Raw genomic sequence first — 72,089 nt, 5'->3', positions numbered from 1 at the left:
AAAAAACCACATTCTTCACCTCAGGACACCAGGCCGTTCATGTGGAGTTTTGGCTGTGGTCTAAAGAATGATGCATTTTTAATTTACCTACTGCAGGGGAGCATACACTTTGTGCATGCTTTTCTTGATTTTCCTGCTGTTGACTGCACACATTTAGCCCTCATCCTCATGTCCAAGAGGTAATATCAGGGCATCAGCTCATGCTTAAGCTGCGTGATGTATAGTTCCTGCTGAGTAAGCACTGGTGGCTTGTGAGCATTTCCAGATGAGACCAATAGTTAACTCATGGACTTTCTAGGGAACCTTTGCATGTACCTTTCCTGTTTGTCGTACAGTACAATACAATATGATGCAATGTATGCATTTTTGGCTCACTTATCACACACGTAATACCAATGCACAGTTGTATGTCACAGTATTGTAGTTAACAATATCAACAAACAATAATATTGCATCCGTAATAATGATTATTACTATGTCATCAAGGGAAGTATATTGAGCACAGTATAGATTTATGATTTCTAACTCTACATCTACGTACCTTGATAATACATTGGTAGTTGATACCAGTGGCAGTCACTGCCAGGGACCGCCGGAGGGGCAGCGTGCAGAGTGGTGGGTGGGGGGCGGTGGGATAAATAATATATATATATATATATATTTTAAACACTTACCTGAGCTGCCAGATGCCGTTCGGTGCTCCAGCCGCCTCAATGCTTCTCTGCTCCCCTCCCTGGCCAATCCAGATGCTTCTCTAATGCCATTACACAGCATAAGCAAAGTGCCGGGTTTGGCCTAGGTGGCCTGAAATGTCACTCAGGGAGGGAGTGGGAGCCTGCACTTGGTCTCCATCCGGCTGTAACATACAGCTCGGATGGAGAGTTCTAAGTGCGCATGCCACCTCAGATGGCGGGCCACACTGACATGCGCACTAAGAGCACACTAACACTACTCCACCTTCATGGTGACGTGGGGGTTTCTGGCCCCTCCCTGCCCTCTGAAAGCAGAAAAATAAAATGATGATAGCGTACTCTTAACATAATTTTATTTTTCTGCCTTTTAGCAGTGGGGCAACGCTCCTCTGCCATAGCGGAGGGGCTGACCCTGGTTGATACTGTAGACTCAGTACTGTGCAGGTCATTATTTCGAGAACATTATTGCAACATTTCCACACAAGGCACATTATTCCTTGCATGCTCAAAAACAATTATAAATATACAAAGAAATTCCACTGGAACTTATCGTGCGGGGCCCAAACACTTTATAGCCGATGCTACCAGGCTTGTATTTCGACATCACGTTTCATGTATACTAGGTGATTATAGGATTGAGCATGCTCAGTCTTCAGCCTGTTCAATCCAAGACAGGTGGTCTGCAACTGCTATACACTGTGCAGTATTGTTAGAGCCATAGCAATGATGCAATCAGGGTTGTAGATATAATTACTACAGCATGTACAATGGCACTGGGGTCCAAGGAATTGAAGGCCCCATTTCATCAAAATGTGACTGCCTTTCACTACTCAAATGGGGGTCCATTCTCTTGCTAGGCCCTAATGCTGATTGGGCAAATGCGGCCCACAACATTCTAAACAGGAAGCATTGTTGTATGTGTAGTTGGTCCATACCCCTTGACTCAAATGGCACAAATGTTTCTGAACTAATGAAAGCGATGGTGACTGTATGGTACAGTCAGACTAGTGGTGCATATTTTTAATGAGGCAGCAAAGGGTTTTCTGGGTCAAGTAAGAGGCTACTCCATTAGTTATGCATGTTGATAGAGTGCAGGTTTAGAAAGTGCCCTATGTGGAAAGAAGTAAGGTGACATTCATGAGGTTCGGAGGGGTACTCCAAACGTGTAAAAATAAACTTGTTGCTGTGTTCACCATGGATCAAGTAGACTGTTGTAAAGTAGATGAAATCATAGTTGCATGTACTAACCATCTTAGGGCAATGTGAAATTGACAGATGTTATGCTTGAGATGCTTCAGTCCTCCATGAGGGTAACCTACAAACAGATGAGGAGCAACTTATTAAAAGGATCAGTGTCACATAATTGAAGAGTACTTACAGTCTATTTAGATCCAGAAGTGGAGTGAACCCCATTTAAAGACAGATTCCCTGAAATTACCAAATATATAGTGTATCAATAGATCCAACCAGGAGAGGTAGAAGGTGCCACCCCCAGAGAATGACACGTTCATACCATTATACTGGGGTCAAGCCTGGAGGGGCATAGATGACAATCACCTAATGTGACGTAAGAAACAAGCTAAATCTGCATCTCCAGTTGCCACAGTGTGCATCTTGCTCCTCTCCTCTTCAATATGCCCACCAGTTCATTAGTGCTTCCGTCCTTTCATTCATTACAGTTTCTCAGTTTGTGCTCCATTCCTCACTCCTGGCCATTTATGTTTAAATGTATGTATTTTTTTTTTATTTCAGATATGTCATCCTGTGACTACTTTAACTTAATGGTGGGAAACATTTCTATTTTACCACTTGAATTGCTAGCCTTGGATAATTTTTGCACTTTGTAATGTATTAAATACTGCAAGCTGACAAGCTTTGGTTGATGAACGTGTGTGCCAGTGAGTGGTACTGAGACCTGATAGGATCTTGGCAGCATTTCCAGCAACCCCAGAGAAAAGCCTGCTGCTCCCTGCTGATGAAGAACTAAACCCAGAAACACGTGTCTAGAGATATACCACATTATCTGCACCCACTAAGGTGAAAAACTACAGACTACAAATGAAGTAAGTGCAAATCTGTACTGCATTTACCATGATGTAATGAGGCAAAATGCATGCTGCACCGTGAGGCAGTGTGCTCCCAACTGTTTCCCATATTAAAATATTTGCCTGATTACACACCTTCCTTTCAAAACATTTTTGCAGGTAAATTATCCTGCTAAAAGTGGAGTTGTAATATTTTATTCAGCCAGGGAAAATTGCTCCTAAAAATCATTTCCAAAATTACTAATTTGTTGGATTTTTCTCCCAACAAATACTTCCAAATGTATTTGTTCTACATTTAAAGAATAAAGTTGTTGTAATCTTTGAAAATTAATGAACTTTGTGTCTTTTCTAACACAAAGTTTGAGAAAGCGAAGAGCCACAGCTTCGAGTAACCCTGTCTCATGTCTCTGGCGCACAAATGTGATTGTGCAAAGGGTTAGACATTTATTGTACTAAATTTGTTAAGATATAGGCTAGGAATGTGTGTCCACTGACAAAGTAATTTTTTTTCATCTTCCTGCAAACCGTGCTAAAATCACTATCCAAGCTACACCAAAGCCATTTATTTTGTCAGTTGGGAATTTAAATGTAATTATAACATCTTATGAAAGTCGTGCAAATGGGACCCCATTATTCGTGGGTTGGCCAAAATTTGCCAACTTCTTGTAGAGTGAAGTTTCTGCATTGCTTGACACATTTCCTGTAGCCTGTAGTCCAGCAGTAAGCAGACTGAAGGAAATAGTTTTCCTTCCTGTCACTCACAGCTGACCTTAAACCTGTGTGACAGCGGAGTGAATCCAGTGGTGGCAACTTGATGAGCCATGTACTCCACTTGTCCAGCACAGGGAGTCTCAGCGGTGGGAAGTGAGTTCGCACATTAAGCCATGGTTGGTGAGTGCCCACTGGAGGGGATGGCGATCCGCTGGAACATTGTTCTTGTCGTGTACATCGTCCTTTGCAGGCATTTCTTTTTTAGGAAAAAAAACACTTTGTATGCTGCTTACTTTGCAAAGCTGGAGAACTTTAAAACATATGCAAAGTTGAGACCAGGATCGGCTCGCAGGGCTTTGTTGGGGTGGAGGGGTTAATTTATTTAAACAAAGAAAAATCACTCACCTGGTTCTCTGCCAGGCTTCCAGCCTGCCCTGCAGCCAATCCTGATCCTGCTCAGATGCGCAGAGCAGCGTCAGGATTGGCTGGGAGTGCCCAGCTAGGTCGCTCCCAGGCAGACTGGGAGGCTGTTCATGCTCTCTCCAGCCCGGCAACTATGTTGCCGGGCTGGAGAGAGCCTACTGTGCATGTATGTTTGGCTGACTCTAGACGGCCTGCCAACAATACATGCACACTAAGTTCTTGTCATCCCTTATGCCCCACCCTTTTGACAATAAAACAATATTAAACCTAGTTTATTATCGTTTTTTGGTAAAAGTTTTGCAACTTCTTCAGCTAGCAGGGGGGCGACTCTCCTCTGCCATAGCTGGGGAGTCGCGCCTGGTTGAGACGTGGTTGTTGGTGGGCAACACCAGCACTTATTTGGAGGGGGCGGAAATGTTGCAAAATGATCGCATGGATGGCACTCCATCCCCCAAAGCGAATACGTTTAAAGAAATTTGATTTATGTGTGTCCCGTGGGAATAATGAAAAGATTTCCATGTCTCTCGACAGGTGCTGTGAGTGCACTGCAGAGTCTTATTGCAGCTGACCTGCACAGCACAGTCAGTCACTTCTGCAGTGGTGTAACAAAACTTGAGGGGGCCTTCCTTGTAAAGTACATGGAGGGTGGCCCCACCCAACCGAGTTAGGAGCTCTCAGGCCAGGGGCCCACCACCCATGCACAGTGTACTGATCTGAGGGGGGCCCCTGGAGCTCAGCCCCACACCCCACACTGCTGTGGCAATGGGGGCTATTGTTATGACAGTGCGCTTCTGCTAGTGCATGAACGTTGAGCTTCAATTTTCACAGTGACTGATCAGACCAGCATATGTATTCTGCAGGCACAACTGCGCCCAGCCTGAGGCCAGCAAATGCAGAGCTGGCTTCAGCGCTGTTGGTGCTCAGTGCAACAATCTTTTTCAGCGACTGTAGACCTGTGCCCTTTTGCTCAATGGATTCCCTCACTACTACCCTTCAACAGTGCCCCTCATCTCTTCATAGCCCCTCTCTCACGTTCACTTCATTTGTTTTGTAGCGGTACGCATACCAGTGTGGGGTGTAAGAGCATTTTACTTCACACACGTTATATAGAGACAACGAATCATATATGTAAATCAGTCTAAAGGCAATTTTGTTTTCTAAGAAACTTCAGTTACAAATTATCAACACTGTGACTCAGAAAGATTTTCTCTCTAGTTCTTCACTGATTTGGCTTATTTTCTTGTATTCATACTCATCTGCCAGTTATTATATATATATATATATATATATATATAGCACTTTCTTAAACTGGCTGGCAAAGTTTCAACCTCATCAGCACATAAGTGTAAACAAGCAGTGTCTCCACCACCTGTTAAGTCTAAAATTGTAGATTCTTCCGAACCCTCACTTACTCCTATTTTGAGGACATGTAAGCTGTCAGGTCTAACACAGACAATATTGCCATGGACATTAAACATATACTTAAGTATATGGCCAGTCTTTCAATGAAGGTTGCAGATAACAAAAATAAAATAATTGACAATGAAATAAAAATTGAAAAGCTAAACAAAAACTCCTCCTATGAGGACAAGATTGATTTAGAAAATAGAAATAGGGAATATAACTTGCACATTTTTAATTTGCCTCCTGAAGATATACAGGGCAAAGACTGTAAACGATACCTTGAGCAACTATTGGCTAATCTTCTAAATCTGAAATTTCCAGAACAAATTGAGATTGATAAAGCACATCAAATCCCACCTCACTGTAAACCTGGCCAAGCCAAACAACAACAAATCATATTCAAGGTTCTTTGTTACCACCATCTTGTCCTTATTCGAAAGGCAGCACAAGATGTTCCATCTGTAGAGGCTTTGCAGCTGTAGGACCTCTAGCTTCAAATATGGGCTTTTTGATTCTTCCACCATGCACATTTAGAACAATGACATATCCAAATCATTTCATTATCCGGAAGATCTCCAAGCATTCCTGGACAACCCTCTTTCTCTTTCAATGGATACGCAAAGTCCCTCATATTGACAGTGCTTTGAAAATTCTGGAGTTCGTACTTTATACTATTAGTATGTATTTATTAACCCTATTAATATATATGACTTTCTAAATGTTACTGACCTTTCTCATTTAGCTATTATTCACCATGCACCATTGTGTCTCACTAATCTTATATTTGTTCTCTGTTGTCTTTTATTTGCAATTATGTTTATATCCCTTCTTTTATGTTCTTATCTGTCCTAACGTTACTTCAATCCTCTCCACTATTTTCACTCCATATTTTTTCTCATACTGGTCTCTGTCTATTCTTCTTCTATAATTTCATGACCTATGGGTACTACTCACAAAATTAAAATTGTTTCTTTGAATGTTAAGGTATTATGACATCCTGTTAAACTTTTGAAAATTCTATATTATTTATTCAGACAAAAAGCAGACATATGTTGGTTACAAGAAACTCATATTGATGACAACACCTTAGCCTACATGCAAAGGAAATGGGTTGGTCAGATACTGTCCTCTCTAGCATTGGGTAAAAAAAAGTGGTGTGGCAATTTTCTTTTCTAAGAAACTTCAGTTACAAATTATAAACACTCTGACTCAGAAGGCAGCTTTCTATTCATTAAAATAAAACTTGGTAATAATATACTACATTTAATTAATATCTACGGACCAACAGTTGATGACCTTCATTTTTGGAGTCATATTACTTCCGAAATTCTACAACTTGGAAATGTTTCATTTATTATCAGTGGAGATTTTAATCTAATAATTGACCCTCTTTTAGAAAGACTCTCCTCTGCTAAATGTACACCTCCAAAAGCATTTTACTCAGTCAAAACTTTGTTTAACACCTTTGCTGCCACGCCTTTTCCCCCTCAGGTTCCAGGCCTTTTTTGTCTATTTGGGGCAGCTCGCGCTTCGGCCCTCATAACTTTTTGTCCAGACAAGCTATCAGGGCCAAATTTCTGTTGTTTTTTTCCAACATCGTAGGGATTCTAGAGGTATCCAGAGTTTGTGGTTTCCCTGGAGGAGACCAAGAAATTAGTCAAAATACAGTGAAAAGTTTGTTTTGTCCAAATAATTGGGAAAAAAAGGGCTGCAGAAGGTGGTTTGTGGTTTATTTCCTAAAAATGGCATCAACAAAGTGTTTGCAGTGCTAAAATCACCATCTTCCCAGCTTTCGGGAACAGGAAGACTTGAATCAGAAAAAACAATTTTTCAACACAAGTTTGGCATTTTACTGGGACATACCCCATTTTTACAATTTTTTGTGCTTTTAGCCTCCTTCCAGTTAGTGACAGGAATGGGGGTGAATCCAATGTTGGATCCTGGACAACTAAACATTTCTGAAAAGTAGACAACATTTTGAATTCAGCAAGGGGTCATTTGTGTAGATCCTACAAGGTTTTCCTACAGAAAATAACAGCTAAAATAAAATAATATTGAAATTGAGTTGAAAAAACAGCCATTTATCTCCACGTTTTACACTGTAATTTGTTCCTGCAATGTCACATTTTTTAAAGCAATATACTGTTACGTCTGCTGGACTCTTCTGGTTATGGGGATATATAGGGTTTATAGGTTCATCAAGAACTCAGCCAATAAATGAGCTGTACCTCGCAATGGGTTTTCATTCTATAACGGGTATACAGCAATTCATTTGGTGAAATATAAAGAGTGAAAAATAGGTATCAGGAAAACGTTTGTATTTCCGAAATGGGCACAAGATAAGGTGTTGAGAAGCAGTGGTTATATCCACATCTCTGAATTCTGGGGTCCCCATACTAGCGTGCGATTTACACGGCATTTCTCAAGTAGATGTATTTTTTCACACTGTCTTACATTTGGAAGGAAAAAATGTAGAGAAAGACTAGGGGCAATAACACTTATTCTTCTATTCTGTGTTCCCCCACGTCTCCCAATAAAAAATGGTACCTCACTTGCGTGTGTAGGCCTAATGCCCGCGACAGGAAACGCAACATGGACACATCACATTTTTACATTGAAAACTGACTTTTTGGAAAGTGCCTAGCTGTGGATTTTGATCTTTAGCTCAGCCGGCACCTAGGAAAACCTACCAAACCTGTGCATTTTTGCAAACTAGATACCTAGGGAAATCCAAGATGGGGTGACTTGTGGAGCGCTCAACAGGTTCTGTTACCCAGAATCCTTTGCAAATCTTAAAATGTGGCCAAAAAACACTTTTTCCTCACATTTCTGTGAAAGAAAGTTCTGGAATCTGAGAGGAGACACAAATTTCCTTCCACCCAGCGTTCCCCCAATTCTCCCGATAAAAATGGTGTCTCACTTGTGTGGGTAGGCCTAGTGTCTGCGACTGAACATGCCCCAAAACACAACGTTTACACATCACATTTTCCCAATGAAAACAGAGCTGTTTTTTGCAAAGTACCAAGCTGTGGATTTTGATCTCTAGCTCAGCCGGCACGTAGGAAAACCTACAAAACCTGTGCATTTTTTAAAACAAGACACGTAGGCGAATCCACGATGGGGTGACTTGTGGGGCTCTCACCAGGTTCTGTTACCCAGAATCCTTTGCAAACCTCAAAATTTGGCCCAAAAACACTTTTCCTTCCTCTATTCAGTGACAGAAAGTTGTGGAATCTGAGAGGATCCACAAATTTACTTCCACCCAGCGTTTTCCCAGGTCTCCATATAAAAATGGTATCTCACTTGTGTGGGTAGGCCTAGTGCCTGCGAGAGGAAATGCTCCAAAACACAACGGGACACATCACATTTTCCCAAAGTAAACCGAGCTGTTTTTTGCAAAGTGTCAAGCTGTGGATTTTGGCCTCTAGCTCAGCCGGCACCTAGGGAAACTTACCCAACCTGTGCATTTTTTAAACCTACACACTTAGGGGAATCCAGGATGGGGTAACTTGTGGGGCTCTCACCAGGTTCTGTTACCCAGAATCCTCTGCAACCCCCACAATTTGGCCAAAAAACACAATTTCCTCACATTTCAGTGACAGGCAGTTCTGGAATCTGATAGGAGCCCCAAATTTACTTCTACACAGCATTCCCCCAAGTCTCCCAATAAAAATAGTACCTCACTTGTGTGGGTAGGCCTAGAGTCCACAAAAGAAAATGCCCCCAAAACACTATCTGGACACATCAACATTTTCAAATGCAAAATAATCTGTTTTTGCGGTGGGCACCTGCATTTTTGATCCTGGGCTCAGCAGCCATACATTGAAACCTAGCAAACCAAGACATTTCTGAAAACTAGACACCGAGGGAGTCCAGAGACGTGTGACTTGCGTGGATACCCCAGTGTTTTCTTACCTAGAATCCTCAGCAAACCTCAAATTTAGCTATGAAATCACATTTTTCCCACATTTCTGTGTGGGATCACACCACTGAGACAACTTTCCTACCACCCTACGTTCCCCTCAATCTCCTGGTAAAAATGATACCTCACTTTTGTAGGTGGGCAAAGCCTGTGACATGGAAGAGCCAAAAACATGTTGAAATTGAGGGGGAACCAAAACGGGTCCAAAAGGGCAGTTTGAAACTTTTTATCGGTATAGATGAGACAATGCTGGGTGGAAGGAATTTTGTGGATCCCTGCAGATTCCAGTAGGTTCCATCACAAAAATATGGAAAAAAACATGTGATTTCCAGCAGAGTTGAAGGTTTGCAGAGCATTGTGGGAAACAAAATGGTGCAGGGTGCATGTGAAGCACACCCCCCTGGACTTACCCAGATGTTTAGTTTTCGGATGTGTCTAGCTCTTGTGGGTTTTTCTACATGGTAACGTCCCAAAGTCCAAAGAGAGCTTTCCTCACCATTCTAAGTGGGACAATTTTAAAAGTTAGCCAAGCTCTCATGGCCCAAATGTAAAACTAAAACCCAAAATAATCAAATGTGCTCTTGCTGGCCGTGGGATAAGATGTTTTAGTGTGCGGGGGTAGAGCTGAAAGAATGTTACCCCCTTCAGTTGGGGTGGGGATATAACCATGCCCATACTGGTTGGTAGTCACCACACCACTATTTTTTTTTTAATTCCCTGGCATCTAGTAGACTTTCTGCCCCCCCCAGATGTGGGTCTGGGGTAATTGCCCCATCTGCCAACTGGTGGGCAGAAAACTTTGGCCGCATTTATTTAGAGTCTCTTATTTTGAAAAAAAAAACTTCCCTGGTCTCTGGTGGTCTTTCTGCAACCCCCCCCCCCCCATGGGGGCAGATGGGCCTTCCAAAAATGGGCCAATCTGCCCCCAGCAGATATGGGCAACAGTAATGTGCCCCCCATGGGGAGCGACTCTTGCCGAAGGGGCTGCCCCCCCAAACAAAACACACACACCAATCCCTGGTGCCTAAGTGTTTTCTGTCCCCGGGGGCTGATCTACCTAATAGAAATAGGCAGATCTGCCCCCCAGGGATGCAGAAATGGCGTTAAATAAATTAGCCCCACAGGGGAGTGACCCTTGTCTAAGGGGTCGCTCCCCTTTTGTGAAATTGGTGAAAAATAAATCCCTAGGGCGTAGTGGTTTCTTCCCCCCTTAGGGCCAGATTGGCCTAAGAAAAATAGGCTGATCTGCTTCCCAGGGGGCAGAAATGGCTCAAAATAAATTTGCCTCCCAGGAGAGCGACCTGTGCCTAAGGGGTCGCTCCCCTTGTGCTAAATTGTCACAAAAAAAAAAATCGCTGTTGTCTAGTGGTTTCTGCCCCCAGATTGGCCTAAGAAAAATAGTCTGATCTGCCCGTAAGGGGTGGCAGAAGTGGCCTAAAATAAAATTGCCTCCCAGAGGAGCGGCCCTTGCCTAAGGGGTCGCTCCCCGTCTGTAAAACAATTTAAAGTATCCCTGGTGCCTAGTGGTTTCTGCCCCCGTTGGGGGCAGATTTCCCTAATAAGAATAGGCTGATCTGCCCCAAAGGAGGCAGAAATGGGCTAAATATAATTTGCCCCCCAGGAGAGCGACACTTGTGTGAACTTGACCTTCAAAAAACCCAATTGCTGGTGTCTAGTGGTTTCTGTCCCCCTTGGGGGAAGATTTGCCTAATAAAAATAGTCTGATCAATGGCCTAAATATAATTTGCCCCCCAGGGGAGTGACCCTTGCCTAAGGGGTTGCTCCTCACGTCTCAAAAACAAACCCAAAAAAAAAAAATGATCCCTACTGAAAATAGGCCAATCTATGGGCAAAAAAAGGCCTAGGGGCAAAAAAGGCCTTGAAAATAATTTACCCCCTGGGGAGCGACCTTTCCCAAAGGGGTCTCTACCCTTATGCCAATTTCAAGTTGAAAAAATATCCCTGGCGTCTAGTGGGCATCTCAGCAGCCGGATCGCTTCACGATCCAGCTGCTGAAATGCCCTGAGAGACATCAAAGGGAAGGAAATTCCTTTCCGTCCCTTTGAAGCCTCTCAGGCCCCCATCACATGCTTTGGCATTTCTCTTCCAATCCGTGCTGGTAGCTAAGCTTACAGCACGGTAGGGCGGCATCTGGTGAGGTAGCGAGCGATCGTGCGCTGATGTCATCAGACGTCATCAGATGTCACTGGGGGGAGTCGGAGGGGTTGGGGTGGAAGGGGAAGCGTTTCCCCTTCCAGCCCTGCCATGGGTTGGTGGTGGCGCAGTCCTCGGGAGGAGCGCTAGTGCTTCTCCCGAGGTCCAGTACTAGGACATAATGGTTACATCCGTGGCACCTCAGCGTCGCAGCCATGGACGTAACTATTACGTCCTTGGTCCCAAGGGGTTAAGAACTCTAAACTTGTTGACATTTGGAGATTACATTTCCTCACTTATGGAGACTTCACCTTTTTATTATACCCTCATAATTCTCACTCACGCCTACTTAGATTATCTTTTAACATCCAGAGATTTGGTAAAGTTTATAACTTAACGTTCTATTGGAAATATTGAGCTTTGTAATCATGCAATTATTTCACTATATTTACAAGTTAATAACTGTATCTCTCATCCCCGATGGCACATGAATGTTGATACAGTTCGTCAGGATGTTCACAAAGACACAATATTAATGGCTATTCATGACTGCTTTTCTCTCAACCTTGATGGTGTAACATCTTCTATCATAAAATGGGATGCTTTTAAGACATATTTACAAGGAGTGATACTTTCGATAATGCACACGAAAATAAGACATTCAATGCCAAACTATTTGACTTAGAGAAACAATTTGAAAGACTATTTATTTCTCCTAACAATATTGCTTTTAAAACTCTGCAAAAAATTCGATCTGAATATCATTCATTATTAAGTAGAAGAGCTAGAATACAGATATCTAATCAAAAAGCAAAATTTGCCTTTAATGCTATAGATCAGGGAAACTTTTAGCTATCTTCGCATCAAAAAAGGCAAAATCCAAATTCATGCTACTCATAGGGATAATGGTACAATTGCTACATCTACACCTGAGATTCTTGATAAATTTTTCTGTCAATAATATGCAACTCCTTTTTCATATTATTGATAATAAATCGTTTGATATATCACCCACTGGCCTTCTCACTTTAGGTGCGGAGGAAGCCTTTAATAAAGTTGATTGCCATTTTTTATTTCAAATGCTTTCTTCCTTTAATTTGGGAAATAATTTTTTTTAAATGACGGTAGGGTTCCCCTTCAGCATGCCTGTTTAGTAATGGTCAGTTTTCAAACTCATTTTGTCTTCGTAAAGGGACCCGACAAGGATGTCCATATTACTTCTTCTTTTTCTTGTTAGCAATGTAGTCTTTTCTTTCCCATTTTCGAACCTGCAATGATATCACAGAAATAGATATGGCTAACATTACATTTAAAAAGTCAGCTTATGCAGATGATGTTCTGCTATATTGTAGCAATCCTGCTATTTCTATACCTGCACTTTACAATATTAGAAATGACTACACTTGAGCTTCGGGTTACACTTTGAGCATTTATAAAGCAGAATTTTCCCCCTTAATGTCCACTGCACACCTACAGTATTAGACAATACTGCCATTATTTGGCAGAAAGAGAAATTTAAATTAAGACTACAATTTTCACACTCACTAAACACCCTTATCTAAGTAGGGACCACAATCCTACTCAGGGTAGGTCACAACACAATCCAAATTATCCTGTGCCCACCCTCTGGTAGCTTGGCACTGAGCCATCAGGCTTAATGTAAAAGGCAAAGTGTAAAGTAACTGTGCAATAACTCATACCATACCACTATGAAAACACTACAAAAATACATCACACAGGTTCAGAAAACTATAGAATATTTATTTGAATCAAATAAAATTGGAACAATGACAATCCAATGTACACATGCAAAGTTATTAATTTTTAAAGATTAAATCCCATTAAAGCGCTTAGAAACACAATTTCTCCAACTGGGGCTATCACAGCGTCATTGACAAAGTCGTTCTCAATAGTCCGACACCACTGGCACAGGTCACGGAGTCGAATGAACCCCCAGGTACAGTACCATTGTAAAAGAAGAAACTTTGTGGAGGTGAGGCGTCAATAGGGCCGGTGTGGCATCAGTCCATAATGGCATCTGGAGAGAGGAGGCGTTGGTTCCGTACTGCAAAGGGGGGGCTGGTGTGGTATCAGTGGTGAGGCCATTGGTTCCTTGTGACCCGGTGGTGTTGATGGATCCAGTCAGTCAAGACATGATGTGTTGACTTCACAGTGTTGTGATAACACTGCGGGACATCAGCAGTGTCGTTGAAACGTCGAAATTGTGTTGCAGGCCGCGGTCATTGCGTGCAGCGAGGTCCACGGGGCTGGAGCAGGCTGTGGCATCTTTGCTGGTGACACTGAAGAAATTCCAGGTGTTGCTGAAGTTGGAAAACTAGCTAAAAGCAGGTATACAGCACATTCAGCTGCCAGTGGCGAGCAGGACAACATCTGGGCATCAGTCCTTCTCAACAAAGCAGTCCAGATGAGTCCTTTCGGCAGCCAGGCAGCTCCTCTGACAGAGTTCAGGTGTAGATACAGAAGTGTCTAATTTGGTGGGGTCAGAGTCCCAGTTTATAATTGACTTTGATGTGGGGGAAACATCAAAGAGTGGTTTTGAATTGCACAAATTCCCCTTTTAGCCCAGTCCTGTCTGCCAGGATCCCAGTCGGGGTTATCAGTCCTTTATATGAGGGCAGGCGACTGGCATTTGAAATGTAAGAGAGGCCCCTCCACCCTTCCTACAGATGAATGCAGATGTGACAGAATGTCCTGTGTTTATGACTGTCTGTTTGGAATGCACAAGGGGAGCTGCCAACCAGCACAGACCAGACATGGACTTGAGACAGGCTGTAAGGCACAGATGGCAAGTGCAGAGAAGTATCCAGTTTCTAAAAGTGGCTTTCCTAAAATACTACTAATAAATCCAGCTTCACCAATATTTCTAATACCATTCTGTCCATACTAAACATGACAGGGCTACTCCTTCCATATCAGAAACTACCACTTAAAAGTATATGAGGACAATTCTAATGCTAGTCTTTAAGAGGAGAAGGCCTCACAGTAGTGGAAAACAAATTTGTGAGTTTTTCACTATGAGGACATGTAAAACACAAAGGACTACATGTACTAAAGTTTGGTTTTGCGACTCGCAATTTGTGAGTCGCAAAACCTTATGTTGCACAGTGTCAATTACACTATTTGCGATTTGCAAGGGGGTCACAAATGACCTACCTCATGAATATTTATGAGGTAGGTCACAATTTGCAAACCCCTTGGGAATGGCCACCCTCACAGGGTTGGTGGCCTGCTGGAGACAGCAGACCACCATGTCTGTGACTGCTTTTAAATAAAGCAGTTTTTTTTTTAAATGCAGCCCGTTTTCCTTAAACAAAAATGAGATACATTTCCAAAAGAAAAAATGAAACATTTTCGTTTCATTTTTTCAGATCAGGCACTGGTCAGAAAAAATGTTTTTACTGCCATTCACATAGGGGAAGGGGTCCCATGTGGACCCCTTCCCTTTTGCGAATGGGTTAGTACCAGTGTGACCCTGGTGCTAACTGGGATTGTTTTGCGACTGCATTCGCAGTCACAAAACAATCATACATGGGACTGCGACTCGCAATTAGGAAGGGGACACCCCTTCTAATTGCAACTCGCAATCCCTTTTTGCGATTCAGTGAATAGTTTACCGAATCACAAAAGTGGGTTGGAACATGCCAAAGTGCATTTTGCACATCGCAAACGGCCCGATTTGCTGTTTGCAATGTGCAAAATGCTACGTACATGTATCCCATAAGTACATGTTCTGCCTTTTATTTACATAGCACCCCACCCTATAGTTTACTTAGGGCCTAACTTAGGGGTGACTTATATGAAGCAAAGGTGAGCTTAAGGCTTTGCAAATAGTTGTTAATGCCAAGTCGAAGTGGCAGTGAGACTGAACACACAGGCCTTGCAATGGCAGGCCTGAGGCATGGTTAAGGAGCTACTTACGTTGGTGGCACAATCAGTGCTGCAAGCCCACTAGTAGCATTTAGTTTACAGGCCCTGGTCACATGTAGTGCTGTTTTCTAGGGACTCACACGTAAATTAACTATGCCAATTGAGTAAGAACAAAGTTACCATGCTTAGGGGAGAGAGCCCATGCACTTTAGTACTGGTCAGCAGTGATAAAGTGTGCAGAGTACTGAAACCAGCAAAAACAAAGTAAGAAAAATGAAGGGAGGCAAGCAAAAAGTTGGGGGATCACCACCCAAAGGCTGTTAGGTCTAACAGTCTCCATGACACTTATCATAGTGGGGAAAACTTGAAGCTGCTAAAATAGTACTTCCTCCTATTATATTTTACACTTTATCCATGAGCCCATTACAATTACCTCTCCTATTTTATAAACAACTGAATAGACTTATTTTCAAACTTAATGGTGGCTTTGGCTTGACGGATTTTTTTCCAACATCATAAAGCATTCATTTTAAAACAGGGTTCTCTTTGGTTTACTTGCATTGATCCTAGGCATTCCCCTAAATGGCTTTTGATAGAAAAACAATTAGTATCACCATTCACTCTTCCGTCATTAGTATCTTTTGATAACTCAAATAAACAGCTTAAGTCATCTTCCTTTATAACCTCTCCTAATTAATTATTACTGATTTTGATGCTTCATTTTCTTCATGTATTTCAGACTCAATCAAACTTTCCCTTTGGAATAATCTTAACATAAAGTTTAATCATACTAATCATTCTCTGAATTACAAACTAAATTTATGTTTCCTGATTCTGAAGTGCCTAAGCATGACAATCTTTATAATATTTTTTTAAAATATTTTCCAAATGTGTTACCTCAGACTACTACCCCCGACTCTGCAATCCCTCTCAATGTTTTTTATGCCTCCTCACACACCATTTCCAAATTCTATAAACAACTAATCTGTACTAGTACCGCCAACTTGACTTTTATCAGCACGTATTGGAATACAGAACTTTATACGAATTATTTCTTCAAGGATTGGAAACAAATATGGATAAGTAAAATTTCGGGAGGGTTCCATGCATCATTATCACAAACAAATGCTTATATTATACTTGTTTATGGACTCCATATAAAATATATAAGGCTAAACTTATTGATTCACCTCTTCATTGGCAATATAAACAAAATGATGGATCACTAAAGCATGTTATATGAGAATGAGTAGCAATATTACAGTTTTTGAAAAATGTTTGGGATATCACTGTTAAAGTACTTCCTATCTCAGATTCTCCTACATATAGTTTGATTATTTGTAAATCTCATGCATTATCTCCTAAATTATCATCTCCCCATTCTAATCTGTTTGGTCTCCTCATTACTATCACCATCAAATCTATCATATCTTATTGGAAATCAGCTGCGGCAGTATCAATCAGGGCTTGGTGGTCCTATCTTACCCTTGTTAGATCTGGTGCTCATTGATCCTTTAAGAGAACATCTAAAAATGTATCTTCAATTCAACAGTTCTGGAGACCAATCGATGACTATATAGCCACATACATGTGATGTATTTAGTACTTGTATTTATTACTTCTCACAGTTGTGGTTGACAACACAATACGTTTGGAAGTATCCATTGTTTGTTTCTTAGTCACCATTTCTTTTCTATGACATTCAAGACAATTAGTTATTTTAAGTGTATATATAATGCAATAGGAGTTGTGTTTTAAAGTTATGTATACCTTTATTATATATACCAATAATGTGTATTTTTTGTATTGTCTTCTTACTTACAATAAAATATATCGAACTAATAAAACTGCCACTAGGCAAAACTCCATCTTTCTCTAGAAGGTTCATTAACCACTAGAGTAGTCTTGACATTTTTATTGTTTCTGGGAAACTGCTGGACACACGTGTAACTCTGCAGCAGGTGCTTTTAAACCCATAAGTTCTTTCTAAACACAGCCCCTCCGCTAAGCACTCACTTCCAGCTTCGGCTGCATAGGTCGAACCACCCTAAAGCTGGGCCTAAGCACATGCTGGAGTAGCCTCATCTGCCTTCACCTGTGGGGGTTACCGCCTATCGTCCAGGGGGTTGCCACTGTGATTCTTGGGCACACGATCGAACACACCAGAGCAGGAACTACAGAGTGGTAATACTACGCGCAATTCCGTTCTTCTCCTTTGAATATCTTGGCAGACTGGACCCTGTTCAGCATGGCTGGCCTGTGTTCTATCGTTGAAATGCACGGGGCACCCCTGGCAGCAGACGAGCCCCAAGGGATCAGCAGGTGGTCACTGCCAGTCGGAGATAGCTAACAGTAAGTGTACAAGTTTAGAGAAAGCGACTGCAGAACAGAGTACAGCAAACTGTGCGTCATTCGCTTAGATAAGCCTTAGTGCTCTGTTAATCGCATTTTTATATTCTTTTATATAGCGAGAACTTAACTCAGGAGTTCGAGTCTGTTATAGGAGTGCTAGATTCTATATTTTTTTACTTTAGCTTTCATGAGGTACAGTGACTTGCCTATATTCACAGGACCGGAAGCCGCTAAATGAATCGAACCTTCTTCTCGTGACATACACGGCTGGCGGGAAGCTGGGCCGCACTCCCTACACGTTGCGTGCCCATTATGATTTGTTTAGGCGAACTGCTGTTCTGCATTAAAGGTATTCAGACTTGTCTGTTGCCTTGTTGTCCGTCGCCCTTTTGAACCAAAAACTGTAATCCTCTAAAATATCGAACACAGCTGTTTGTTAATCTGTCTGCCCACAAAGCAAACATTTTGGTATAAGCAGACTGCTTTATTGTATTCTTGTTTTTTGTGAAAAGATTCTGAAGAGGTGGGGCAGAGTGAGAATAGGAGGGTAACGAGAGAAGGAAAAAGAGGCGGCAAACAGAAAAAGGAAGGGAAGGGACAGAGGGTGGAAGTAATATAGGAAAGAGACAAAGGGGGGAAGCGACAGAAAAAAAAGCAGGTCAGAAGGAGTGGGGTAAAGAGAGACGAAGGACGAGCAAATAAGAGTGTAGAAGACACAGGAGTAGAGAAGAAAATGTGTTGTGCGCTTATATTGTGAATGTCGAAGGGTGAAACGTATTTGAGGGACATATCCAGAAATCAAGTCGTTTGTAAACAATGAATGGGAATGAGAAATGAGGGGCTCTAATATATCTTTCAGATGACTGTCTTCCCATGTGACTCAGCTAGAATAAGCTAAAGGATTGTTATTCATGTTATCAAATTTAGAATGATGAGTTGTTCATCGTTGTTCATCGTTGAGTCTGAACTGCAAGCGAGTGCCTAGCCTTCTGAACTATCTTACATTCTTTTCAGCATTCCTAACAACGATTTGTTAGGTGGATGAATAGACTAAAGACTGAAGAAGACCTTCAGAGTGAGGACTACATTTAAATCCTAACAACCTCATTTACAAGGATATGATACATCGGCCCTGATGTGTCAGATTTCTTGTGCAGCCCTAAGATCCCTTAACAAATGCCATGGATGCGCTATGTTTGCAATGCATAGCTACTTTGCGCACCATTTCACAGATGTGTCAGAAATTTTGACGCATCTGTTGGCACTAAACTCATGAATTGCTGGACTAGTGTCAAACAAATGATACTACTCTAGCAATGCGAGGAGGCCCCCATGGAGAAAAGCCCTGCATCAATTGTACACCTGCTCTGAGCAGTCGGTAAAATTCTGACTTAGTGAAGTCACAGAATGACGCAGTGAAATGTTGTAAATTGCACTGCGTCAGTTCTGTGTGGCTTTTGCCATGGGAACGCCTACCTGGCATACATTATACCTGGTGCAGGTATAATGTGAGCCCAATGCATCAGTTTGAAGAGCACGGCTAGTGGCATCGCTGCATTAAAAAAAAATACGCAACAGTGGCACAAGGACTTTGTAAATGAGGCCCTAAGTTTGGAACGCCACAACATTTTGCAAAAGGCGCAGGAGTAGTTGGAAAACTCTTGCCCGCTCTTGATCACACAGGTTGGAGGAGTCATCCAGTGATATAAAACAAGTCTTTAGGGTCATCAGTGGTACAGGGAGCGCTCTGCATCAATTGCATTCATTTAGATATTCTGCTCCAGTGACCTTTTGCTGTCCTCTGTTAACTCTTGTATGTGGAATGTTTATCTCTCCCAGCGGGTCTTAGGTTTTTCAGGCAACACCTTTCTAACTTACAATCAACACAAATTGTTGGCAGCCAAAAATCTAATATGTGTACATAGCCAAAGACATTTAGGCCCTCATTCCAACCCTGGCGGTCTATGACCGCCAGGGTGGAGGGCAACGGAAGCACCGCCAACAGGCTGGCGGTGCTTCCAGGGCCAATCTGACCGCGGCGGTAAAGCCACGGTCAGAAAAGGGGAACCAGCAGTTTCCCGCCGGTTTTCCCCTGGCCCAGGGAATCCTCCATGGCGGCGCTGCTTGCAGCGCCGCCATGGGGATTCCGACCCCCTTCCCGCCAGCCTTTTTCTGGCGGTTTACACCGCCGGAACCAGGATGGCGGGAACGGGTGTCGTGGGGCCCCTGGGGGCCCCTGCACTGCCCATGCCACCGGCATGGGCTGTGCAGGGGCCCCCTAACAGGGCCCCATGAAGATTTTCACTGTCTGCTTTGCAGACAGTGAAAATCGCGAAGGGTGCTACTGCACCCGTCGCACCCCTGCAACACCGCCGGCTCCATTCAGAGCCGGCTTCTATGTTGCAGGGGCTTTCCCGCTGGGCCGGCGGGCGGCCTTTTGGCGGTCGCCCGCCGGCCCAGCGGGAAAGCCAGAATGGCATCCGCGGTCTCCTGACCGCGGAGCGGCCATTCGGCGGTGACCGCATGGCGGGCGGCGACCGCCGCCCGCCGCGGTCATAATGACCGCCTTAGTGTGTCACAATTTTGACAGATTTTTTCTGGTAATCCTTGAGAGGATTAGTCTTACTCAGCACACCACAGAACCATTGGAAAATTAAATTAGTGCCCTTTAGAACTTCTGGGTGTTTGCCGATATATGGGAAAATTCTGAAGAACCTTCAATATTTGGCACTATTTTTTTTCAAAGCTTCTTGCGAGAGGCCCCTTAACTCCAGATTAAAAAAACAGAGCTTGCTTGTATCACTAACACAATCCTATTCAAGATAATTTAAAATGTTCATCAGTTGCTACTGCTCGTATGTAGGTCGGGTGTTATCTGTGATACGGCTGGCGGTGTCAATGTCGCAATGGGAGTCACAAGTGCAGAAAGTGGTCCATGCCAGTAGTGGAACTAGGTGGCTGAGATGTAAGAAAAAAGGTGCCAGCACTTTTTTTTTACAAATTGAGACCTCATCAAATTCCAACACAATATTGCATTTTGTGAATTGGTTAGTAGCATTCAGGGTTTCCATTTCAGACATCGAAAACCATGCAGCCTGGGATCTTGCCCTGTACAAGTGGTGAAGATGGATTCAGAATTGTCAAGGCAGAATCTAGGTGGCAGAAGGCACAAAATAGTATTGTGACATGCTATCATTTAGACCTGAGCATTAGTGGGAAAACAGATACAAATACACTTTGCACATGGTTTACCATTTAACTTGATTAGGACTTTCATGCAAACTGTGATACTTACAGAAAAATCTATGAGAATCAGGCCCAAAATCTTTCAGTTGCTGACTAAATCTAGTGTGGGCATAAGATGTTAAAGTGATGTCGCAGACACCTTAACACTAACTCTCACGTTAGTGACGAAATAGTTATAAAACTTGATTGACTATAAATACACTAGGGTGGAAATAGTAGTTAATGTTAGATGAGCTATATATAGGTAGATGTTGATCCGCAATAAGTATACAACACCCAAAAAAAAAAAATTCTCAGTTTTCTTCAAATTTATATTTACTCACCATTGCCAAAAAAATTACGAAGGCAGTTGTTAGACGGTCTACAAGGCATTCGTGTATGCCTTGATAGATCAATGCTTTTTAAGGACCCCTACATCTCAAGCTCAGACAGTACCACATCATTCAATTATAAAATAATAGAACAGTGGAATGTTGGGAACTACACTGAAGACATAAGGGCAGCAAAGGCAAAATAATGGCTGGTGTAGATCATTTGCGCCAACATCCCAATGTGTCTCTTTCAGATTCTCCCAGCTCAGTGTTGGACATTCTACTCTCAGTGGGAGGAATGTTCTTATAGCTTGGTACCTCGGGTTACGGCAGTTGTTAAAAGTTCTTCTGCCTCGTATTGGCCCTTGTCTGCGTCTCAAGCCTATAACTCAGGGGAGGCTCTTTAAAAAACTGATGAAGCATAACGCAGGGTGCAGTTTTGCTGTATTATTTTCCTGCCCACTTAGACCTCTTGTAGATTTGGAGTAGGTAAAAGTAATATTGCCAGTGGCCAAGTGAAATCTAGCAGGCGGCCATCTTTGCTTATGTTCTCATGTGGCTAAATTTGATATGCGTTTTTATAACTCTAATGTGGGTGCTCAACCCACTCAGCTATAATCATGTCATTGATGTGGTTGCAATTTTCAACTACTCTTTAGTTTATTAACATTTAGCACCACACTTTGGAAACAGTTGTGTTGCTGTTACAACAATATTTGAGCCTATGTCAGGAGGTGCTAAACGGCATCACATATGTTGCTCTAGCAAAAAACGTGCTTCTGCGCCTCTCATATCCAACGTTATCCAAGGTTATGCTACAGCCATGCTGTAGCAGTAAGGTGTTGTTCCTTGTGAAGCCTTTTCTGTGGCTTACAGGATATACAGTAGTTACTGGACTATGGACATGGCAGCTGGAATTGGGCATTCTGCGGAAGCTAGGTTCCCAGCTAAATTATTTATTGTGTGCACCTTCCCTATGCTCCTCCATATGTTGCTGCACGTATTGCAGATTTCAATAGAAAAAATATTTTTAGCTTAAAAGAGCTCAATACTACTGAAGAAAGACTGCACAAGGGATAAACTTTGCGGCTGACACTTTTCAGAAGTTACCCGGCCAGCTTTTTGTTTTATTCAGCTACCGAATAAGTTATAAAGTAGTGAACTTTTCTCCACATTGTTAATGTTTCCTGATGATGGACTGGGAGAATCCTATTGTCTGCACCATAAAAAAATCATACACAAACATAAACATATTTCAAACAGGGCTCAAAGAATGATAACTTCTTTGCCTTGGAAATAGGTTTTATTTGTACAAATCCATCTCACATCTCAGACCCCATTCTACGCGCTGTAAGCATATATTAAAACCTAATTATGTTACAAGTATTTAAGACCTGATATCCTGAATGTTACATTGCCTTGTAGTGAAACACATACAGTATATTCTGCATATACAGCATACAATACTGCAGTGTTTTAAGTCAATGGGGGCAGGTTTTCATATTCTCTCTAGTGTAATGTTGTTTCCCTGCTTCAGTGTTATAGTCATTAAATACATGTTGCTGAATACCAGTTTGAATAAAGTCTGTTTATTATTTTCTTTCTCCGAAACCCTTTGTAGTTTCAATAAAATTTGTATCTGCTTTGCATCATTTGGCGTTAAAATTTTAAAATAGGAACATAACACTCTTCAGAATATGGCACATGATGTTACTACATATAACATAGCATCCATCCAGGTCAAGAAAATTATCAATAAGAAATGGCGACTGCTGAATACAAGAGTATTATCCTTTGGGAAACCACTATTCTCACAGAAAAGGGATATTAGCCTACGGGACAACTTAGTGCACACATAAGAGGGAGAGAGAGAGAGAAAGCTAGAAACTGACACTAATGTAACACCTAGCTATTGTGGTATACCAAGAGTATTTGGAACCTATCCATTTTGGCTTTGTAGCGTATATGAATTAACAACCCAATCCAAAACTTTAGAACTGACCAAAAACGTACAATGGACCCTGAAAAAACACACAAACTATGACTCTGCATAATGTAATTTACATGGTCACTTGGCCCTGCAGTTTGAGGTATATGATAATGATTTGTAGGAAGGTGAATAGTTTCATCTGTGAGCATGGGAGTGATCTGCGTTGTAAAAAAATCACAACCAGTATTTTACTACAAAGGGTAACACAGTGGACAGTCTGGTGTGCCATTGCTTTTCTGGATTGCTACGATGCTGCCCTGATATGTGACTCTGATTGCTTTGGCCTTTTTTCTACTGGACAGCTCTTTTCCTTGCTGCACAGCTGTCAGATTCTGTGTGAATGGCTGTGTGCTGTGTCTGTTGGATTGGATGCAGAAATTGGGGTCAGCATTTGTATTTAGGGCATTATTGTGATTTTGTGAATTATGGTTTCGTATGTCTGCTCTGTCAGACATTAAGACTCCCAGCTCCCTGTGTTCATTTTTATTTAGGATTCGCATTAGCTAAGACCTTTTAAATTTACTAAAATCTTATGTGTGATATACTTATAAGACTTTCTGTCAGTCCTCCTCATCCATTTATCTGTTATTGTGCCATTCATATTTTTCTTCCACTTACTAAAGCATACATCATGGGGTAGTAGGTCTGCTCATTTCAGCCATTAGCTCCTTTCAATGTGAGTGACGGCCTTCTGCCCTTTCATAAGGAGTACATCCAAACACAAAGTAGGTCCCTTAAATGCCAGAGACTAACACAACCCAAAAAATTTGGGTTGCATTCAGAAAAATGTTTTCAGACTGAGGAGGATACAGCAGCAGGGTTCTTTGCGAAAACCATGACACAACAAATAAAATATTGACAAAGCCAAAGGTTAGTGCCCACTAGCAAAATATTGACTTTGTCAATGCCTCTTGGATTTGGCTTCAGACGGCTTCAGCAGATTACCTGTCAGCAAACACAGAGTATGGCATTAGGTCAGCCCGTTTCAGCCGTTGACTTGTCTGACTAACACCCCTTCAAGCACTGGTTCAAAAACTGGCTGGCTGTTGCTGTCAGCCCCAGCGTTTTAAGTATTGGTACATTTTCTGTTTGGGTTGGTGGTCAGCAAAAATGTGTTTATACTTAATTAGTACAGCTGTTCTTACCCCCAGTGGAGCTGGTGATGTTTTAAAGTGGGGGGATTAAAACACCCAGCTCAAACTCCACTTAGAGCGTGAGCTCAAAGAGTGATTTGCGTGGGGAGGTGGGGATTCTTTCCAAAAATACGCCTTGCCGAGTAATGCGGTTTAAAGCATGTCTGCCGGAAGATATATATCCCTAAGGAGTCTTGCTAAATTCACTATTGCATGCCATTTGAAACTGCCACGTACACTTAAAAAGTAACATTGTCGTGATTTGAAATAGTTAACAATATATTCAAAATGCCTGTTTTGGGGAACTGAAACCAAGATCAGCAGTGCTATGCTAATTTTGGCAGTGTCGATTCCTCTTTAGGGGCTCCATGGCACACAGCCTTACCATCTGTGAGTCCTTCCAAACCTATTGAGAAGCGGGAAGAGGGCTTGAGAAGAGTTTTCCTCTTATTCCTGGTCCTGCTGCTCTGTCTGGCTCCTCGATGGGAATCATACCCTGGTAGTTCCAGTGTCCAGCACCAGATTCCTGCTCTGTTGTTGTCATGGAGCCTTTGAGTTGCCAGCAAAGGAAGAAGGATAAGTACAAAAATATATATCTCTGCAAGTTTGAGTGGGAGTGTGTTTGTGTGTGATTGGGAGACAATGAGATTGAGTGAGAGTGTGTTAATTTAGTGCGTGTGAGAGTGTAAATGAGAGAGAAAGAGTGTGATAATCAATGAGTGAGAGTGAAAGTGGATATGAATAAATGAAAGTGAAGGCAAGGGAGCAAGTAAAGCAGTGTGAAAGACTTAGAATGAGTGAGTGAGGGGGAGATTGTGAGTGGGAATGGGACTGGATCAGGGGTGCCACAATTAGTGGTACAGGAGGTACAGTTACACCAGGGTCCAGAGGCTTGAGCCTACTGAAACTGAAGTTTATTAAAGCAGAGCACCTGTACCACAGGAGTTGCGAATGAAAGTGAGCGTGTTTAAGTGTGTTTGTGAGTGAGGGTGAGAATCAGAGTCTGTGTGTGTGTGCGTGTGTGTGTGTGTAGATATATTTGTGTATGAGTGACAGTGAGTGGGGGTTAGTATGTATCAGAATGAGTAAGAGAGAGAGTATGAGTTAGTGTGAATGAGAGTGAGAGGGAGTGAGTGTGAATGAGACAGAGAGTGGGTATGAGTGAAAGTAAGTGTAAGTGAGCAAGAGTGTGTTTGTTAGCATGTTTTATGCTTGTGAGTCTATTGCTGGTCATGGCATACATAAGATAATTTGTTAATTATAGGGACACCCAAGATATTTTGCTGTCGTTGGCACAATTGGGGTGGATGGCCTGGTTGGCAGAAGCAAACCTTGATAAAATGCTGACCTTGATTTACTAGGGGTTAATTTTGACTTATGAGTCATTCATGGTATATAGGTGATACTAATGGCTAATTCTGGTATTGACATGTATGTAATTTCTGGCTTAAGGGGTACACATGACAAAATTGTGGCCTTGTCACACAGGAAATAATCTTTAATATTTAGGCGATCCAAGGCAAATTTTGAAAACGATGAGGTGAAACCATGACAAATATTGTGCCCCACCACTTTCAGGCATCATCAGCCACGATTTTATACTCTGAGACCAAAATTAGATGATACATGTGGCCTTATAATCTTCAAAAAATCACTAATTGACTTGGACAATATAAAATGGAAAACAACTCAAGTAACCCACCTACTAATACTTAACAAGCACATAACTGACTCACAGATTAAATCATAAATTTGGCTTTAAGAATTCTGATCAGTCCTTACTTTAACGAATCAAGTGCAGTCCATGTTGTGGTCCAAGGAATGATTATGTATGTACTACTACTATTACTGCTACTACTAATCATAACAATAATAATAATAACAATAATAATAATAATAATATTAACAATGAGAACAACAATAATAATTTGTTATTATATAGCACTTGATACTACACTTCTGCATATCTATACGATGTACAACAGCCAGTGACTTCCCAATTTATTGATGCGTAATTCACCGATTTAGTGAAGATGAAAGCCTGGGTTGTTTAACTCACTGAGCCATACAGCAGGCTGTTTAGTATATGCATTTAGGCTACTACATTTGAAATGTTCTTTTTTGTTTTTTTAAACATGTACAAAATTATTCCTGAGGACTGGCTTGTGAGAGAAATAAAAATAATACTCTATATTGCAAGACTTCAGTCCTAGTAAACTCTGTGTTCTTCATCTAAAAAAACATGCAAGAAGTGTACACCACAAATTGTAAATTTGTGTAAGTAAAAAGAAAAGTTCCAGTTACTTGATGTGCAATTAAAATTGACTTTTTCTCTACTGCGCAGGTTCGTCTTTGCATCACAAAAATAGATTACAACTAAGACGTTGGAAACATCTCTACTGAAAAACAGCAGCTCTCACATGGGTTCTGAGAGGCCAGAGACACGTCCAAGGTTCGACTCTAGACACCTTTCTCGTCTTAGCAACTGTTGCTTTTGGGCTCGGAATAAAAGACTGCAGGTGGAAAACCAAAGGGACACCTTCCTGCACATAAACAATCATCAAAGGTATTTTCCTCTTTCTATCTGTGCTGACATACACAACACACACAGAAAGAGGAAACAAGCATTTTCAATACAATAGATCCCGTGTTAGCTTGAGTTGAAGCTATTCGCGTTGTAAATTCCTTACCATACTGTTCTTGCCACATAAACTGAAAATAAAAAATAAAACAGTTTCACATAACTAACCAGACTTTTCTTGCCACGTAAACTGGAAAGTAAAAGAAAAACTGCTTCACATAAGCGAGCCGACGGCCTCAAAGGAATGCAAAGCAGACACACAAAAGGAAACAGAAGTTCGCTTGCAGTGAAACGTATGGGCAAAAGTGCAATTATCCATGTAACCGGCTAAAGAGCAAATATCCTTGTAACAGGGTCAATGTCATGCAAAGCCCTTGGCTACTGCCCAGTGAGATCACGCTGCCTACGAAATAAAGAGAAAAAGTAGTCAAAACCATACCAAAAACATGATGCCTTGTATGTTTTCAGTATTTGGCCGGCACGCTTGAGGCGGGCTAAACACCGGAAAAGGCATTCACTACTTAAATCAAGCAAATTTTAAAAGGTAAGCCCACGAACTAACAAAACTGATGGGCATGACATGGGCGTGGTTAAAAGCCCTCAGAGAGATTACACCCGGGACAGAGCGCTTTGCGCTCAACCCTAAAAAACAGGGAGAAATAATGTTAATGTTGCATCACTTTAATGTCACTCCTGAGGTGGCATAGGAATCTGATGCATTCTTAGACGCTTTCCTAGACTTGTAAATCTGGGAATGCGTCAGAATCCATGAGAAACCATGGGTGTTGCTGTGGGAACACCTATAGCAACACCATGGAACGCCCCTTTCACACAGAGCTATACATGTACGGGGTCCATATTTACAAGGCCCACAAGGTGGCTTTGCATGGCCTTGTAAATACGGGCAGACACACTGCACAACTGGAGCGTAAAAAAAAAGATGCACGGGTGGCGCAGTGTGTCACTAGGGCCACATAGAAGAGGCCCTATTTCTTTTCCTTACTGAATCCACGTTGTTTTAAAAAAAAAAAGGTTTTTGATAAAAAGAAACAGAAAATGGCCAGTGCCACAAACTTTTTGTGGTTTACTCTGATGATTCAAATACAGTGTTTTGGCAGCAAAGGCACTGCAGGATTCAACTGGTTTTAAACAAACACTGCCATATAATAAGTCTCAGCTCTAAAAAGGCGACCTGTAGGTTTTGTCAATTATTTTTTGCAGTTGCATTCGACTTATGTGTACAGACACATACGCACACATGGCATGGCAATTTTGGAATGGCTTTTCTAATAAAGAAAAACTTTTCTAAGATGGGCATTGGTGCACAAGCATGTGTTGTGGTAGAAGTGGTCATTTTTAATTTACCAATCTAACAATAGTGGAAGCCCTTGTTAGACTGGTAATGAATGAAAAGAAAGATGTACAAGGCATTCACAAAGTGAGCCGGTGGAATAAGGGCGAAGCAGGGCATCATTAGGAAGCAAGGGGGAAGATCCAAAGAGAGCAAGAACCAGGAGTGGGAGTTTATTAAAAACACAGGAGCGTAACAGTAGGATGCAGCAGAAGAAACACAGAGCAAGTGGAGTGGAAAAAAAGTTTAAGGGGGAAGCAAATTAAGTGGGGAGAGACCAAGAAAACATGTGCACATCCACGCAGTGTTTGCAGAAAAAGAAAAAAGTAGATGCCTGAACTCAAGATAGGTCAGCAGTAAAATGGCAGAAGATGATGGATGTCTGCCCCAGAGCTGTGCAGTCTATTCATCCAACATAATCCATAATGCCTGCTATGGCCCTGAGGCCTGTAGGGCATGTAACATTTATGGGAACCCTTTTGGCCAATGAGAGCTGCTGGGGGGTCCTTGAAGTCGCTGTGGAGGTGTTAGCTGGTGTAGGGGCCTGGGGAGATCCGGCTTGCACAGATTCTGCGGGCAAGGAGTCAACACTGTGCTCCATTGGGCAAGGATCACCTAAGGCCTGCGAAGTATGACAGGCCACTGAGGAAGGGGAACATGATGAAGTTGGGAAGGCCATCCCGCTGGTGAGGACTGTGGAATGGGTCAGGCCAGCCCGAAGCCAGAGATGTGCGGCATAGTGAGTTGCGGAATGCAGATTTCTAGTCACTAGAGCTGCCCCAATGGGCCTCCTGTGGTGAACTGATATTGAGGGACCAGGCCGAGCCAATATAGCATACGCTGTGGTTCCTGTGGGATTCTGTGGTTGTGACTGTGACAACAGGCATGGGACAACTGGAGGGGTACCTTTATTGTGGCAGCATCCTGGTTGGAGGAGGTCCTCTCCAACCTCTGCTCACTCACTGCCAGCTTTGGAGTGTCAGTTCTCCGTGCTAACCACTTGGGCCACCAAAGTTAGTCCTTACTTCATCGATCTGGTAGAGGCCTAGAGGCCTCTCACGCTGTTGGAGCTCCATCCTGGGAAACTGGCCTAAACAAGAGGTGATCAGGAGGCTGTTTTTGAGGGTTTGGTAGCTGTGAAGTGCATCCTTTGCATCAGATCAGGAGAGTGTGAAGGACAAGGAACTAAGAAGATTCATATTTGCCTTTGTGCAGTGAGTCTTGGATATGTTGGCTTTCACTGCCTTTTGAGATCTGCTGGGTGAGGAGCTACAGGGGGTTCTATATTGGGACCATTTTCACCCCTTTGCACCAAGGGCCTTCCTAATGAAGATGGGCACAGCTAAACAACACCCAAAATCTGTGCTGAGAAAAATAGATAAGTACTCACAGATACAAATGACTATGGACCGATAGACTCCATTGGATCCTTGACAAGTTCAGGGAGACCCTCCAGTGCCTGAAGACATGATGGCTATCTTATAAGTGATATGGAAATCCAGATCCTCCTTAGAAGGCAACATTGGTGAGCTAAGAGTCTATCTCAAGTTAGTGAGGCCAGATTTGTGCTATGCAGTCAATAGAGTTATAGAGCCGGAGAGCTAAGTAGTAGAGGCAGAAACCTCGATCCGTATACTCCAAACAAAAGTTGTAACCATGTGCAAGATGGTATGGTAGTTGGAGTAGCACACCAAGGATGCTAAGGGTTGATCAAGACAAAACAATAATTGGATAGTAGGAATTCTAGAGGGGATAGAGGGTCCCTCAATTGTGTCCTTCTTTACTACTTGGATCAAGTCCTGGCCCTGGCAGAGGATGTATCTCCCTTCTTTATCATCGAGCAGGCCAACTGATACTTAGCTCCATGTCTGCCTCGTCCTGTTATTACCCGTAAATACAACTTTCTGGTCAGAGATGCTGCACTTCAGGCGCACAGGAAAACACACCAACTATAATTAGAAATGCAAACATTATGATCTTTCCATACTATTCCTTGAATGTTCAAGAGCAACACTGTTTCTTCCTCTAGGTAAAGTATAAAATGGGAGCAATGGACAATAAATATATGTTGCTATTCCCACCAAGGTTAAAAGTGATTTACAAAGATACAACTATTTGATTTGATACACCTGAAAGTGGATGGAGCTGGGTGGAGGAATGGCCTCCTATAAGAAAAAACGATCTGTCAGACAGTGGCTTGCCAAGAGGGGTTGCAACAGATGTATCGACTTGCAAATTGGTTAAATGTAAGACTCCAAGAGATAGGTCTAGGCACCACTCCGATAGCACAACACCTGGGAATCTGAAGGTGCACTGCCCATTGTTTAGAGATGGAAGACCTTGTAGAGACTACACCACCCCCTGATGACCCAGAGACATTGCTTTCTCTCCCAGCTGTTCCCTTATCGGTGGGGTGCCGTATCGATGTTATCAGCTCTTGATGTACAAGGGACTCCATCTGAGGCTACTTTTCCACGGTCGTAGTTTATTCTATCTTGTGTTATTAGTAGATATTTATATGTTGTTAAATATGTTCTATTTTGGGTGACAGATACTTCCAGGACAGAAGTGTACTGTGGGGGTTGTTTTGTGGGCATTGGGGGGGGTTCTTAGGCAGAATATTACACCATTGCCTGCAGCGCACAACAACAACACATTAGTACTATACTCCGTGGTGGTTACTACGGATAGGATGAAACATGAGGGGTATAATATAGCTTTCAATGTCAATGGCCTTAACAACCGGTTTACAAGGGGGCAGTTATGCAGTTCATCAAACGCCATTCTCCACATGTCGTACTATTACAGGAAACATACTTGCTAGAAGCCAAGTCTTTCCTCTCAACATGCAGTCCCCCAAGACAACTTATGAAAACTCTCCATTGACTGATCTCTCTTATCTTGCAGAAAGCTGTGGGTACATTTTGTAGATTTATCAGGGGAGAGGGTTTCAACCTGGTTATGGATCTAGCTCAGGACACCTACACAGATCCCCAACACAAAGAATAACCAGACTTTCAGCCTGGTTGGCCTCCCTGGGGGCTAGTGCATGTGTGGGGCACCTGATGGGGGAATTATATAGCTTTTGCATTCTTCTCAGACGCCCAGGGCTCATTTTCACACATACACTACCTCTTTCTTCCTACTATGCACATCCATGATGCCGGGGAAATACGTATCCTACATAGGGGGATAGTAGATGGTAGCAAATCACTCATTGACAACAGCGATGGATATCTCTGAAGCATTTTCAAATTACTATGATGCATTATATGCTTGCCACTTCCCTCCCCAAATTGAATAAACAGACCCTATACTCTCAAATCTCCCCATGCACAAACTTTAACCAGGAGACCATGAATCACTGGAGGTACCTATCTTTGAGAAAGAGTTCAGGGTTGCAATCGGAGGGTTCAATTCTGGGAAGACTTGGGTCCCCAATGGGTTCCAAGTTGGATTTTTCAAGAAATGTACCTCTCTCAAATCAAATCAAATCATTAACATTTATAAAGCGCGCTACTCACCCGTGCGGGTCTCAAGGCGCTAGGGGGAAGGGGTTACTGCTGCTCAAAGAGCCAGATCTTGAGGAGTCTCCGGAATATGGAGTGGTCCTGGGTGGTCCTGAGGATGGTGGGGAGGGTGTTCCAAGTCTTGGCCGGCAGGTAGGAGAAGGACCTCCCACCCACTGTGGAGCGGCGGATGCGGGGGGCGGTGGCGAGAGCGAGGCTGGTGGAGCGGAGAAGACGGGTGGGGGTGTAGAAGCTGAGGCGGTGGTTGAGGTATTCTGGTCCTTTGTTGTGGAGGGCTTTGTGTGCGTGGGTGAGAAGTCGGAAGGTGATCCTTTTGCTGACGGGAAGCCAGTGCAGGTGTCTCAGGTGGGCGGAGATGTGGCTGTTGCGGGGTATGTCGAGGATGAGGCGGGCGGAGGCGTTTTGAATTCGTTGCAGACGTTTCTGGAGTTTTGCGGTGGTCCCAGCATAAAGGGTGTTGCCGTAGTCCAGGCGGCTAGTGACGAGGGCGTGGGTCACGGTCTTTCTGGTGTCGGCGGGGATCCAGCGGAAGATCTTACGGAGCATGCGGAGGGTGAGGAAGCAGGAGGAGGACACGGCGTTGACTTGTTTGGTCATGGTGAGGAGAGGGTCCAAGATGAAGCCGAGGTTGCGAGCGTGGTCTGAGGGGGTCGGTGCGGTGCCAAGTGCCGTGGGCCACCAGGAGTTGTCCCAGGCGGTCGGGGTGTTGCCGAGGATGAGGACTTCCGTTTTGTCTGAGTTCAGTTTCAGACGGCTGAGTCTCATCCAATCTGCGACGTCCTTCATACCATCTTGCAGGTTGGTCTTTGCGCTGATGGGGTCCTTGGTGAGGGAGAGTATAAGTTGAGTGTCGTCGGCGTAAGAGGTGATGATGATGCTGTGCTTGCGTACGATGTCGGCGAGGGGGCTCATGTAGACATTGGAGAGTGTCGGGCTGAGCGAGGAGCCTTGAGGGACGCCGCAGATGATCTCGGTGGGGTCTGAGCGAAAAGGTGGGAGGTAGACTCTTTGAGAGCGGTTGGAGAGAAAGGAGGCGATCCAGTCCAGGGCCTGGCCTTGGATCCCGGTGGAGCAGAGGCGGGTTATTAGGGTGCGGTGACAGACGGTGTCGACGGCAGCCGAGAGGTCGAGGAGGATGAGGGCGACTGTTTCACCGTTGTCCATCAGGGTTCTGATGTCGTCTGTGACTGAGATGAGGGCGGTTTCAGTGCTGTGGTTGGCTCGGAATCCGGATTGTGAGGGGTCGAGAAGGTTGTTGTCTTCAAGGAAGTTGGTAAGCTGCTTGTTGACGGTCTTCTCTATGACTTTGGCAGGGAAGGGGAGGAGCAAGATGGGGAGGAAGTTCTTCAGGTCGCTTGGGTCAGCCGTAGGTTTCTTCAGTAGGGCGTTGACTTCAGCGTGTTTCCAGCTTTTGGGGAAGGTAGCAGACGAAAACGAGGAGTTCATGATGGTCTTTGAGGTGCGGGGTGATGATGTCGTCGGCTTTATTGAAGATGAAGTGTGGGCAGGGGTCCGAGGGGGCACCGGAGTGGATTGAGTTCATGGTGGTTTTGGTTTCTTCTGTGTTGATGTGGGTCCAGGCATTGAGGGTGATGGCTGGGAGTGTGGGTTCAGTGTTGGTCGGCTGGGTCTGGTGTCCGAAGCTGTCATGTAGGTCGGTAATCTTACGATGGAAGAAGGCGGCGAGGGAGTTGCACAGGTCTTGTGAGGGCGTGATGGCGTTGGCGTTGGGGCCCAACCCCAACACCCCAACCTCTCTGGTAGATGCCCACTTACTATCAGTCTTAGAGGAGGCCCTCCACATGGGACAGATGCCTAGAAATCTCAGAAAAGCCACTGTAGTGGTTCTTCACAAACCTGGGAGACGGTCCGATGTCTCTTCCTCCTATCAGCCTATATCTTTGCTTATCACTGAACTTAGGCCCATATTTATACTTTTTTGTGCCGCATTTGGGCTGCTTTTTGACGCGAAAGCGGCGCAAACTTACAAAATATAATTGTATTTTGTACGTTTGCATCACAAAATGACGCAAATGCGGTGCTAAAAAAGTATAAATATGGGCCTTAATGTATGGTGAAGGTCCTCATGAGTCATCTCACACCGTCATCCACACTTTGGTGCACAAAGATCAAAACAGTTTCATGAAAAGCTGAGGCTCCATCCACTGCCTCAGATGCCCCAGCTAGTGGGCTGCTGTTGGACTGGGGCAGGCCCTTTAGTGCTGTTTTTACTCTGCTTTGAGAATACGTTTCATTCACTAGACTGATATTTCTTATTCCTGGTAGCGCTGGAAATTATCTTTGGGACCCACTACATGTCATATGTTACAACTTTATACACAGCCTGTGGGCCAGAGTGTGAGCAAATGATTTTCTGTCCAGACCCTTTCCCCTTCCAGAGGGGGACAAGCCAGGGGTACCCTCTGGCTCTAATATTTTTTGCACTGGCGTTAGAACCCTTACTTGAATGGATCCTGAGAGATGCATTGATACAGGGTTTTTGCTGGGGAGATGGTATATAGGACTGTATTTCGTGGTACACCAATGACTTCTCCTGTTCTGGAGTGACCTGCCAGCCAAAGTTAATAGACTAATGCAATACTCAACATATTTAGCTCCGCTTTGGGCCTGAGGTTGAACTAGGCTAATTCTCCCTTAGTACCTGTGATGGGGGAGGCCACAATGGCAACAGGCTCTCAAAATTACTCCTGTGCAAAGATGTTTTCCAGTATTTGGGAATAAACAGTCCCATATCTATGCATGAATACTGGGGAGATAGCATGGCCCCTCTTCTTGACAAAATAAGCTGCAACCTGAAAAGATGATTGTCCCTCCCACCTTCCATCCTTGACAGGATTGCATCTTATAAATGATGATACTCCACCGCCTAAATGTTCTGTAAAACCATCTGTAAGAGGTTCAGAAGTGGTCTTTAAGAGGCTCAGAGCATCCTACAGAATATTTATATGGGCTGTGAAACACCAGAGGATGTTGTTGGCAAAATGTGTCCCTGGTCCTATGATGGTGAGATGAGAGCAATTGACATTCAGTTCTACTACTAGGTTGCACATATGACCATTATTAAGGACTGACTGTTTGGTGACAGGTATGGCCCTTCAAATTAGCTAGAAGTGTCTGTTTTTTGGGAGGGGGTTGCTACATATATGCTTTACAGCACCAAATGTGCTTTCAGAAGCTACCAAAGAGATGCTACAGGCAACACAAAGCATGCTTAAACATGTAGGATTGCTTGGGAAACCCACTCAAACAACATCATTATGAGAGGGCTTGTGGATGACAAATGACCCCGCAGTTCATGGGATTGCACAGGCATACCTCACCTGTGAGTTGTGTGGGCAGGTACACATATGGAGTCTTATGAAAAGCCCAAGAATAAATGCTCATTACATAACTCATAATTATTTCGGTTCCTACAACTCGGGAGTCTCTTGGACCCCCTGCCCCCTTTGTGAATAGATTCTGACTCCCTACTGACAAATGACCTCTGGAGGCCAAATTGATGCTACATCTCAAGAGAAAGGGAAAATGTCACATATGTATTGCTCCTTGGTCATGAACACATGTTGGCAATGCCCCTCTCTGTAGATTCACCGCCAAATTTCTTTTCTTTTTTTCCTCCACTTATTGCTGAATTCGTTTTTTTGGGCCGTAGGACTCTGTGAACTTCACCACTGCTAACTAGTGCTAAAGTGCTTTTGCTCTCTACCCTAGAACATGGTTTGATTGGCATATACCCAACTGGCATATTTAACTTACATATAAGTCTCTAGTAAAGTGCACTACCTGTGTCCAGGGCATGCTACTATTGGGTCTGAAGCACTAGTTTCTGCCACTGACTTAAGTAACACTTTAAAACATGTCCCAGACCTGCAATTGCAGTTGGAATGCAGTTTCACAGTGCCATGTCGACTTGGCATTTAAATCTCCTAGCCAAGCCTTCAACTCCCCTTTTATTACATATAAGTCACCCCTAAAGTAGGCCATAAGGTAGGCCCTAGTAGCCCATATGGAGAGGGTGGTATGTAATGAAAGACCAGACATATACTTTTAAGTTTTACATGTTCTGATAGTGAAAAACTCTCAAAGTTGTTTTTAACTACTGCGAGGCCTACTCCTGTCACAGGATAACTTTGGGGATTCACTATTACATTTTATAAACTGCAGTTGCTGATTGGGTAGGGGTGGATCTGTAATGTTTAGTGCCTACCGAATTGTAATGATATATCAACTTTCATGGTAAAGTTGCATTTATTGTTACAATTTTGAAAATGCCACTTTTAGCCCTGTGTGCCGGCAGTCTGTCTCCAACACACGTCTGGGGTAGAGTGACCATTGTGCTTTGTGCATTCCCTCTAGTCAGTGGCACACAATGGGAGCTTATGTGTGACTTTATGGGAGCTGATGGGCCATTAACTGGCTTGATAGGGGTGTGGAGCTCAGCATAGCCCCACTTGCACCTGAATAGGCTGTGCCCTGTCTCCTCATAATAGGTCTAATGACCCTGTATTGCCATTCCAGCCAGCTTGGAGCCAGGGAAGGGGAGAAAGGGGATTCCCTGCAGTTCAAAGCCACTGCCTGGAAGCTTCTCCCACCTCCCAGAACTTAGGCACCAAAGCATAAATACAGGACCTCAAACATCACCACTTCAGTACTCTTTTGAACCTGTGACTACTCTACCAGGAATAAGGCTGTGCTGCTACAAGGACTGCTACTCCGCTAGACTTCTGCTCTGAAAAAACAGCTTTCTTGTTGTGCTGACCTGCTGCTTGCTACCCTCCTTGCCTGGGTGAGAAGGACTGGACCCACTCTTGAATCCAGAACCAGAGTGACTCCAAGGGCTTGCCTCCCATTCTTCTGAAGTCTCAGGGACACAAATGACTTCCAGCTCATCACCCCCAGGACCTGAACTTTGCTTGCTGCAAGTCTTGCACTGCCAAGTGGTGCCAATCCAGTCCTGGGCTCCAGTCCAAAATCCATGCATCGGAACCAGTGCATCTCCATCGACACCGACACATCAATGCTGCTGCAAGAATCGGGGACACCTCATCGCCATTGATGCAGGTGCATCGCTGCTGCTTTGAGGATCGGGAACAGCGCACTGCTGACTGCGACATGCATCCCTTCTATTCCCAACACATCTCTGACTTTGCGCAGCCCATAGCCAATGCTTCCCTTACATTTTTGCGATCAACACCAGTGTGTCGCCTCCTTCTCTCCTTGCATCTTGTTTTCAACATCAAAGCAAATCTGAGCCAAGGTACTGGATATTTGTGCCTGTATCTGATCTGCGCTCCATTGCGGTCGGGCTGATTTTACAAATTTGACCAAGTCTAGCACGACCAGATTGCCCCAGTTGGCACTTTATACTTTTAAGCACTACAACTAAGTTTATTCGTTAAAAAATCATACCTCAACTTCTAATTCTTGGATTTTTGAAATTTTGGTCTTATTCTGACCCTTAAAACCAGGTGTGGGATCTTTATGTGTGGTGTTTTCACTGTTTTATGGTTTGAAGCGTTGCACAAATACTTAACACATTGCCTCTAAAGTTAAGCATGGCTGCTCTGTGCCAAGCTACCAGGGTGCAAGCAAAGGTTAATTTAGGGTGTGTTGGTGGCTTACGCTGACTAGATTTGTGGTTTTTGAGTGGACAGGGTACTTGCCTCTGGCAACCAGAAACCCAAATTCTAAACGCACCCCACACCTATTGGCTGTACTCGGACATAAGTGGGAGGAGGACCGCTGTCAGATTGTGGCAATGGCCTTAGGCCAAACCCCCTATGCCTAACTGCTTAGTGGAGATGGGCTCCATCCTTCACATGACGTGGTTCTGTCCTGAGATACTACGTTTTTGGTTGAGGGTGGAGAGGACATTGACTGCTGCAATGGGAAGGCCACTTGGGCTTTCCCCTAAGACAGCCCTGCTGTCTGGAAGAAGAGGGCAGTCCGTGTGGTGGTAATTGCCTGCATCCTCATCAAGCATGACCCAACCCACATTTGGGGGTTCCACCACCCCACCATTCTTTAGCAAATGGAAACCTAGAATGAATCATTGTGCTATTATTGCTGTTATTGAGCGGGAGGCTTAGAGGGCCATAGGCTGCCCTTCCAAGCATGACAGAATATGGGGACCCAAGCTGGACTACTGCTCATAATAAAGAACAAGTCATTTTAAATTACTTACTTCTCATAAGCATTCCACATCACTCTTATTCACACCTTCACAGTACCTTCACAGGCCACTAGAGATGTGAAATAGGTAACACCTTGATTAAGCTAGGTTTTTCTGCTTTCTAGGCTATATCTCACTGAGCCTCATGATGTTATTCCTGATGATCTGCATAATTTATTTGTATGTTGGTTGTTGGCACTGCTGCGCTGCACTGCTTCGCAAATATTATTTTCCGGGAATATGCCGTAATGCTTGTATGCTTGTTGAAAAAAGATAGGCCAGCAGTGGAAGGACACCAAACTACCAATTAGAGCATTGAGAGACCAAAATGCTTCTGGGTGAGACATGCACATAAATACAGATGGAAGCTACTGAATCAGGCAGAAGGGGCTGAGTCAAACCCCACTATATGTAAATTGGTTTTGGAAGCCAAAAATCAGGATAGTCCACAAACATAGATCTAGGACTGCAATTTTGTATCAACAAGAGGCAAAGTGTGACTTAAGTGATAGTGCTTTAACACATACAAAACAAATACAAAAGGTCTCCAAAATCACACTGTGCTACTGTGCATCATGCAATGTGTGTGCATTAAAGAAAGTTTTCTTTTTAAAGAAAAGCCCTGCTGGATATTGATTTGTAAATGTTATTGTTGTGCATTGCTGCGTTCTGAGTTTCAAGCCTACGCCACACCCCTGACTCAGCCTTGGACTGCTCTGCCTAGTTACCCTTAAAGAGAATTGTTAAAAGGAGCTCTTGGTCCCTAATGTTAGGTCTTGGATATGGAGGCCCATGGACAACTGAGATGAAAGACCTGCATTAACAGACACAATTGGGATAGTTACTTCCAACTGCCCTGGAACCTCCTGAACCAGATTTCTCAAATACAATATGTAAATATTTAACCATAGCAATTCTCTAACAAATACAGTAGGAAATGTTTTTAAAACTGTGACTGCTGTGTCAAGCACTACAGGAAAAGACTAGTGGTGGGCAGAATATTCCATTCTGCCTGTGGAATTGGTGGCATTGGGTGACTCCACGTTACTCATGTAACGCGGCGTTCCGGCCAAATTCTGCCAATCAGCATGTGACAGAATTTTTTCTCATACAAGGATCCAGAACAGTAAGTTGATGAGTGCATGCAAGATTTGCCATCTCTTAGGGTGATTTCCAGTCGCTAGGGGGACATCAGGTAAGATTTTCCCAACGCAGGCGGTTGTGACCGTTAACAGTCAAAAGGCTGCCTCTTGAGTAGAAAGTCTACTTGAATGGCAGCAAAATCAGCTTGAGTAGAGGCACCCTCTCACACACAGCATGGTGGCATTCGAGCACTAAATCGCAGCACAACGTGCCTATTTCCACCCATTGGCAGAACTCAGTGGAATCTTGTGGAGATTTTATGTAACTCTGCGGAATTTCCTTTAGTCAAATTCTGCAAATTCTCCCCACCCCTAGAAAAGACCTTACATTGTTAACTCCCTGACAAATATAACAGGAACAGTTTTACATTGTGGAATCTCTATCAAAACAAAACCTTGTGTCAACTACAAAAGGAAGTGTTGTTACATTGTGAATAGCATGAGAAGCTATACAGGAAGGGGCTTTACATTTTGGTCTTTATAACACACATAATGCAAAGTGGCTTTACACTGTAAACTCTGTCAAATGCAATAAGAAGATATTAACCCATTGGTCCCTTTTAATGTATGGCCTCTGTAAATGCTTGGTTTGTCCAGAGGAAGACTTTGGGCCTGATTTAGATATTGACAAAAAACTAAAGTGATGAATATCACCTCTGCCGAAATCTAAGTCCCATTATTTCCTATGGAATTTATTTCGGCAGAAGGGATATCTGTCACTGTTGTGACAGAGTAACCTGCACACCAATATGTAAATCAGGCCCTTAATTTTAAATCAGTGTATATCCTTGGTATGTCTAAACTGTTTCATGGGTCTATATGGGAAGAAACCATATGGTCATGTATATGGCTAGCCCAATAGATTTACTTTATTAATTTTTAAATGTGGTGGCAAAGGCAGTAGACTCTCATTTACCTTTGTGAATGACTTAACAGTCAGTAGGCTTAACCTTTCTAAATGTGAAAAGCTTTTTTGGCTGCAAGAGGCCCACATAGAAAAATTACTAGTTTTTAGGCTTAGATCCTTTTAGTGAGTGAATTATCACCCAGTATCACACACATAACAGGCACAGACTAGATGCAGCATCTTACTTGACTCCCTGTGGTATGAGAATTGCACACTTTGATGAAGAGCTTCAATTCGCAATTCCACTTGAAATCTTGTAAATATGTATAATTGTGTGTGAAGCATCTAGGTATGTTCTAATTACAGTACTTTTCTTTTGTAAAGACGCATTGGCAGGACACTCATTGATTGCTATTTTTATGTATTGCTCCCTCAGTTTTTATTTTCTAGCCCACATCAGCAGCCTAAGTCAGCCTCGGACTGCTTAACCTCATCACTTTGAGAGTCAAGTTCTAAAAAGGGGTACTTGTTGTCCAATTGGAGGGACTGAGATGTGGAACCCCCATGATACCACTGAAAACAGACCCCTGATCGACATAATTGAAGCCAATTAACTACCAACTGCCCACGGACATCCTGAACTCCATTTCACAAACACAATAAGATGTAGCTTTGCATTGAGAACTCTCTAATGCATCCAACAGGAAGTAACTGTATATTGTTAATTCCTTGTCAAACATGAAGAAAGTTTGTATTGTGAACTCTGTGACACATATAGGAAATGGTTTGACATTGTTAACCCTCTGAAAAAAGCAATATGTGGCAATTGTCAATCCTGATAAGTACTCTAAGAAGGGGTATTACAATGTGAACTATGTAACAACTTGCAGAGGAAAGGTCTGTACAATGTACACACTGACGAATTTGACAGGAAGAGCTTTTACATTGTGAACTCAATGACAAAAGCATAGGAAAGTTTTAACATTGTGAGCTCCCTGACAATAGAATAGTAACAAGTATTACATTGTGAACTTTGACAAATGGAAAATGAAGTATTTTTACATGGTGGATTCTCTGATAAATACAGTACAATAGGAAGGGGTTTTTCATTGTGAACGCAGGGACAAACACCTCTAGAATTGTCTTTACATTTTTGCCTATTTAAAAAAATAAAATAGGAAACAGATTTACATTTTGAACTCTTTGACCAATGCCATAAGAAGGGGTTTAATACCTATGTCCGTTTTCTTGGCCTGGCATTGAAAATGCTTCATAACTTCAGAGGGCGATTTAAGGGTCATGTCAATGTGTACTTTGAGTCTTCCTAACCTTCATGTCGTGTCTGTCTAGGCAGGGTCCACATGGTCATATTTATTTATATTCACACTAAAGTCAACATGCTTTCTTTATTGGACATTAAACATGATGACAAGAGCAGTAACCTTCTTATTGTACATTGTCAGTGACTTGACAAAGCCTGTATGTTTAACATTTCTGATTGTGAAAAGCCTCATACTTTACAATAAATCCATACAAAGCCATAGCTTGGATTTATGAATAAAGCCTGCTGGTTTATAAATTGCACATAGTAAGTCATAAGTAATAGGGCCAAACTACAGTTAATGGCTATCTATCCCATGTGATATTTCTTTAAGATACATGACTTGCGCGTAGGTTAATCTGTGATGCCCTTTATAGAATTTCCATTTTGTAATTCCACCTGACATCCTGTAAACATTTGTTATTTTGAGTACAATATTTAGTTTTGTGTATTTGAAATGTGGTTTTTTTCTTGTTAAAGAAGAAGCATTGGTTGGACATTGGCTTATTGTGTTTAATGTTTGTGTGTTGCTTGCTTCTGAGTTTCTACCCCACACCATCTCCCTGGGGAAGCCTTTGACTTTCCTGCCTCAAAATCCTGAGAGTCAGGTTTTTCTTTGTGAATTCTTTGATAAATTCAAGAGATAAGGGTCTTACATTGAGAATTATGTGACAACTACAGTAGAGATAACTTCATGTTGTCAACTCCTTAATGAGCACCGTAGGAGGAGATTATACATAAGCACTAATAGATTATTTGACACAGATCTTTAGTTCAGGTGATGCTAATGCAGGTTGTGCTAGGTCTGCTTTTCATTTTGCTCAATGGAAATTTTATATTTCATAATGAGTTGTGTGTAAATTAAAGTACTTTTAATTTCAAGAGTAATGCCAGTGGGCATTGAGGTATTAAGAATTAAGAAGGCTATAAAGTTTGTTAAAATGTACATAACACCATTACTTGCTGTAATTCATTCTTGTGGCTTCACGTTTTTGAACTATGCTTTTGATTTTCATTTCCTGGGACAACAAAGTACAAGTAACCCTGGCTTCCCCCTTAAACCACTTGCTGCAGGCACATATTTTGCAGTTGAATGTAGATAAAACAAAGGTATTGGCTCTAGGGAATCTAGGGACCTTGTTTTGATAGTCATTGGCTCTTGGGCCACAACCAACCCCCGCTACTGTGATTAAAAATGTTGGCATTCCCTTCAAAGCTGATTTTACCTTCCACCTGATGATCCAAGTAAGTAATCTACTTGCACACCTCTCACCAAGATTGCTGGCCCATGGTACTCATGTTTGAAGAGCTCAAGGAAAATTCATCCCTTCATCGGAGTTGAAGGGAGAAGGTTGGTGATCCAAGCAGCTAACCCATCCTGTTTGGATTATAGGAATGCTGTCTTGCTTGGCTTACCTAAACATCCTATCTGCTGCCTTCAAATTGTTCAAATGCAGCTTCCTTATCTGTTGCTTAAATTACCTCAGCTTGCTTCTGTTACAATTCAGGTAGACTTCCGCCACAGGTTACCAGTGAATAAAGGGATCCTTTTTAAGACACTTTCCATTGTATCCAAGGCACTTGCCAGCTTTCAGTCTGACCATTCGAAAAAGTGATGGATGGAATGTTTGAATTAATCTCAGTCACTTGTATTTGCTCCGGTCGTATCCAAATTCATCACTATTTTGCCCTTCATGCCACCTCAGATTGGACCTTGTTATATGCAAATCAGTCTTTACCCTGGGAACAGTCAAGTCCGAACTGGCAGTTGGAATGTGGACTGGTATGCAGTCCAAGTGATTCCTGCTGGATGAGATTAATTGAAGCGTTCCATCCATCACTGTTCTGTACACTTTTGGTTACTTTTGGCCTGAGTATCTCAGCTCTCCACTTCAGCCCTATGTGCTCTCTTACATAATTTGTTCATCTTCTCATGCACTCTTGGTTTTGCCCAGTTTCATCACACAAGAGCAGTCAGAAATTATTTCATGGTTCTCAGTCTTATTCTCAGGGCATATGGGTAAAAGTCTCCACCAATCTGAGTGTAGGGTGAGTGGTGTGCCTGTGAGAGTGCTGGGTGCATCATATTGAATCCAGAGGTTTTGACATTGCCTATGTTTTGATTGCAGCCCTTTCCATCTAAATGGCAAAGACAATAGCTGCAAATAAATAACTTAATAAATAAATACATTCATACACACATACATACATAAACAACTACATTACTATGTACAAATGTTATTGCAGGCTGAAGCTCTGTTGTATCTCACAAACCTCCATTCCTTCATTCTCAGCCCTTTCAGTAAGATTTGCAAATTGATCCTGTTATGTTTATGAAGCAGGATTCTGCTAGTCCTCTGCAAAGGGATTTGTTGTGCTGTGATGGGTTAATATATCAGTCGCAGTCAGTTCAGAAATATTCTAAGGTCGCAAACCAAACACTGTGAAACCACAGAGGCTTCTTTGTGACCGGAGAATGATATATCTGGCCAGTAAGAGAGGTCGGTTGAGGTGGGAAAAAATATCACTGGCTATTTAATACGGTGTCTGAAATTTGCATAATTTACTTACACGTAATTAAGAAAAAATTCTAGAAAAAATATGTGAAATTACACGTGGTTAAATTGAATGCAAATCCGTCTTTCATAACTATATTTTAGTATGAAACGCATATTTGCATACGTTTTTGACGCGAGTATTCGTTTCATGGCTAAAAGAAATGACGTAGCACCAGCGGCATGAGGAAAAGCGCTCCCTTTTTGGTAGTTCACATTATTCCTGTTCGCTCGCAATAAAACTGTACTGGAAACAGCACGTAATTATGTGACATGGCCTAATAGCGTAATTTCAGGAATTTTGTGTTACAGGCATTAACTTATAATACCTGAAATGACACAAATTCCACCGATGTTATTTAAACGTTTCTCAGGTGCTTGTAATAACAATATTAATGCTTTCATGTTTTGGTATGAACTATAGCAGTTGTCAAAAACATTATCATTTTGTGCAAAGGGAGCGCTAACCTGAGTGTCATCCAGATCAAGCGAAAGCACCTGTCGTTGTTTTTTTCAAATAGTAATTCTTTTAAGGACATTCTTTCTGGAGGGCATAATTGCTGGTTCCTTCCTTCGCCCTCTGCTGCCCCTCGCACAGCTCAGTGCATGGGATCAGATGGCAGACATGTCAGATGCCTGCTCTTTTTATAGATGTGTTTACTGTTTGATGTTTGCTCGGAGTTTCCAGGGAACACAAAAACCTCATATCAGTGCATTGTACGATGTGGTAATGAAGTGTGCCCCCTGTATGAGCAGAACAAACAACTGCAGGGCTGAAAGCTCCACTCTGACCTGCGTAACTAGGGCCGACACACTGAACCTTCATGGACAGCTGCTGACGTTGCGGAGCGGTGAAGACAGTGATTGTATGACTTCGTGAGACATGAGTAAGCCCGACTTTCAGCCGGAGTAATAACGAAGGACGGGCCTTCAAAAAAGTATTTTAGGAGCTGGAGGGTTAATGTGACAGAGAGACCGAAATTCGCTCCCCTCTACAAAGCAAGTGCTACCCAAGATGCAAGGCGTTTCATTTTACCCTAAAAATTATTGGTGTTGGCTGGTGACTGGCTGGTGATTGCCAACAGGAGATAAAATGGCCACTGGTCAGAGCAGGTTACCAGTGGCTAACACAACCAGCATAAAGGGGCGAGTTAGAGGGCAAAGGGCCACTTGCCACTGTATTTACAGGATTAATAAAATAACAGCAGATAATCCTATCATGACGGTAATGTAGTGTTGGGGGCCATAGGCCCTCATGCTACTGTAAATGAGTGACAGACACAGTAGTAGGGTGGCTAGTATCTGGCCCAAGGCACCGTGTGCCTGGCCTTTTCTTATTAGCAGGGTCACCTGATGGGGATGCCTGTGATGGATAGGTGTGGGGTGAGTTTGGAAACCAGCCCTCAGCAGAGTGGCTGGTGGAAACACTAGAATGTGTCCAGCAGGATACTACAGTTAACAGTATGAGAAGTTGCAAGGTCCGTGGAAGTACTTCACCAATTTTTTGTTTAAACCTCCGGAGCTTCTTAAGGTCGGAAGCAGCCAAAGTTTAAACCAAACAAATAGGGGCGGCATTGTTAGCGTAGTGTGGCAGCAGGAATTGTGACGCTCAGAACCACTGGGGGAATTGCACTGTTGGCAGCCATATCTCCAGCCTCTTGGTCTGAGCACCCAAGCACCCAAAAAGGTTTTCTCTTGCCTCAGAATCCTCCACCGCCCGCAATACTCTTCCCCACACCCAATATTTGCTCCAAGCACCTAAATTCTCTGCATTCAATGGCCACCTCTCACACTCTCCCCTCTGTCAGGATCCCTGGCACCTCTTATCGATGATGAAATGAGGGTGAGGCTTTTTTGTTCCTGGATGTCCTGCCCAAGTTTATCATACCATTTTCTTAAAAGTGAAAGTCTATCAAAGAGGGCTGGGTCCAAACTGGGGTGGTGTGGTGAGCAAAAAAACAATGGATTAACCCCAGATCTTTGTGACTGAGGGGGAATGTTTGCATTGTTCAGCATTCCGTCCATCATCAGTTCTTTTTGCATTCATCGCCTCAAGTGGGAATGGTATGCCCAGATGTGGGTCCACGTGCTCACTGCACCACTAGATTCAAGCTAGGTTAGCTGATGAAGGGTGATACCCTGAAACCGGTCCAAGGATACTTGTTTCCGGTCCAGGGAGGACCTGGCTTGGCAGTTCGGGCTGGATTGTTCCCATGAGGAACGGGGTCAAGACTGATTTGCATATGACTGGGTCAAAACTGGGGTGGCATGGTGAGCAAAAAAACAATGGATTAAACCCAGATCTTTGTGATTGGGGGGTGAATGTTTGCATTGTTCAGCATTCTGTCCATCATCTGTTCTTTTTGCATTTATAAAAGAGGGCTGGCTGACAGCCCGTATGAGTAAGTATATTATACATCAAAAGGTCTTGACTAATGCCAGACCTAATAATAAGTATATTATATACATAATTTTACAAACATCAAAAGAACTTTGCTGACGCCATAATGGCCTTTGTTTTATGATCAGTTCTTATGGACTTTCAGCCAGTCCTCATCACCCATTGGTCGGTTGTTATGTCACTCATATTTTAATTATACCCACTAGAGTCTAGAACCAACTTCAGCCATTAGCTCAGTTCACTGCTATTGATGTCATTCTGCTCCTTGACAAGGACCATATCCTTTTTTATCAAATTCGGTATGGGCACAATAAATACATAAATACCACTATGGCATATATGTAAAACTATAACTATTCACAATAATCGGGCAAAAGATTAATAAGAACATTTGGAAGCTTACAGGGATAGGTACATGAGAAATAGCACAGCAAAATCTAAAATCAGCTGAAAATACAGCTGCCCATGTCTGATTAAGACTCGTGTCCCCCTTACTGCTTTAAGCCTTAGGATGGAAGCCTCAGTTTTATATATTTGACAGAGACGTGCCCACCACTCACGTCACCCAGGGAGGATCTGACTAATCCATTCCCTTGCAATACACAAGCTAAGATTTGATTGAGATAATTACCAAGGGGTGGGGGTCAGCATGGGGTTTGAATCTCAATATAATGTTCCTTATGGAGAGCCGGGCATCAAGTGATAGATGCAGGGATAACAGCAGGGCAAGCTCAGACCAGTATCTATTTAAACACAGGCAGCAGGTAATCATGATCTATGCAGCAAGCTGCCCACACTCCGGCACCTGCTCCTGTGGTTAGTGTTAATGCTAGCCCACTTATTAATCTTCGCTGGTGTGTAGTTGTTAGAAATCGAGTCTTTGGTTGGCAGACAGGTTACCCCCTGTCCAAGTAAGGACCCTCACTCTAGTCAGGGTAAAAGTGAATCACCCTCAGATAACCCCTGCTTACCCCCTTGGTAGCTTGGCACGAGCAGTAGGATTAACTTCAGAGTGCTAGGTGTAAAGTATTTGTACCAACACACACAGTGACTTAATGAAAACACTACATAATGACACAACACAGATTTAGAAAAATAGAGAATATTTATCTAAACAAAACAAGACCAAAATGTCAAAAATCCACAATATACAAGTCAAGTTATCACTAAAAATGCAAAAAGAGTTTTCATGTAATTTTAAACACACACTAACACAGTTAGCGTGAAAATGTACCTTGGGTGCGTCAAAAATTACCCCGCACGGGTGAGTGTGCATCAAAAGGGGCTTGCAATGCGTCAATATCACTCACGAGCGAGACCTTGCGTTGTTTCTTCTTACATTTGGTCGGCGTGCGTCGTTTCTTGTCTCCTCAGGAGAGCGATGCGGCAATCCAGTCAGCACTCTCGTGTCCGGGAAGGCCTTGCATTGTTTTTACACTCCCAGCGGTACTTGCATCGGAAATCCAGCCGCACGATGCTCCAAAAACCATGCAGCGCGGGTTGCGATCTCACCAGCCTCCGTCAGCGATGCTGTGCATTGTTTCTCCAGCCCCGGGTGTCGATCTTCGAGTCGGTTTGCAGGTGAGTGTCGATTTTCAGCCGCAAATCAGGCGGTGTGTCGATTTTTCAGCCGAAGATTGGAGTCACGTTGATCTTTGCCCCGCACGGCGTTCTGTGCATGGATTTCTTCCTCTTAGGCTGCCAGCTTCTCCTTTCAGGGTTCCAGGAACTGGATGGGTACCACTTGGCAGAGTAGGAGTCTCTCCAGAGACTCCAGGTGCTGGCAGAGAGACATTTTTGCTGTCCCTGAGACTTCAAACAACAGGAGGCAAGCTCTAAATGAAGCCCTTGGAGATCTTCACAAGATGGAAGGCACACAAAGTCCAGTCTTTGCCCTCTTACTCTGGCAGAATCATCAACTGCAGGATAGCTCCACAAAGCACAGTCACAGGCAGGGTAGCTCTTCTTCCTCAGCTCTTCAGCTCTTCTCCAGGATGAGGTTCCTCTTGGTTTCCAGAAGTGTTCTAAAGTATGTGGTTATGGGTGCCCTTCTTATACCCATTTTCTCCTTTGAAGTAGGCCTACTTCAAAGCAAAGTCTCTCTTGACTGTGAAACCTGTCTTTCCCAGGCCAGGCCCCAGACACCCACCAGGGGGTTGGAGACTGCATTGTGTGAGGGCAGGCACAGCCCTTTCAGGTGTGAGTGACCACTCCTCCCCTCCCTCCTAGCACAGATGGCTCATCAGGAAATGCAGACTATACCCCAGCTCCCTTTGCGTCACTGTCCAGGGTGAGGTGCAACCAGCCCAATTGTCAAACTGACCCAGAGAGGGAATCCACAAACAGGCAAAGTCATAGAAATGGTATAAGCAATAAAATGCTCACTTTTTAAAAGTGGCATTTTCAAACACACATTCTTAAAATGAACTTTACTAAAATATTATTTTTTTAATTGTGAGCACAGAGAAACCAAACTCCAAATGTCTATCTGCTCCCAAAGGGAATCTACACTTTAATCATATTTAAAGGTAGCCCCTATGTTAACCTATGAGAGGGACAGGCCTTGCAGCAGTGAAAAACGAATTTAGCAGTATTTTACTGTCAGAACATATAAAACATATTACTATGGTTGTCATTACAACATTGGCGGTAAAAGCCGCTTACCGCCGTGCAGAACACTGACAACATACCGCCGCGGCCGCGGAATTCCGCCACAGCTATTATGACCCACATCTCGGAATCCGACAAAATTCAGACACCCACACAAGTCCGCCACACCAAAGGTCAGTGATAAACTGGCGAAAACAAAACCGACACCGTCACGCCAACAGAAATACGCCCACACTATCACGAGACACAAATCCACGCGGCGGTCTTTCAACCGCGGTATTCCATTGGCGGTACACACCGCCGCGCTCAAAATACACACACTCTTACAAAACACAGCCACATTGGTCAATTTGAAATACACACACCTGAGACACATACACACACCACTCCCACACACCCATTACAATATAAAACACACACCCACATCACCCACAAACCCCTACGACCAAAAATTCAGAAAGAAGGCCACAGAGAGACACCACCATCCACAAACTAGCATCCACAGGCACTCAACACCATCATCCATACAACTTTCACGCACAAAACAGCACTACATATCACCACACTTATCACCACACACACCACCCCACACATCACCTACACCACCCCATGGCACGGCAAAGACACCCCAGGTTCTCGGAGGAGGAGCTCAGGCTCATGGTGGAGGAAATCATCCAGGTAGAGCCACAGCTATTTGCAGCACAGGTGCAGCACACCTCAATTGCAAGGAAGATGGAGCTATGGAGAAGAATAGTCGACAGGGTCAACGCAGTGGGACAACACCCAAGACAACACCGGGACGACATCAGGAAGAGGTGGAACGACCTATGGGGGAAGGTGCATTCCGTGGTCTCAAGACACCACTTGGCGGTTCAGTGGACTGGCGACGGACCGCCACCTCCTCCCCCACAACTAACAACATGGGAGGAGCAGGTGTTGCCGATTCTGCATCCTGAGGGCCTCACAGGAGTCGGTGGAGGAATGGACTCTGGTAAGTCAAAGCTTTACTAATATATCCCCCACCCTTCCTGCATGCCATCACAAACTCCTACCCGTACCCTCACCGTCAGCACTCCACCAACTCACATATACCCCACTATCACAAACCACCCATCCCAACACCAAGCCCTGCATGCAACACCAACACCCTCTGGTAACACCAGCACAGCACCCTCCAAGCAGGACCATACCTCCGTACCCAGGACACGTCAATCAGCTGTGTGTCCACCACTACAGGGAAACCAGGATAACCCACCACCCCAACAACAACAGGGACCTGGGGGCAGTGGCAGTGGCCACACGGTCCAGGGGACGGAGGCCCAGGAACACAGGGGAACTGGGAGGGCTGCTGTGCGACAGGGGGCAGACAGGCCAAAGGAACCCACTCTCCATGAGGCCCTCTCCTCCATCATGGGAGCATACCACCACTCCCAGGAAACGATGGCAACGGTCCTGGCCAAGTTTCAGGAGACCCAGCGCATGCAGGAGGAACAGTATCTGGGGTTCAGGGAGGAACTCAGAACCATCAGCTCCGCCCTGGGCACCATCGTAGGGGTGCTGAAGGAAATACTAAACACCAGGAGGGACACTGTGGCACTCCAAGGGGCCCCTGACACTAGCATGGACGATGAACTGCCCACCACCTCCGCCGGAGCTAGTGGACAGGAGGCACCGCCACAGGACCACCACACCAGCACCCCACCCTCTGCAGATGGAGAACCACCCCGCAAGCGGTCCCTGAGATCCAGGAACAAGACAGAGCACGATGCCAAGACCCCCGCCAAGAAATGAGACCACCCTGATTGTCAACCCACTGTCCCACTTTGTCACCCTGTCCATATTGGAACTGCCCCAGCTCCACTTCCTTTGCCCATATGGGCAATGCACCTATGAGACAAATAGACTGGACTCTGCCATGGACACTCTTCCGCCATCACCCCTCACCATTTAACTTCCCCCTCCAATATTTTGCATTTCAATAAACACACCTAAAGCACCAAGATCTGGAGTCTGTCTGTGATTTTGAAATAGTGTATTTGCAATTACAGTGACCAAATTTCCAGGAAATAGTAATGTCAACATACCTATGTCTCACAGCTCTAGTCCATGAGGAATCTAACCACATGACACACGTTGGGACCCACACCTGTGAAACCGTAAGGGAAAGTGACAATTCAGTGACCACACACTGGGTGAAATCGACAGACAGGATACAGGTAGAAATGTAAAAGTACATGTAGTAGGCAGGAATGTATTCTCACCTCTGTTTCACTGGAAATATTGCTGGATGACTGAGTCCCTGTTGTCAATGTCTTCTTCCTCTGCTTCCTCCTCATCACTGTCCACAGGCTCCACAGCTGCCACAACACCGCCATCTGGACCATCCTCCTGCAGAAAAGGCACCTGTCGTCGCAAAGCCAAATTATGAAGCATACAGCAGGCCACGATGATCTGACACACCTTCTTTGGTGAGTAGAATAGGGATCCACTTGTCATATGGAGGCACCTAAACCTGGCCTTCAGGAGGCCGAAGGTGCGTACGATCACCCTCCTAGTCCGCCCGTGTGCCTCATTGTAGCGTTCATCCCTGGTCCTGGGATTCCTCACTGGGGTCAGTAGCCATGACAGGTTGGGGTAACCAGAGTCCCCTAATAGCCACACCCGGTACCTCTGTAGTTGACCCATCACATAAGGGATGCTGCTATTCCGCAGGATGTAGGCGTCATGCACTGAGCCAGGGAACATGGCATTCACATGGGAGATGTACTGGTCTGCCAAACATACCATCTGTACATTCATCGAATGATAACTCTTCCGGTTCCTGTACACCTGTTCACTCCTGTGGGGGGGGGGGGACCAAAGCCACATGGGTCCCATCAATGGCACCTATGATGTTGGGGATATGTCCAAGGGCATAGAAGTCACCTTTCACTGTTGGCAAGTCTTCCACCTGAGGGAAAACGATGTAGCTCCGCATGTGTTTCAGTAGGGCAGACAACACTCTGGACAACACGTTGGAAAACATCGTCTGGGACATCCCTGATGCTATGGCCACAGTTGTTTGAAATGACCCACTTGCAAGGAAATGGAGCACTGATAGCACCTGAATGTCAGGGGGGATTCCTGTGGGATGGCGGATTGCTGACATCAGGTCTGGCTCCAACTGGATACACAGTTCCTGGATTGTGGCACGGTCAAACCTGTAGGTGATGATCAAATGTCTTTCCTCCATTGTCGACAGGTCCACCAGCGGTCGGTACACCGGAGGATTCCGCCATCTCCTCACATGTCCCAGCGGACGGTGCCTATGAAGGACAACAGCGAGCAGAGAGTCAAACAACTCAGAGGTATGTACCCACAGTATGCACAGAACACCAATCATACACAAAATGTGGCCTGTATGTATGTTGAGACTAGGCCTAGGTATGTGTGACGCAGTTGGTAACTAGGCCATGTGGGCCCCTGAAATGGCGGCTGCCTGACCTCTAAAGCGGAACAATGGGATGTGAGGTAACTGCGCTGGCGTTGTACACCGTCGCGGTAGGCGGGCAAAGACTGCGGCGCAATGTGGCATTGGTTAACATTGGACCCTATGGGTCCCAGGAGCCAAGGACAATGTACGTTGGCGGTGACCGCCGCAGACGTGACCGCCATTTTCTAACTGTTTAATCACTCGATACCTGATCTTCGACAGGAGAGGACCTACACTGCAAGTGCTGCTGTGACCTCGGTCTGGAAGAGACAATGGCTCGTGCGTCTGGGGAAAGGGCCCCTGCCTTCACTGCAGAGGAGTTGGAGAAGCTCGTCGATGGGGTCCTCCCCCAGTACACGCTACTCTACGGTCCTCCAGACCAACAGGTAAGTACACAGGGAGCATGTTGTATGGGCTATGCCTGTGTGGAGAAGGCTGGTTGTAAGAAGGAAGGGGGCAGAGTTCTGAGTGCATGAAAGACGGTGAATGCATTTGCCACATGGCAAGGGTAGGGATGGGGGCCACTCACTTTGACTGTGCAGTTGGTAATTACTTCTCTTCTTCCCCTGTACATTTCATGTAGCGTGCCATCGCCAAGGACCTCCGGACCCTGGGGGTCCACCACAGACGGAGCACCCACTGCCGGAAGAGATGGGAGTACATTTGCCGCTGGAGCAAGAAGACGGCGGAGGGTCAGCTGGGGATGGCCTCCCAACGTGGGAGGGGTGCCCATCGAACCATGACCCCCCTGATGACCTGGATCCTGGCGGTGGCCTACCCTGAGTTGGATGGGCGCTTGAGGGCATCACAGCAGACACAAGGGGGTGAGTACACTATCATTCAGCTGACTTTGCATGCAGTGAAGGTGTCTGGGTGGGGGAGGAGGGCTGTGGGTTCCCCTGGGCAAGGGCGAGTTCCGTAGGCTAGGCCCATTCAAAAGGCATGGCCCTGTGTCCCCCCACCCCACCTCTGTAGAGTGCCAAGTACAGCTATTCATGCCCCAGGATCATCTATGTGTGCAGATGTCGTCCATAGCCTTTTAGGCCATTTCCCAGGAATTGCACTGTAGAGCCCAACAGCGCGACGTAGTGCAGGGGGCTGCTGTGTCTGTATTGTCCGCCAACGGTAGCGGTAAGCCATGCACTCAACCTGTCTTTCTTCTGTTCCCCCCCCCCTTTTTTGCGGTCTCCCTGTTCTTGTGTGCATTAGCACCATCAGGCAGAGGTACAGTGGCACCGGAGCACGAGGGAGCTGCATCCCACATGGGCATGGAGGCCCACACTACGGACTCAGAATACACCAGTGGGACGGAGGGCGAGGGGAGCACCTCGGCAGTCACAGGATCTGCAACCAGCAACACAGACTCGTCCTCCAATGGGAGCTCCCTTGTGGTGGTGGCAACATCTGTGCCCCCCACTTCAACAGGTACAGCCGCCACCCCCCCTACCAGCACCACCCTCCCAGCAGCCCCTCAGCGTGTGCCCCGTGCCCGCTCACCCAGGAGGGCGGGCATCACCTTCGCCCCAGGCACCTCAGCCCCTGCCCCTGTCACCTCTGCTGCCCTCAGTGAGGAGGCCATTGACCTCCTCAGGTCCCTCACTGTTGGGCAGTCTACCATTTTGAATGCCATCCAGGGTGTAGAAAGGGAGTTGCAACACACAAATGCATTCCTGGAGGGCATTCATTCTGGTCAGGCTGCCCTTCATCGAACCCTTCAAACTCTGGCCTCAGCACTGATGGCAGCCATTGTCCCTGTGTCTAGCCTCCCCCCTCCAACTTCCTCCACCCATACCCAATCCCCTGTACCTCTGCCTATCCCAAGCACACCATCAGACCAGCCTGCACACACCTCACCACACAAGGGAAGCTCAGGCAAACATAAGCACCACACATCCTACAGGCACTCTCGCAAGCATCACACACATGCAGACACACCAACATCCACTGCCTCCACTGTGTCCCCCTCCTCCTCGTCTCCCTCCTCCCTCCCAGTCTTGTCTACACTCACACCTGCATGCACTACCTCTACAGCCACTACGTCTCTCTCCAGCACACCCATCACCACACCCCGCTCACGTTCAGTCACCACCCCACTACCATCAACACGTCGCCTGTGTCCTCTCCCAGTGTGTCTGTGACGCCCCCTCCCAAGATACACAAACGCAGGCACACACCCACCCAACAGCCATCCACCTCACGACAGCCTCCAGCGCATGCACCTGCACCCAAATCCACAAAAGTTACACCTCCTACAACCACCACCTCTTCCTCCACTCCCAAACTCCCTCCAGCTACCTGTCCCAGTGTGTCCAAACAACTTTTCCTGTCCCCCCTTAACCTATTCCCCCCCCCCTCCAACTCATAGGTCCCGTACTAGCACCTCAGCCAAAAAATCTCCGGGACCAGTGGTGCCTGTTGTTACAGGTATGTGGAGTGCACCAGCCACCAGGCCAGCCAGTCTGTCACGGAGCCACAGCACAGCCAGTCCCCCCTGTGAGGCACCAGAAGTTGGACAGTGCCCGGCGGGAGAGGGGGAAGACTCCAGCCAGCCAAGCCGCTCACAGGGGTCCCGGGGGGAATGTGGACTCGGCAGTGACTCCTCCCAAGGTGGGGAAGGGGCAGAAGAAACCTGCAAAGTCAGTGAGGAGCAGCACGGTGGAGAAGACCGCCATCATCCCCGCTGGCCAGGAGGCCACCGCCAGCCCCATCGTCGCTGCCCAGGAGAGGCCACTGCCAGCCCCATCGTCGCTGCCCAGGAGGCCACCGCCAGCCCCATCGTCGCTGCCCAGGAGGGCCCCGCAAGCCACAGCCCAGCTGCCCAGGAGGGCCCCGCAAGCCACAGCCCAGCTGCCCAGGAGGGCCCCATAAGCCACAGCCCAGCTGACCCATGAAGGACCGCCAGCCACAGCGCAGCTGGGCAATGACGGACCGCCATGGCAAGCACCGCTGAACAGGGCAAGCACCGCTGAACAGGGCAAAGACCGCCATGGCAAGCACCGCTGAACAGGGCAAGCACCGCTAAACAGGGCAAATACCGCCATGGCACGCACCGCTGAACAGGGCAAGGACTGCTGAACAGGTCAGAAACTGCCAACTCAAGCACCGCTGAACAGGGCAAGCACCGCTGAACAGGGCAAAGACCGCCATGGCAAGCACCGCTGAACAGGGCAAGGTCCGCTGAACAGGTCAGAAACTGCCAACTCAAGCACCGCTGAACAGGGCAACCACCGCTGAACAGGGCAAGGACCGCCATGGCAAGCACCGCTGAACAGGGCAAAGACCGCCATGGCAAGCACTGCTAGCCCATTAGCGGCAGGGGCAGTGACGCAACTGGGACCGTCACGGGGTGAGTGCTGCACTCTGGGCACCAGTCCCCCTCCAGAACCAGTGGAAACATTCATCCACTCCGTCTGTCCTGCACAGGATGAAGCACTCTGGGCACCAGTCCCCCTCCAGAACCAGTGGAGACATGCATCCACTCGGTCTCTCCTTCACAGGATGAAGCACTCTGGGCACCAGTCCCCCTCCAGAACCAGTGGAGACATGCATCCACTACCTCTGTCCTGCACAGGATGAAGCACTCTGGGCACCAGTCCCCCTCCAGAACCAGTGGAGACATGCATCCACTCCGTCTGTCCTGCACGCAATGAAGCACTCTGGGCACCAGTCCCCTTCCAGAACCAGTGGAGACATGCATCCACTACCTCTGTCCTGCACAGGATGAAGCACTCTGGGCACCAGTCCCCCTCCAGAACCAGTGGAGACATGCATCCACTACCTCTGTCCTTCACAGGATGAAGCACTCTGGGCACCAGTCCCCCTCCAGAACCAGTGGAGACATGCATCCACTACCTCTGTCCTGCACAGGATGAAGCACTCTGGGCACCAGTCCCCCTCCAGAACCAGTGGAGAAAGTTATCCACTTGAGAGACTGTGGCTTTGCACTCCCCAGGATAAAGCAGTGGGCAAACCACCCACTGTAGAGACTTGAGAGACTGTGGCTTTGCACTCCCCAGGATGAAGCAGTGGGCAAACCACCCACCCACTGTAGAGACTTGAGAGACTGTGGCTTTGCACTCCCCAGGATAAAGCAGTGGGCAAACCACCCACTGTAGAGACTTGAGAGACTGTGGCTTTGCACTCCCCAGGATGAAGCAGTGGGCAAACCACCCACTGTAGAGACTTGAGAGACTGTGGCTTTGCACTCCCCAGGATGGTACAGTGGGCAAACCACCCACTGTAGAGACTTGAGAAACTGTGACTTTGCACTCCCCAGGATGGTACAGTGGGCAAACCACCCACTGTACATACTTGAGAGACTGTGGCTTTGCACTCCCCAGGATAAAGCAGTGGGCAACCCACCCACTGGAGAGACTTGAGAGACTGTGGCTTTGCACTCCCCAGGATGGTACAGTGGGCAAACCACCCACTGTAGAGACTTGAGAGACTGTGGCTTTGCACTCCCCAGGATAAAGCAGTGGGCAAACCACCCACTGTAGAGACTTGAGAGACTGTGGCTTTGCACTCCCCAGGATGGTACAGTGGGCAAACCACCCACTGTAGAGACTTGAGAGACTGTGGCTTTGCACTCCCCAGGATTGATCAATGGGCATGGAGCCCCCTTGTGGATCTGGCATTGTGCACTCATCCGGCTGAGGTGCCCCCCCATCCCTTCCCCCTGAGGTGCCTGTTGTATTTCTATCTGATGCCCCTGCAGTGTCTCTCCGTCATGTTCGGGTATCTTGTGTGGGCCTCGCCCATGCATTTTGGGCCCAGTGGTCCACGGAATATGAATGATGCAAAACCTGGACTACTAATCGTCGTATAAATTTTGTTTATAGTGTATATATATATATGTATATTTTTGCTTAATGATTTTTGATATATTATAATAGTTACACTCATTTCCTTGTGTCTTTGCATTCTTCCGGTGGGGTTGGGGGGGGGTGTTACTGTAATGTGTAGATATGCATTGGTGTGTGTGTTGTAGTGGTTGAGGGTCGGGTGGGGTTTGGGTGTTGAGTGTGTGTCCCTGTTTTTTGCCTCCCCCTCCCCAATGTCGTAGGTGCAGTACTCACCGTGGTCTTCGCCGCCGGCGTTGGTGATCCTCGTAGAAGAGCAGGAAGACTAGCGCTGGGAGAATGTGAAGTTCCGGCTCCATGCTGTCCTCCTTCCTCGTGGAGTGTGTAGAGGTGAGCGTTTTTCATTCGAAATGCCTGTTTCCGCCGTGTTTTTATCAGCCCCGGAAAAGGTGGCGGATTGGCCTGTCATAATAGTGTGGGCGGTACATTGTCTCCCGCCTGTCTGTTGGCGGTGACCGCCAAGCTGTTTGTCTGTACCGCCGTGGCAGTCGGAGTGTTAAAGTGGCTGTCTTTGTTGGCGGTTTCCCCCACGGTTGTAATTGCAAATTTTTTACTGTTGGGCGTCTTACCGCCACTTTAACACCGGCCACCAGGGTTGTAATGACCCCCTATATGTCCTACCTTAACCATACACTGCACCCTGCCCTTGGGGCTACCAAGGGCCTACCTTAGGGGTGCATTAAATGTAAGAAAAGGGAAGGTTTAGGCCTGGCAAGTGGGTACACTTGCCAAGTCGAATTTACAGTTAAAACTGCACACAGACACTGCAGTGGCAGCCCTGAGACATGATTCCAGAGCTACTTATGTGGGTGGCACACCCAGGGCTGCAGGCCCACTAGTAGCCTTTGATTTACAGGCCCTGGGCACCTCTAGTGCACTTTACTAGGGACTTACTAGTACATCAAATATGCCAATCATGGACAAGCCAATTACATAAATGTTTTGTATAGGAGCACCTGCACTGTAGTACTGGTTAGCAGTGGTAAAGTGCCCAGAGTAACAAAAACAGCAAAAAGAGAGCCCACCACACATCAACAACCTGGGAAACAGAGGAAAAAAGTTAAGGGACACCACACCAAGGATGAAATGTCTAACACGTGTCCTCCCAGCTGAAAGTGGGGAGCAACTACCCAACCTCATGGGAGTTCTCATCACTAAGGCGGAAGAACCTGAACAGACCATCAGCACTGGCATGTTCTGTACCAGGACGGTGCTCCACCGTTAAATCTATCCCCTGTAGGGAAATGGACCACCTCAGCAGTTTTGGATTCTCACCCCTCATCTGCATTAACCATCTGAGGGGCCTGTGGTCGGTCTGAACCCAGAAGTAAGTCCCAAACAAGTAGGGTCTTAGCTTCTTCAGCACCCAGACCACAGCAAATGCTTCACATTCTATGGCACTCCACCTACGTTCCCTGGGAAGTAACCTCATGCTAATGAAGGCTACGGGTCGATCTAGGCCCTCTCCATTGAGCTGTGAGAGTACTGCTCCAATACCATGCTTTGAAGCGTCTGTTTGCACAACAAACTCCTTGAAGTAGTCAGGTCCCTTCAGCACAGGTAGAGCACATGGCAGCCTTCAGGGCATCAAAAGCGGTCTGGCATGTCTCTGTCCAGATCACATTCCTGGGTTGCTTCATAGAAGTCAACTCAGTCAAGGGGGTAACAATGGTATCATAACCCTTGACCAACCTCATGTAGTATTCTGTGAGACCTAAGAAGGCTCTCACTTCAGTCTGGGTCTTGGGAGGCTCCCAAGCCAGAATGGTATCGATCTTAGGCTGTAGTGGTGCCACCTAGACACTCCCCACCTGGTGTCCTAAGTACACCACAGAACCCTGCTCTATTTGGCACTTGCTTGCCTTAATAGTGAGGCCTGTCTTCTGCAGGGCCTCTAACACTCTCCAGATGTGTTGCAGATATTCCTTCCATGAACTAAACACAGCAATGTCATCCAGGTAGGTGGCACTGAACTCATCCAGCCCAGCCAACACCTGGTTGACCAACCTCTGAAAGGTGGTAGGGGCATTCTTCATCCCAATCGGCATGACTTTAAATCGAAAGTGTCCATCTGGTGTAGAGAATGCTGACCTCTCCTTGCCCCCTCAGTTAAGGCAATCTGCCAGTACCCAGATGTTAAGTCAAACTTACTGAGGTACTTGGCAGCTCCTAACCGGTCAATGAGCTCACCAGCTCAGGGGATGGGGTGTGCGTCAGTCTTGCTGACCGCATTGAGTCCCCAGTAGTCCACACAGAACCTGAGTTCTGGAGTGGCACCAGGTGCAGCAGCCTTTGGGACAAATTCCACTGGACTGGCCCAAGGACCGCTGGAGTGCTCAATAACCTCTAGGGTTAGCATTTTGGATACTTCATCCATAATGCAAGCCCTGACCCTGTCAGTCACCCTGTAAACATTTTGTTTAATGGGTGTACTGTCTCCAGTGTCCACATCATGTGTGCACAAGTGTGTGACTCCTGGGATCAGGGAAAACAGTGAGGCAAACTGTCCCAACACCTGGCGACAGTCACTCTGCTGCTCCTCAGTCAGGGAGGGGGAGAGGATCACTCCCTCCACAGACCCATCTTTTTCTCCTGCGGACAGGAGGTCAGGAAGAGGCTCACTCTCCTCCTCCACCCCATCATCTGTCGCAAGGAGCATGGACAGTTCAGTCTGCTCCAAGTGAGGTTTGAGGCAGTTGAAATGTAGGACCTTCGAAGGGTTCCTTGAGGACTGCAAGTCCACCAGGTAGGTGACTTCACTCTTGCGCTCCACCACCTCAAATGGCCCAGTCCACTTATCCTGGAGCGTCCTAGGCTCCACTGGCGTCATTACCCACACTTTCTGACCAGGTTGAAACTCGACCAGAGTGGCACTCCGGTTGTACCACCGTTTCATATTCTCCTGGCTTGCTTCTAGGTTCTCCTGTGCGAGACTCCTGAAGTGTGCAGTCTGGTTTCTCAAAGCCAGCATGTAGCTAAATACATCCTGAGGGATTTACTAGGAACTTTCTCCAAAGCTTCCTTCACCAGACTCAAAGGTCCCCTCACAGGGTGGCCGTAGATGAGCTCAAAGGGACTAAACCTAAGTCCCTTTTGAGGCACCTCCCTGTAAGCGGAAAGAAGGCATGGCAAGAGGACGTCCCACTTCTGCCTCAAGGGCTCTGACAGGCCCTGAATCATGCCTTTCAAGGTGCGGTTGAATCTCTCAACCAGACCATTACTTTGGGGGTTATAAGGTATGGTGAACTTCTAGGTAACCCCACACACTTTCCACAGAGACTTCATATATGTGGATATGAAGTTGGTACCGCTATCAGATACCACTTCCTTGGGGAACCCCATGTGGGTAAAAACCCCCATCAGTGCACAATCAACCACAGGGGAAGTGACTGACCTCGGAGGAATGGCTTCTGGGTACCAGGTGACGTGGTCCACCAAGACCAGGATGAGCCTGTTGGGGTCCAGAGGCCCCACAATGTCAATACCTACCCTCTCAAAGGGAGTACTAACCACAGGTAAAGGTTGGAGGGGAGCCTTACATTTCCCCCCACTCTTGCCACTTGCCTGACAAGTTAGGCAAGACCTACAGTGTGTAGCAGAATGCTTGCTCATCTGGGGCCAATAGAAGTGGGAGACAAGCCTCTTATAGGTCTTGGCCTGCCCCAGATGTCCTGCCATTTCATATCATGAGCCAACCCCAGTAGGAAGGCTCTGAAGCACTGGGGTACCACCAGCATACAAGCCGACCCAGGCTCAGGAACCTTAGGCTCACTATACAGGAGGCCATCCTCCCAATTGATCAGGTGAGTACTGGGCTCCTGCAGCAGTCCGTCTAGAGTAGGGCAAGTTTTTTGTGCTTCACAGAATGCCTCCCTGGTGGGTCCCCCTTCCTGCTGCCACAGCGACAGCCCAGGTACTGCCCCCAGTTCAGCCATCTGTTCCCCTGCAGGCGTCACCCTCAGGCTCCGCCTCCTCCCGGTCCGTGAGAACTTCTGGGGCCGGTTTCCCATGCCCCCTGCCCTTCCTCTTCTTGGCGGTCCCCTGGGCCACTGTTTCAGGCTACAGGGGCACTTTACCACCCTGACGGGCTGCCATTGACCGGGTGGATACTCAGAACCACCCAGGCAGACCCAACATCTCCAAGTAAGACCTGTGTTCCACCTCCTCCTAAGGGGAATCCCCCAGGTCATTGCCTAGCAAACAATCAACAGGCATGGTTGGACTCACAGCTACCTTCAAGGAACCTGAGACCCCCCTCCCATTCAACGGGAACCTGCACCACTCTGCACAGGCGCTCCGAGTTGTCCACTGCAACTCCTTGGTGAAGTACCCAGGGATCAATCTGCTCTTCAGACACCAGTTGACTCCTCACTGTAGTCACACTGGCTCCTGTGTCTCTCAGAGCCTCCACCCTCTGTCCATTGATGGTCACCTACTGCCTGTACTTCTTAGTGTTATCAGGCACAAGGGTTCTCTGGACCATATCACTGTCCGCTAGTGAGACAAGGGTCATCTCAGCTGGCTCCCACCCACCTGGAACCAACTCCTCCCAAGTGCTACACTGGCCAAGCCCTGGGACGGCACACCAGTGGGTGCCGGTGTACTTTTGGGGCATTTGGGGTCCCCCTCACATGACCCACCTGGTCACATGCATAGCACTTACGTGGGGGACCACCTGCCACTGGCTTCCCTTTGGAGAACCATGGCTTTTTCTCAATGGGGGTTGGGAATCCTTACTCTGGGAATCAGTTTGGGGCCCTTTAGAGAACTCCCCCTGTTTACCCTTACCCCCCTTTTCTTCTGAGAGGGACCCTGCCCACCCTTGGCATGGTCTCCCCCATACCTCTTTTGGACCCTGGTGCTCTCCCAGGGGTCTGTTCCTGCGCAAGCTTCCTGGGATCAGTCAGCTTGCTGTCAATCAGGTGCTGGCGCAGCTCTGGAAAACATAAACTGTACAAGTGCTCCCAAGCAATCAGATTGAGAAGCCCCTCATACGTAGTTACCTTACTGCCCTTCACCCAACCATCCAGTGATCTGCAATAAGATTCAACACATTCCAACCATGTTTGGGATTCCTTCTTCTTATACTGCTCAGGGGTGAGACCATATCTTGTGAGTCGGGCATCCTTCATGATAGTGTGAGTGAGCCTCTGAGCACCCCCTAAGGCTGTCAGTGTATCCTTCCCCTCTACCTCAAAGTGCTTCCACAGAGCGGCTCCCCAATGAGCTTCAGGGACCAGATTCATATGGAGAGCAGACTCATACCCCTTGAAACACAAGTATATGTCATCCTCCCTTTTGTAATCCTTCACTAGGTCTTTTGGGATGTGTACCCTTCTTTCAGGCTGCATTGCGCTGTTGCTGCCACCATCTCTACTAGACTGGCTCCTCTGAACTAACTCCTTTAAGCTAAGTTCATGAGCCAGTAGTATCTTCCTTTCCTCAATGGCCATCCTTCTGTCCTCCCTTTCCCTCTCCATCTTGAGCTTGAGCTTTTCGAGCTCCAATTGCTACTCTTTCTCTGCCTGTCTGTCCTGTAACTCTTCAGGAGTCAGACCCTTGGATGACACACTGCTACCTGCCCTCGAGACTCTCTCCTTCGACATAACAGGCCCACCCACTATACCATTAAGGATGGATTGCACCTGCTCCTCCTCATTCTCCTCTTCTTCCTCTGTGTGCCCCTCAGCTTCTTTGGCTGCCAACCTTGGCCCTCAGCGCCTTTTGCAGCTCCTCCTTCTTGGACGAGCTCTTAATGGGGCAGGCCAAATCCTTACAGAGCTGCTTCAACTGAGCCACTGTGTAGCTGTCCAATTTCTCTATGTCAAAAGCAGCTCTAAGTGATGCATCTCCAGATTGAGGCATGATGAAGAGCCAAAAACAAATGCAAAGTTCCAAAGGCAGAAAAACAAGTTCCCAATGAAGTCTCAAAAAAGTCAGTCAAGGGATCAACGAGAAATAAAACTAAAAGAAGTCCTAAAGAGAAAAGCAAAATCACAAGACAAGTAGTATGTGGTCACATAGTGGTCTGAACTCAAACAGTAGTGTACACTGAATTACTGTATGTCAAGTACAAATACAAGTCCAATCCCATCCGCTGATCACCAGTGTTAGAAATGGGGTCTTTGGTTGGCAGTTAGGTTACCCCCGTCCAAGTAAGGGCCCTCACTCTAGTCAAGGTAAAAGAGAATCACCCTCAGCTAACCCTTGCTTACCCCCTTGGAAGCTTGGCAAGAGCAGTAGGCTTAACTTCAGAGTGCTAGGTGTAAAGTATTTGTACCAACACACACAGTGACTTAATGAAAACACTACAAAATGACACAACATAGATGTAGAAAAATAGGGAATATTTATCTAAACAAAACAAGACAAAAACGACAAAAATCCACAATATACAAGTCAAGTTATGACTAAAAATGCAAAAAGAGTCTTCATGTAATTTGAAACTCACACTAACACTGTTAGCGTGAAAATGTACTTTGGGTGCTTCAAAACTTACCCCGCATGGGCGAGTGTGCATCAAAAAGGGCTTGCGATGCATCTTTATCACTCACGAGCGAGACCTTGCGTTGTTTCTTGTTTCGTTGGGTCAGCGTGCGTCATTTCTTTTCTTCTCAGGAGAGCGATGCGTCAATCCATTCAGCACTCTCGGGTTCGGGAAGGCCTTGCATTGTTTTTACATGCCCAGCAGTACGTGCGTCGGAAATCCAGCCTCACGTTAATTAAAAAACCACGCAGCGCGGGCTGCGATCTCACCAGCCTCCGTCAGCGATGCTGTGAATCGTTTCTCCAGCCCCAGGCATTGATCTTCGGGTCGCTTTGCAGGCGAGTGTCAATTTTCAGCCGGGAATCCAGCAGTGTGTCAATTTTTCAGCTGCAGACCAGAGTTACGTCAATCTTTTCCCCGCACGGCATTCTGTGTATGGATTTCTTCCTCTTAGGCTGCCAGCTTCTCCTTTCAGAGTCCCAGGAACTGGATGGGCACCACTTGGCAGAGTAGGAGTCTCTCCAGAGACTCCAGGTGCTGGCAGAGAGAAGTCTTTGCTGTCCCTGAGACTTCAAACAACAGGAGGCAAGCTCTAAATGAAGCCCTTGGAGATCTTCACAAGATGCAAGGCACACAAAGTCCAGTCATTGCCCTCTTACTCTGGCAGAAGCAGCAACTGCAGGATAGCTCCACAAAGCACAGTCACAGGCAGGGTAGCTCTTCTTCCTCAGCTCTTCAGCTCTTCTCCAGGCAGAGGTTCCTCTTGGTTTCCAGAAGTGTTCTAAAGTCTGTGGTTTTGGGTGCCCTTCTTATACCCATTTTCTCCTTTGAAGTAGGCCTACTTCAAAGCAAAGTCTTTCTTGATTGTGAAATCCTGCCTTGCCCAGGCCGCAGACACTCACCAGGGTGTTGGAGACTACATTGTGTGAGGGCAGGCACAGCCCTTTCAGGTGTGATTGACCACTCCTCCCCTCCCTCCTAGCACAGATGGCTCACCAGGAAATGCAGACTCCACCCCAACTCCCTTTGTGTCACTGTGTAGTGTGAGATGCAACCAGCCCAACTGTCAAACTGACACAGACAGGGAATCTACAAACAGGCAGAGTCACAGAAATGGTATAATCAAGAAAATGCTCACTTTCTAAAAGTGGCATTTTCAAACTCACAATCTTAAAATCAACTTTACTAAAAGATGAATTTTTAAATTGTGAGCTCAGATACCCCAAACTCCACATATCTATCTGCTTCCAAAGGGAATCTACACTTTAATCATATTTAAAGGTATCCCTTATGTTAACCTATGAGAGGGGCATGCCTTGCAACAGTGAAAAACAAATTTAGCAGTATTTCACTGTCAGGACATTTAAAACACATTACTATGGGGGTCATTCTGAACCTGGCGGGCGGTGATAAAGCGGCGGCCAACCCGCCAACAGGCAGGCGGTCCAAAAAAAGGAATTCTGACCCTGGCGGGAACCGCCAACGCAGCCCGCTACTTTAACACTCCGACCGCCACGGCGGGACAGACAAACAGCACGGCGGTCACCGCCAACAGGCAGGCGGCAGACAATGTACCTCCCACCCTATCACAACTCACCAATCCGCCACCTTTTCCGGGGCGGGAGCCCCGCCGATAAAAACACGGCGGAAACAGACTACGAACGGGAAAACGCTCACCTATACACACTCCACGAGGAAGGAGGACAGCATGGAACCCGAATTAAACATCCTACCAGCTATTGTCTACCTGCTCATCTACCAGGAGTACGAACGCCGGCGCAGACGACAACGGTGAGTACTGCACCTACGACACAGGGGAGGGGCGAGGAGGAAAGCTTACGGGCACACACATGCGCCATACACCCACCCCCCCACCACAAATACCTACACCCCAATGACGAGCAACAAGTCAGAGTGACACCCCCCAAACCCACCGGAATAATGCAAAGACACAATTAAAATGATCTATAAAATATATGTATAAATAGCTCCATTAAAGGTATGGGAAATATGCTATATAAAAGATACAAAAATAAGGAATGAACATAGTCAACAATATATACATAGGCAATAAGTCCTGCACATTCCGTCAAAGTTCCATAGTCCGTGGGCCAATGTGCACAAACACATGGGCAAAGCCCACACAGGAGACCAGATACCATTGGAGAGAACACTGCTGGGGCATCAGATGATAAAACTACAGGCACCTCAGGGGGAAGGGAAGGGGGGGCACCTCAGCCACATGAGTCCTTGACGCCAGATCCACGAGGGGCCTCCATGCCCACTGTCCCATCCTGGGGAGTGCAAAGCCACAGTCTCACAAGTCTCTACAGTGGGTGGGTTGCCCACTGTACCATCCTGGGGAGTGCAAAGCCACAGTCTCTCAAGTCCCTACAGTGGGTGGCTTTCCCACTGTCCCATCCTGGGGAGTGCAAAGCCACAGTCTCACAAGTCTCTACAGTGGGTGGCTTGCCCACTGTTCCATCCTGGGGAGTGCAAAGCCACAGTCTCTCAAGTCTCTACAGTGGGTGGCTTGCCCACTGTTCCATCCTGGGAAGTGCCAAGCCACAGTCCATCAGATGGATTAGCGACTCCACTGTTAATGGAGGAGGCATAGTGCCCAGAGTGCTTCCTGAAGCCCTGCTCGACACAGAACCGGCACTGTCAATGGGCCAGCGGTGCTTGAGATGAAGGCCCCAGCGGAGCGGTGCTTGAGATGAAGGGCCCAGCGGAGCGGTGCAGAGACGGCGGGGCCCAGCGGAGCGGTGCTTGAGATGAAGGGCCCAGCGGAGCGGTGCAGAGACGGCGGGGCCCAGCGGAGCGGTGCTTGACAGGAAGGGCCCAGTGGAGCGGTGCCTGAGACGGCGGGGCCCAGCGGAGCGGTGCTTGACAGGAAGGGCCCAGCGGAGCGGTGGTTGAGATGAAGGGCCCAGCGGAGCGGTGCAGAGACGGCGGGGCCCAGCGGAGCGGTGCTTGACAGGAAGGGCCCATTGGAGTGGTGCTTGAGATGAAGGGCCCAGCGGAGCGGTGCAGAGACGCCTGGGCCCAGCGGAGCAGTGCTTGAGATGAAGGGCCCAGCGGAGAGGTGCAGAGACGGCGGGGCCCAGCGGAGCGGTGCTTGACAGGAAGGGCCCATCGGAGCGGTGCTTGAGACGGCGGGGCCCAGCGGAGCGGTGCTTGACAGGAAGGGCCCAGTGGAGCGGTGCAGAGACGGCGGGGCCCAGCAGAGCGGTGCTTGACAGGAAGGGCCCAGCGGAGCGGTGCCTGAGACGGCAGGGCCCAGCGGAGCGGTGCTTGACAGGAAGGGCCCAGCGGAGCGGTGCTTGAGATGAAGGGCCCAGCGGAGCGGTTCTTGTCCCAGCAGGCCCCTGTTCAGCGATTCTTGTCCCGGCGAGCCCCTGTTCAGCGGTTCTTGTCCCGGGGGGCCCCTGTTCAGCGGTTCTTGTCCCGGCGGGCCCCTGTTCAGCGGTGCTCCTCCCGGCGGGGCCATGTTCAGCGGTGCTTGTCCTGTGTGTCTAGGGAGCCAGACCTGGGCAAGACTTCCTGCTCATTCGCCATCCGACCATGCGGTCGCGGGGCCCTCCTGTGATGGAGTCCTGGGCCCGTGGGTGTCGTCCGTCACAACCGGAATGGGGCTGGTGGGGCCCTCCTGGGCAGCTCGCCTGCTGCCTGACTTCTCCGCCCTGCTGCCCTTGCCCTCCTTCGCTGAAGCTCTGTGGCCCTTGCCTCCCTTGGATGATGTGGCAGGTGACGGGGCAAGGCTACTGTCCTTGGTGGCAGCCGTCTCAGTCTTGTCGCGCCGGGCCTTTTTTTTTTTGTCCTCTTCCCAGGGGGTGGGCTGCCTGTCCCCTTGCTGCTGGCCGATGTTCCTGCCCTAGGAGCTGGTGGACTCCAATAGCCCTGCACTATGGTCACAGTAGATGCAGGTCTGGTGGTGGCTGAGGTGCTTTTTTTACTCTTACCAGATGGAGGGGGTGGGTCAGTGATTGGAACGAGCTCAAGGTTGGAAAGGAAAAGCACTTGGGAAGGACAGGGACGGGTAGGTGTAGTGGGTATGGGAGTGGGAGTGGAGGAAGAGGATGTGGTTGTAGGAGAGTCAAGTGTGCTGTCTTTGGGTGCAGGTGCTTGTGACGGAGGCTGTCGTGAGGTGGATGGCTGTTGGGTGGGTGGCTGCCTGCGTTTGTGTGGTTTGGAAGAGGGGGTGACAGACACACTGGGAGAGGACACAGGGGACGTGTAAATGGCAGTGGGGGTGGTGACTGCACGTGTGCGGACTGTAATGGAGGGTGTGCTGGTGATGGAAGTACTGGCTGATGGTGGTGTGCATGCAGGTGTGAGTGGAGACGTCACAGGGAGGGAGGAGGGAGATGAGGAGGTGGGGGACACAGAGATGGTAGTGACTGTTGGCATGTCTGCATCTGGATGTTGCTTGGGTGAATGCTTGTGGGATCTGTGGTGCTTATGTCTGGATGAGCTGCCCTTGGGTGTAGAGGTGTGTGCAGGCTGGTCTGATGGCGTGGATGGGATAGGCAGAGGAAAAGGAGACTGGGACTGGGTGGAGGGAGTCGGAAGAGGGAGGCTGGAGACAGGGACAATGGCTGCCGTCAGTGCTGAGGCCAGAGCGTTGAACGATCGCTGATGGGCAGCCTGACCCGAATGAATGCCCTCTAGGTATGCATTGCTCCGATGCACCTCCCTTTCTACACCCTGGATGGCATTCAAAAGAGTAGACTGCCCAACAATGAGTGTCCTGAGGAGGTCAATGACCTCCTCACTGAGGGCAGCAGGGGTAACTGGGGCAGGGCTTGAGGTGCCTGGGGCGAAGGAGATGCCCGCCTCCCTGGGCGAGTGGGCACGGAGCGAAGGCTGAGGGGCTGCTGGGAGGGCGGGGCTGGTGCGCTGGGTGGCGGCTGTACCTGTTGTGGCGGTGGGCACGGATGTTGCCGCCACCGCTAGGGAGCTCCCTTCCGAGGACGTGTCGGTGTCGCTGACGTCTCCACGGGTCCCCGTTGTGGAGCTCCACTCGCCCTCCGTCTCACTGGTGTACTCGGAGTCTGTTGTATGGCCCTCCGGGGCCATGTGAGATGCAGCTCCCTCGTGCGCCGATGCCACTTCTCCTCCGCCTGATGATGCTAATGCACACATGAACAGGAAGACAAAGAAAATGGGGGGGGGGGAGAAATGAAGACAGGTTGAGTGCATGCATTGGCAACACCGTTGTCGGAGAGGACAGACACAGAAGGCCCCTGAACTAGGCCGCGCAATCGGGGTACACTACTCAGTTATTGTGACTAGGCCTACAGGTCTATGGATGACAAATGCACACATGGGTGAGGCCCGGACCATGGATAGCTGTACTTGGCAAACTACAGAGGTGGGGGGCGGGGCCACAGGGCCGTGTCTAACGGAGGGGCCTAGCCTACAGAATGCGCCCTGGCCTGGAGATAGCCACATCCCTCCTCCCCCACCCAGACACCTTCACTGCGCGCAAAGATAGCAGAATGTGCTGATACTCACCCCCTTGTGTCTGTTGTGCTGTCCTCACGCGCCCATCCAAATCGGGGTAGGCCACCGCCAGGATCCGGGACATCAGGGGGGTCAATTGGCGGCTGGCACCCCTCCTACGTTGGGAGGCCATCCCCAGCAGAGACTCGGCTGTCTTTCTGGTCCCGCGGCGGATGTCCTCCCACCTCTTTCGGCAGTGGGTGCCCCTTCTGTTGTGGACCCCCAGGGCCCGGACGTCCTTGGCGATGGCACGCCAAATGTCCATCTTCTGATGGGCGCTGACCTATGTGACATGTACAGGGTGGTAAAGGAAATCGCATCAGTTTTCTGCCTGGTCAATGTGAGTGGCCCCCCCCCTCCCCAACCTTGCCATGTGGCACATGCTCTCATCTTTCGTGCGTTGCACTCCTCATTCGCTCCCCTCCCCACCATCTTACATACACCCCACTCAACACAGGCATAGCCCATTCAACGTGCACCCTGTGTACTAACCTGTTGGTCTGGAGGACCGTAGAGTAGCGCATACTGGGGGAGGACCCCATCAACAAGTCTCTCCAATTCTTCGGAAGTGAAGGCAGGGGCCCTTTCCCCAGTCGCAGCAGCCATTGTATCTCCCAGACCGAGGTCACAGCAGCACTTGCAGTATAGGTCCTCTCCTGTGGATGATCAGGTCTCGAGTGATTAATCAGATAGAAAATGGCGGTCACGCCCGCGGCGTTGCGTACCGCGGCGGTGCGTACCACGACCGCCGGCGCACATCGTCATTGGCTCCTGAGACCCATAGGGTTCAATGTTAACCAATGCTGCTTTGCGCCGCGGTCTTCGACCGCCTACCGCCACCGTGTGCCACGCCAGCGCAGTGACCTCACATCCCACTGTCACACTTCACAGGTCAGGCAGCCGCCATTTCAAGGGCCCACATGGCATGATTTCTACTGCGTCACACAGGCCTAGGCCTTGCATTGCCACTCATACAAGCCTTTCAATGCATAGTGGTTCGTGTACTGTGCAAGCTGTGTGAACGAACCTGTGGGTTGCTTGACTCTGTGCTCCATGTTGTCCTTCCTAGGCACCGTCCGCTGGGACTTGCGAGGAGAAGGATGAATCCTCCCGTGTACCGACCGCTGGTGGACCTGTCGACAATGGAAGAACGACATATCATACTTACATACAGGCTTGACAGAGCAACTATACATGAACTATGTGCCCAGCTGGAGCCAGACCTGATGTCCCCCATCCGCCAACCCACAGGGATTCCCCCTCTGGTGCAGGTTCTGTCAGTACTCCATTTTTTGGCAAGTGGGTCTTTTCAGACAACAGTGGCCATATCATCTGGGATGTCTCAGCCTATGTTTTCTAAGGTTTTGTCCAGAGTGTTGTCTGCCCTGATGAAATACATGCAGAGCTACATTATTTTCCCTGAGGTGGGCGAATTGGCTACAGTGAAGGGTGATTTCTATGCCCTTGGACATATCCCCAACATCATTGGTGCCATTGATGGGACCCATGTGGCTTTGGTTCCCCCCAAAGAAAGTGAGCAGGTGTACAGAAACAGAAAAAGTTATCATTCGATGAATGTCCAGGTGGTCTGTTTGGCTGACCAGTACATCTCCCATGTAAATGCCAAGTTCCCTGGGTCAGTGCATGACGCGTATGTCATGCGAAATAGCAGCATCCCTTATGTGATTGAACAGCTACAGAGACACCGTGTGTGGCTAATTGGTGACTCTGGTTACCCCAACCTGTCGTGGCTACTGACCCCAGTGAGGAATCCCCGGACCAGGGCAGAGGAACGGTACAATGAGGCCCATAGGCGAACTAGGAGGATCATAGAAAGGACCTTCGGTGTCCTGAAGGCCAGGTTTAGGTGCCTGCACATGACAGGGGGATCCCTAATGTACTCACCAAATAAGGTGTGCCAGATCATCGTGGCCTGCTGTATGCTTCACAATCTTGCTTTGCGACGTCAGGTGCCTTTTCTGCAGGAGGATGGTCCAGATGGTGGTGTTGTAGCAGCTGTGGAGCCTGTAGAGAGTGAAGAGGAGGAAGACGACGGGGACGACACGGACAACAGGGATACAGTCATACAACAATATTTTCAGTAGCACACAGGTAAGAATCATCCACGCCATTTTACATTTACTTAAGGCCTCATGCGTCTCCACTGTCTGTGTTTCCCCCCAGTTCCTGTTAACTGATTTGTGACTTTCCCTTCCCTTTTCAGAGCTGTATGACCCACTGCCTGACTTCAGCTTTGTTTGCCCATGGACTAAAGCTTATTGAAATTGGTATGTTGTCATCACAAAGTAACTGGACATTATTGCACCGTTATGTGTAATACATTTGTTAAGAATGCAAGCAGACTCCTGTTATTTTAAGTGCAATAAGTGATTTATTTTAAGTGCTACATATAGGTACATGATTGGGAAACGGTGATGGGTGGGGGTGGAGTAATGTCCATGGCAGAGTCCAGTTCTCAGTCGCACAGGTGCATTGTCCATATGCCTGGGGAAGGATGGAGCAGGGGCAGTTCAAGGTTGGACAGGGTGACAATGTGGGACAGTGGGATGACATCAGGGGGTATCTTAGGCTGGCGGGGGTCTTGCAATCCTACTCTGTCTTCTTGTGAGATCTCAGGTTCCGCTTGCGGGGTGGTTCTTCTTCTGCAGGAGGTGGGGTTCTGGTGGCCTGTCGTTGTGTGGGTGCCTCCTGTCCACTAACGCCGGCGGAGGTGGTAGGCTGTTCCTGGCCTGGGCTAGTGACAGGGGCCCTTTGGGGTGCCACATGGTCCCGCAATGTGGTGACGATCTGGGTAAGGGCCACGATGATGGTCCCCATTGCGGAACCGATGTTCCTCAGTTCCTCCCTGAACCCCATGTACCGTTCCTCCTGCAGTTCCTGGATCGCCTGGAACCGGGCCAGTACCGTCGCCATCGTCTCCTGGGAGCGGTGGTATGCTCC

The sequence above is a fragment of the Pleurodeles waltl genome, chromosome 11 (genome assembly GCF_031143425.1).
Source record: "Pleurodeles waltl isolate 20211129_DDA chromosome 11, aPleWal1.hap1.20221129, whole genome shotgun sequence".
NCBI classification, from domain to species: domain Eukaryota; kingdom Metazoa; phylum Chordata; class Amphibia; order Caudata; family Salamandridae; genus Pleurodeles; species Pleurodeles waltl.
Note: the sequence above shows the minus strand (reverse complement) of the source record.